The sequence below is a fragment of the Lissotriton helveticus genome, chromosome 3_1, assembly GCF_964261635.1.
Source record: "Lissotriton helveticus chromosome 3_1, aLisHel1.1, whole genome shotgun sequence".
NCBI lineage: Eukaryota > Metazoa > Chordata > Amphibia > Caudata > Salamandridae > Lissotriton > Lissotriton helveticus.
This window is the reverse complement of record NC_136061.1, coordinates 1,818,896,922-1,818,969,010: the sequence shown is the minus strand read 5'-3', so window position 1 is coordinate 1,818,969,010 and position 72,089 is coordinate 1,818,896,922. Positions and strand designations below refer to the sequence as shown.

The 72,089-nt window shown below is 45.2% G+C and overlaps 1 protein-coding gene across 2 annotated transcripts; it reads right to left on the bottom strand.

Annotated features, from left to right (window-relative positions):
- Nucleotides 1–29,322: 29,322 nt before the first annotated feature.
- INS (insulin) lies at nt 29,323–49,319 on the bottom strand. 2 transcript variants are annotated; one of them, XM_078684030.1, is made up of 3 exons: nt 49,180–49,319; nt 45,761–45,994; nt 29,323–29,528 (listed from the first exon to the last, which is right to left on the bottom strand). In XM_078684030.1, exons 2-3 carry the CDS (start codon nt 45,942–45,944, stop codon nt 29,404–29,406), a joined length of 309 nt encoding a protein of 102 aa, XP_078540156.1. In that variant the 5' UTR covers nt 45,945–45,994; nt 49,180–49,319; the 3' UTR covers nt 29,323–29,403. The 2 variants fall into 2 exon arrangements, with proteins under 2 accessions (XP_078540156.1, XP_078540157.1); XM_078684031.1 differs by having other exon boundaries at nt 45,761–45,961; nt 49,180–49,287.
- Nucleotides 49,320–72,089: the final 22,770 nt, after the last annotated feature.

Sequence of the window (72,089 nt, the reverse complement as noted above, 5' to 3'; positions counted from 1 at the left end):
ACATTCACCTCCAGTCAAGATATCTGGGTTAAATCCGTCATTCTTTTGCTCAACCATGCCACCCCTGTTTAGACCTGACCATATGCAAATCAGTCTTGACCCTGTGCCTCATATGAACAGTCCAGCCCGAACTGCCAAGCCAGGTCCTCCCTGGACCAGAAACATGCATCCTAGGACCAGTTTCTGGGTTTCACCCCTCATCAGCCAGGATAGCTTGAATCCACTGGCACAGTGAGCCCATGACTCATGTCTGGGCATACCCAGTGCACTTAGGGCAAGAAAGCAAAAGACACTCAATTGATGGACGGAGTGCATAACATAACAAAACATTTACCCCCGTTCAAGAGCCCTGGTTTAACTCCATCATTCTTTTGCTAACCATGCCAAACCAGTTTAGACCTGGCCACATGCAAATCAGTCTTGAACCTGTGTCTCATAGGAATGGTCCAGCCCGAACTGCCAAGCCAGGTCCTCCCTGGACCGGAAACAAGCACCCTAGAACCGGTTTCTGGGTTTCACCCCTCATAAGCTAGGATAGCTTGAATCCAGTGGCACAATGAGCCCACGTCTGGGTATACCCGTCACACTTATGGCAAAAAAATCAAAAGGCACACAATTGATGTATGGAATGTAGAACAAATCAAAACATTCACCCCCGAAACAAGTCCTAGGATGCTTGTTTCCAGTTGATGGAGGATCTGGTCTGGCAGTTCAGGCTAGACTGTTCCCATGCCCATGAGGCACAGGGTAAAGATTGATTTGCATATGGCTTAGTTCAAACTGGAATGGCATGGTGATGAAAACAACTATGGATTTAAGCCCAGATATCTGTACTGGGGTGAATGCATGCCATTGTTTTGCATTCTGTCCATCAATTGTTCTTTTTGCATCTTTCTAAAAGTGGCACTTTTTTAAAGTGTAATAATACATTTGACTTTACCAGTAAATATGATTTATCATTACCATTCCAGAGGTATTAAAAATGAAAGATCTATTCCCTCTCGATCGGAAATTACAGCTATTTAAGTGCAATAAGGAATCCCTCACGTTATCCTATGAGCCGGGTAGGCTTCACAGTAGTGAAAAATGTATTTGGGTCTTTTTTACTACCAGGACACGCAAAATATAACAGTACATGTCCTACCTTTTAATTACACAGCACCCTGCCTTATGGGCAACCTAGAGCCTAACTTAGGCATCACTTATATGTAATAAAAGGGGAGTTTACCATTTGGTAAGTGGATTAAAATTCCAAGTCAACATGGCAGTGTAAACTGCATGCACAGGCTCTGCAGTGACAGGCCGGAGACATGTTTAAAAAAGCTACTTGAGTGGGTGTTACAATAAGTGTTGCAGGCTCAGTAGAAGCATGTAATTCACAGGTCCTCAGTACAGGTTGTACACTCTAATAGTGATTTATAGATAAATAAAATATGCCAATCGTGGATAAGTCCCAAGACCAACATAAAGAATCCAGCAAAATTGGAGGCAAGCACGCAAAATGTTTTGAGGGAAGACCACCCTAAGGTTGACAGATCTAACAGTGATTCTCCAGCGTAGCTCTCCAACCCAAAGGATTTGCATCCGTTGTCCATGGCAAAAGCAGGTATTCACACAGAATATCGAGTTGGAAATGTCGACTTACACAAATATTGAGTTGGAAATGTCATGACACAGAAGTATCGACAGCAAGAATGTCGTGGTCAAGAATATTGAATTTCAGGTAAGAAATATCGTTTACAAAAATATAGAATTCATTAATTTAGTTTGCAAAAATATAGCTGTTTAAAATACCGATTTTTTAATTAGTGTTTTGTATTTTAGTTTACATTTTAAATGTATGTGATGTAGGTTTTTTTGTATAAGTATCGTTTATATTTTTTTACTGTATGTGTTAATTTTGTAGTAGTTATACATTTCATTTTAATTACATTTTGCGTTTTTGAGTTCCGTAGTGGGTTCTGGGTTTAAAGGGGAATCGGGTGGGAAGTAGTTTATTTATAATAAATTAATGATTATTTTTTATTTATTAAAATTTAAATTAATGGTTATTTTTTATTTAATATAATGTATTTAACTGAGATATTATAGTGTTAATTGTGTGAAGTAATTTATTTGTAATTAATTATCAATTGGTTGTTAATTAACATTAATTAATTAATTAATTAATTATTGTAATTGAGTAAAAAAAATAGGTGCAGGTTGTGGGGTTTATTGGGTAAAGGGTAGGAATTGTTGTATTTTAGATGAATTAATAATTAGTTGTTAATTTAAATTAATTAATTGATTAAAAATTAATTATGGAAATTGTACAATTAATTTTAGGTGCAGCTTGTGGGGTTTATGAGGTAAAGGGTGGGAAGTAATTTATGTTTAATTTAATTAATAATTCGTTGTTCATTTATATTAATTAATTGATTGAAAATGAATTACGAAATTGTGTAAATAATGTCAGGTGCGGCTTGTGGGCGTTATGGGGTAAAGGGTGGGAAGTAATTCATGATTAATTAATTAGTAATTAGTTGTTAATTTATATTAATTAATTGATTATAATTTAATTATGGAAATTCTGTAATGAATTTTATGTGTGGGTTGTGGAGTCTATAGGGGTAAAGGATTGGAGGTAACTTGTGTTTAATTAATAATTAGTTGTTAATTATTGTTAATTAATGAATTACAAATTATATATGGAAAATGTGTAATTCATTTCAAGGTGTGGGTGGTGGGGTTTATAGGGGTAAAGGGAGGGAAGTAATTTATGTTTCATTAATTAATAATTATTGATCATTAATATTGAATAATTAATTGATATTTAATTAGGGTAATTGTTTATATTTATTTGTCAGTGGGTTTTGCTTTTATAGTAGTAAAGGGTGGGGAGTAAATTAATTATACTTTATAATTTGTTGTTAGATACTATTCGTTTTTTTAAATGAAAATAATGTTTTTCTGTTTTTGTTTTTATTTGTTTTTTTGTTCTCATTCGCCTTCAACCACCTTATATCAGCCGCCTGTTCATAGCCTTACTTGATGACCTGGGATATCTTTGGCTTTTTATATGGAATCTCTTTGTGCCTCAGCCTGTAAGGGTACATTTTCAGGCAGGAAGGTTATTTCCCCTGCTGAGAAGGGGGGAGATTGGATTTACTTCAGCTAGGTCTTGGAGAACCTGGTGGACATTATCAATAGCCTGGAAAGGCATAAAGTGGTTCAAAGCGTATCCAAAAGGCAAAATCATAGGACCCACAGAGAAATAAAAACTGCTATTTCCACTGGATCAGCAGGTCCCAAAATGACATTTTTGTCTTGCTGCAAGTTCTAGACATGTCCATCTTGGAGACTTCATATAGTGAGGTCAACCATTCTGAATGTTTGTGGGGGACTGGATCTACCCAATGTTTCCAGATTTGTGCCTCCTGGCCATTAATATTGAATAGAATAACAGAGATCTGGCAAGGCCTACACTGTGACTATTGAGGCCGAGAATTATCAAGGACAGGTTAATGTGAATTGGTACTCTTAAGATACTCTCAAGTGTCTTCCACACATCTTCCTAGAAAGAAGCAATCGAGGGGCAGTTCTTAACCCCTTCCATGCTGATGACGAGCTCAGCTCGTCACCAGCTTTACCTGCCCTGCGCGGATGACAAGGTGAACTCGTCACTCAACATGTTGTTTTTCAAAATCCAGCACACAGCGAGAAAACCGCTAGCGTGCAAGTGGTTAAACATATGTGTGTCCGATGCTTCAGCCAGCCCACATTTGTTGCACTCAACTTGTATCCCTTTCAAAAATGTAGATAATCTAAGAGGGTATAGGTATGCCCTAAGAGCAGTGAACAGGTGATTCCACTTCAGCCAAGCAGGTTTAACTAGTCTGAAGAGAGTTCTAAACGAGTCTTGCCATAGAATATCACACAGTGTGTTTGGGATCTGTTCCCCCCCATACCTCGTCTGCAAGTTTGAATTCCCCATCCACCGCCTTTTCAATAGCCCAATACCATACTGAGACCTCCCTCTTTCCTGACGGCCTCACAACTAGCTGTTGTTCCAGGCTAATGCCCCTACCAAATGATTTTTTCTGTCTTAACTAGGATTGTGCCCAACTTTTTAGCTAGATATACTTACATTTTGAAAGAACCGTCCCTACTCTTTTTCTTAAATCATCCCAAGAAACAAATGTATCCGCACTAATCGGATCTCCCCACACTTTTACCCCAGCTTCTCTTAATGGTATCATCAGACTGTCCTGGAGGCACTTTGGTGAACCTGGTAAATCCTAGAGTGGCGCTAGGTTTGAAGAGCAATTAAGCCCCAACATTTTTCTTAATCTGGAGAATGTTTTTGCTATTGACTGGAGGATCTCGAGTTTAAGCTTTTAAAAAAAAATGTTGGTCCCCAAATTTAAACATAAAGCCTTCTTCCGGTAAACCAGCACCCCTTAACATAGCCCAAAACATGTCTCCTCCCCCTGTACTCTCAGGCATTTTAATAACATTAGGGCATGTGAAAGCTGGAAGGCCCAGGCATAGTGTTTCAGGTCCGGTAGAGCCAGTCCACCTTTATCTCTCTTTCTCCTTGGGTTTTTCCAGGCTAATCTGGTCAATCTATATCTCCAGATGAAGGAGTTTACTTCTTGTTGAAATGTGTCTATCAAGGATTTGTCAAAAAACAGGGGGATTGTATTGAAAAGAAATGTGAGTTTAGGTAAAATTTTCATTTTGACCAAATTTACCCTCCCCAAGATGGATTAGGGGAAATGGGCCCATGACTTCATCTGTTTCTGACATTCTCTGAAGACTCGCTCTAGATTTGTTTCTGCGATTTTTCCTACTAACACCCAAATACCGCATGGCGGAGCTAACCTGGGATTGCGTTTCTCTAATATTCCACGTCATTATTTCCATCTTACCGGCATTTACTTCGTACCCAGAAACTTGTCCAAATTCCTCTGCCAGTTTTATGACTGTCGGAAGAGCTGTATCCAAGTCTGCCTAAAGTATCAGTATGTCGCCTGCATATAGGGCCACCCTCCTTTCCCACTCCCCATATTTAAAAGAGACGATGTTAGGATTGACTCTAAGGGGCCCATTAGGATGTCAGGCGGATCGCCACCGCCATGTGGGCGGTGGCGATCCGCCCGACATCCTTGCTCGCCCGCCACCCATTTCCCCCCACCATATTACTATGGCAGGGGGACCGCGGTGGACGGAAACACCGTCTGCCTCTTTTCCGTCCCGGTCACCTTGCGACCGTGGCGGAAAAGGGTTTATATGGTGGCGGTGTCTGCTAGACACCGCCATCCATATTAGGATGCAGGCGGGAGGGTGCCTTGAAAGGCATGCAGTCTTTCAGTTTGGGGGCCCGTTGCGAGCCCCCGGGATGATGGGGGGTGGGGGAGGCACATGGGGGGTACCTATGGTACCCCCCTACATGTGCATTCACAACATGGCAGGCACCACGTAGGATTCCTAACTTTACTACGACTAAATGACTTTCCTGAATACCGAAAGTCATAAAGTTAGGATTTTTCTCAGTTTAGTAGTATTAAAGTTTGGAATCCTAACTTTACTACTACTAAATGCCTTTTGTGAATGCCGAAAGTCATAAAGTTAGGATTTTGTCTCAGATTAATTTTGTGAATCGGGCCCATAGTTGCCAGTTTTCCCACATCTACTACAATTTTGTTTTAGTGCAGGACAGTTTTTCCTATTTGCTAAGTGAAATACACTGTCACACCTGTAACATTTTCGTTTTTTGTGAACTACCCGAGATTGGTCCCCTTTGTTATATGACTTGTTTCCAGTTTTATCCATGGTAACTTCGGCTACAACGTCACACTCAGGTTCAGTAGTTTTCTTTATCACTTTAGCACACCCTCCTGACATTTATGCCTTATATACTAAAGACAATAGATCTTTTAACTCTGCGTCACCATGAATCCACAACCTTTCCTGAATTGTTGAATCATGCGCATGCTTAACTACTTTATCTGGGATCAATTCTTCAAGTAGACCTCCCAACATGCAATCTAATGGTAATTTTCTCAATGTCATGACATAGTCATCTATAGTTTCTTCCTTTTATTGTTTCCTGTGAAACAATTTGTATCTAGTGACAAGTAAACACCCCTCTGGAGAAAAATACATGCCCAATTGTGTTCTGGATTCAACAAACACATTGCCACCCCTCCATCATTTCCCTATGAAGTTGTCCATAAATTCTTAATCCAACAAGACCCAATAAATGTAGTAACAAACTTTGTTTCCTTTCTGGTGGCAATTTATCCTCCAGCTGACTGAGTCTTGTGCCATTGTGAAGGTGCTGAGGTTCTGGCGCGCTGCTGGGGACATGGCTGCTTTGCGTGATGATGTAACCCTCTTCTTTCTCAACATTATTACCTCCTACTATGATTGCACTCGTAGTTGATGTTCCCTGTCTCTCCTCCTTACCTTTACCATCACAACTACGTTCAGTAGTTCTTTTAAGATGCTTCTCCCACTGGATTGTGTGTTTTTTTTTCTTAGGGGTGGTTTAGCCTCCAGTACCATAATGTGTACCAGGCTTACCTCAACAAACATTTGTGTCGCAAATGGTTCATACTGCAATGCGCTCTCCCACTTTGCTAACCGTAAAAAAGTCCCAAACTGGGGAGGAGTACCTTTTTACTGTGCCACTGCCAAAGCCTGAAGAAGAACTGGAGGTAGGTGGGTTTGTCATCAATTGCCTCTCTGCAGTGCATACTGCTACTAGTGCAAGTCTCTACTGGAGCTTTGCAACGATGGTCGCTGGCAGTGCCACCTGTGCCTCAACCCTTAGAGCAGGTTGAATAGCAATGTCAGACTTCTCTGTGTCATCTTCCAGAATGACTGCCTCATCGATGCCATCATCCTCATCATCCCCTTCCATAATTCTAAGGCTTTCATGAACTTTTCTTTTCACTTGCTTCTCCTGGTGTCTCCAGGTCTCTGCCAGGGTCCACTCCATGTCCCTAATCATCATCATCAGAAGTGGTGCTTGGAGATGATGGTGGAGCAATACCCATCCTTTTCCTTGCTGGAAATCTGGAAGCCAATGATTCTAAAAGAGGAGGTTCTTGCTCGAAAGGAAGCTCAACCTCCTGTCTTGCTCCAATATCTGGAAGATGTACTATTGCTGGCTGCGGGTGCTGTGCACTTTTCTCTTTTTACTGAAATTATTGGGTATTACTTTGCGAAAGGGACGAATCAAATTCAGTGTCACTGCTCATCGCACTCGCCATGATTACAGTGGCAGCCTCACTGATAGACATGGTCTTAGGTTGGGGTTCTGTTGTTGATGTGGGTTTGCTGCTCTCAGCTTGCTCTCTGGAGGCTGGTGCGGCAGGCACACGACGTGGTGGTCCAAAGAAGATTTGGGTGACATGTCACTGGAAGTATCTTTCTTTGGGGCCATCATACAGCTTTCAGTTGTCAGTTGCACTAAGCTGCACAAGCAGAAGAAATTGGACGACTGACGTGTGACTGCACAGGCCTTCTGTTTTGCAGTACTGCGGGTGATGGCGCTTCTCTTGTGTACCTAAAAGCAAACAAGCAAAAAACATATCAAGGGTGAAACCTGGTATTGTTGCAGTTTGGATTTGTACTGATAAAGGCAATATTAGTGTGGTTGTTTACTTAGGTAATAGCAACCACTTAAATGTCAAACCACACCACCATATCATAAAATGTAATTCCCCAGCACAATAATACACCACAGTATACAGAATGATAGAGCTATTTCCTTTATATCCATATTTTCTAAAGGAGACACCTGTTGCACTCAGGGAACTGCATGGGTAAATGGAATAGTAATCTTTTTTAAAAATGGAGGTTAGAGTGCACCTTTCATGCAATATGTTCCAGGGGGAAATGGAATAATCATCATTACACAAATGAATGATGCTGATGTGTCTAAAGTGCACCACAGCTAGGGTGTCCAGAAGGAAATGGAATTATATTCCTAAAAACGAAATGCTGTGTTGAGGTTGTGCTCCTATGGTGGATGGATGATAAAAAAACACTTTTAAATGAAATAAAAAATAAAGGACTTTTCAAACAAAAAGAACGAATAAAAAAATGAAAATATTCTTTTTTTTAAGACAAATTATAATTTTAAAAAAATCAATAATTGCCGATGTTTATATGGGAGGATGAAAAGAAACAGGAGGAGCAAACTAAAAAAAATGCATGTAAGATTATGTGAGCACTGTACACCAAAATCATATTACTACTATACATACTGCAATGATACTGAAGCATATTATTAAACTGATATCTCACATCCATCTATTCAAGCCTACGGCAAAGGCACACTGACTGGATGTACAAAATAGCTGCCAGCCAGTGCCACATGGGCAAACAATAACACTGAGGAAGGAGGCATGGAGAACAAAGAACACATGCAAGCCTATGGAAAGTAACCCCGTGCGGAGTTCGCTGAGTTGCACTACGCGAAGCTAAGTGAAGTGCAAAAAAAACTCTGCCGCAGTGGGGTGGAAAAACAGTCACAATGTACAGCGCAATCTTACCTTTTCTGCCGCATGAGTAGATTTTTACTGGAGCAACAGCTTTCTCAACACGAACGGGCAGTTTCTCAACACGAGCGGTCACGAGCATATGCGACCACTTGCAATGAGAAACCTGACCCCCCCCCCCCGCGTTGAGATATCTCGCAAGGAGGTTTATTTTCCACGCGCACCAACTTGATGTTGACGATTGCGAACGAGGAAAAATCTCGCCGAGAGGTGGATTTTCCTTGCTTGCGCTCGCCAACTCGACATTGGTGAACGTGAGCGAGGAAAAAAACTCCACACCACTGCGCGACGTGAGCTCCATGTAATGCGGAGTGTGGGAAACTCCACAAACTTCGCAAGTGGAGCAGAGTTCACTGCCCAGGGTTAATCCAAAGGCACACTGGCTGGATGCACAAAACAGCTGCCAGCCAGTACCACATGCTCAAACAACAACACTGAGCAAGGATTCCTGGGGAACAAAGAAGACATGCAAGCCTATGGCAAAAGCTCACTACCTGATACACAAAACGGCTGCCAGCCAGTGCCACGTGAACAAACAACAACACTGACCAAGGAGGCATGGGCAACAAAGAGAACACATTCATGCCTATGGAGAAAGACTCCTCAAAATGTTTCCCGGCCACATGTCATGGAGAACAAAGACAACTCAAAGATAACCTATGGCAAACACACACCACACTCCTACCCTGGCTAGACAAAGGAGGCATGGTAACACTGAAGTAAACAATGCCATAAATAGTGCCACATGGTCAGATAACAACACTGAGCTATGAGGCATGGGGAATGGGGACAAAGAACACTTGGAAGCCTATGGCAAAGGCACGCTGGCTGAATGCACAAATGGCTGCCAGTCAGTGCCATATGGTCAAACAATAACACTGAGGAAGGAGGCAAGGAGAACAAAGAACACATGCAAGCCTATGGCAAAAGCACACTGGCTTGGTACACAAAATGGCAGCCAGAAAATGCCACATGGTCAATCCACAACACTGAACAAGGAGGCATGGGGAACAAAGAACACATGCAAGCCTATGGCAAAGGCACACTGGCTGGATGCACAAAATGGCTGCCAGCTAGCCAGTGCTACATGGACAAACAACAACACTAAGCAGGAAGGCATGAGGAACAAAGAAAACACATTCATGCCTATGGACACAGACTCCAGAAAATGGCCCCCGGCCACACGGTATGGAGAACAAAGACAAAGCAATGATAATGCAAACACACACACACACATACTGGCCAGACAAAGGAGACATGGTAACACTGAAGTAAACACTACCATTAATTCAGCAACACCAAAAACGGATATAAACTATAAAAATTTCACAACAACACAACATCCTCCCAAAACATCAAATATTACCCCACATATACACATTTTGTCCACAAAATAAACGTGAAATACAAATAAAACCACCACATTTTTAATTCAATCCAATACCATCTCAGCCCTATGCACTCATGACTAGCATTGGCCAGGCCTACAGGATGGCCCCTTGGAAGTTTAGGCCACATAGTAAAATAAATAAATAATGCAAAGTTAACAGACATGGAGAAAATTTACTGAACTGTGCAACATTGTTGCTTTACAAAAGAAGAAACATTACATTTATAAAAAAAATATCTAGGCCCCTACTGGAAACATGCAGGCCACCCACCACAATAACTTTGAAAAAAACAATAAAAGTACAAATAAATACTTGTGTATGGCCTCTATCAAACAAACAACACCCTTATACAAGAGGTTTTTACCTTACTTGTGAAATCTCAAATACAAAGTCCTCAAATCCAGTGGTGTATATGTAGCAGACAAGAAGAGTAATCCTTTAAGCTCCAAATCCAAAAGGAAAATGAACAGGAGACGCACAAAGCATTGGGAGGAGTATGTTGGGCAAGAACAGGGAGTTGGAGTCTCTGGGTCACTTCCAGTTGGAAAAAAGTAAAAAAATAAAAAGGCTTCACCCACAAAAACAACTCCAATGACCCGTTTTAGAAGAAAATCCAATCGAAAAGCTTCTCAGCTGCTTCTCAAGCACAAAAGCTTCTCAAGCGATGCGTTCCCAATCAGCACTACATTGGCGCAGTCACTGCCGGAAGCCATGTGAGAGAGTGTGAAGTGTCACGCCAGCTCGCTCGCATCCCAAAATTATCGTGCGCAAGTGAGTGCCAAAACAAATTTTGAGTGCGTGAAGGGAAAAAATCTCTGCTTTGAACCCAGGAAGGTGGAATTCAGGAACTCTGCGCTCCTTCCCGCCCGGGCTTACTGGAAACATAGTGTAAGGTTCTTTACTGATCGGTGATGTTGTCCCTACATTGGAGTGCTTCTTCTCTTCTCCATTATCAGCTCCACGTCTGTCTCCCTATGAAAGCTTGTTGCTGTCTTCATCCAACGTTACCCTTGTCCGGTGTCCTCTTCTAAATTCTGTCTCCAGAGAACCTCATAACTACCTTATAACTACCTTGTGGTCACTGACCGGTTCACAAAGCCCATGAAAGATCTGACTGACATATCCATTGCAAATTGAGATATTGTGATCTTCGTTAATGGATCATGTCCTTGGAATGATGTGGGTGAAAATGTTGCTGGATATCCTCTGAGCACTCTGTTCCAGGTCATTGACTGCCGTAAACTGCTCCAGGTGCACTCTGCTTAGGTAGAAGAACTTGCTGTTCTTACTAAATTATGCATTTTGGCAGACAAAGAAATTGTGACCATTTATACTGATTCGAAATATGCCTCTGGGTGGTGCATGACTTCAGGCTTTTGTGGATGCAACTCGATTTCCTTATATTGGCAGGAAACCTGATCAAAAATGGCTTATGTGTGCATTGTTTGCTCGATGCTTTGATGCTACCTGAGCAGACTGCAGTGATCAGCACATCAGGCAGTTGTTAATAACATCACTCGGGGCAATGCCTAGTTAATCAGGCTGGAAAAGAAGCTGATTTCAATACTTTAAAAAAACTGTGGTTATCGGTGGTTACTTATTTCCGTGCCATTAAAAATAACAGAAACAGTGTTTTTCCAGTGTTAATGGAACATTTAGCTTTCATTATGCTTGCTTTTTGCACTGATAGTGCATGGTATATAAACAGTGTACATACAGTGTATATGAGTTTCAAATACATTTTTACAAATCAAACGTATTGTTCTATACCATACAATACTTCTTCAGTGAGTGTTTGGTCATGTGCGAGCACTCTTTTCTTCCCATGTAAACTTTTATCTGTGAAAAGGCCTTCACAAAATTGCCACTTGAGACGCCAAAACAGCCAGTACACAATTATCTAACTCTGGCCACCTACATAGCTTTCCATGCCAATACTGGTACACCTGAAGATTGTGATTCACTGGGACAGGTTCTGCAACATATGCATTGAACTAGGTGCATATGCCCTCAAAGTTATTGAAGAGGTCGAAAATGAAGCAGTACTTTTCATAATCTGGAGAAAATTCCCCTTTACGGAAGAGATCTAGAACGTGTGCAGAGTACTACTGTAACGCTTCATTGACTTCAAGTGCCATTGTTGTTGAAGGGACATTTCTATGCATCATTGCAAGCAATTTCTCATGCATTGCAAAATTACATTTCCTAAATTGCTCCTCAACATTTCTTTGCTTAACAAGTTGCAAGCATTCTAACATGGAACATGTTGCAGTGCCAAAGTCACTAAACGTGTCATCCAGCCTACTAGGAGATGTTTCACATCTACACCAATGATGCTGAACACTTGTTTGACAAGGGTGTTTTCAGACTCTATTGATTTTTTATTATGTCCACTACATCAGTCATATTTTTCTGTAGGAATGCAGGGGAGTGTACTTTTTTTTACATCACTATCACATGTCACTGAAGATCCTCACATTTCTTTCCTTTGGCATTATCACTAATCAAAAATTCTGTAAATAGTCGCCACATGGATAAAATAGCATTCACAGCCTCTAGAACTGAGAACCACTGGCTAAATGACTCTGTTGGGATGAATCTTTCCTTGATGCCACACAAAGCACAAAATGAGAAATATTTGCATTTTAGTACCAGCGCATAATTAAAAGGTGCACCAGAATGGACTACAAAGTCAATAGCATTCTTCATTAAATCTGAAGATTGTAAATATGCTTTCAGCATACCATATAGCAAGTGGTAAGAATCTCTTACAGAGAAGCACTTCAACTCAGGTATCGATGTTGACAGGTCATCACACAAACTTTTCATATTCATAGCTGAATGGCTACAAATATAAACAATATCTCTCCAATCTTTGTTGAAATTGGTGAGAACTTTTTGCAGCAGCAATCCAAGTGACACTGTGTTCCATGTTTCCCAAAAGTCTAGGGCCGTGTTTTCACCCCTATCCCAGATGCTTGATGACAGCACTCTTTTCACATATACCTATCACTGCACCTTGCATTGAATGTTTAAAGCCTAAGGTGTTTGACAATTCACCCATTATCAATACTGACTCACTAGTATAGGGGGCTGATGTATCAAAGGGTTTCGCCCATTCTCTGTCTGTGGGCAAATGAGAAGGTACATATTGGGAATATTCTTATGAAAACAGCCATTTTACCTATCAGTGAAAGAATCAAATATAGCCCAAATATCAAATATGATTTTGCTATTTCTTGATTCTCTACAGTTTATAAAATAATCAAATATGGCTTAAAACATGCTTCAAAACCCTGCACCTTTAGACCAAGGCTAACCGTGGACGGAGAACTCCGCTCCACCCGAGGAGTATGCAGAGATTTGCCTACTCTGCGTTCCACGGGAACGCTGAGTAGGCAAATCTCGGCACACTCCACGATGGAGCGGAGTTGACCAGCCCCCGCCTCCAACCCCTAAGTAAGAATTAAATAAATATACTTTATAAGTAAAATAATAAACACTTACCTTGCCTGCGGTGTCCCCGGGCTGCCGTCCTCCTATTCCTTAGTGTTTCACGTAGATCTGCGCATGCACGCATGCACGCGTGCCCGCGCATGCGCATTCCTTGCAAAAAATGCGTAGATCACTGTGAAACGCCGAGGAAGAGGAGGATGGCAGCCTGGGGACGCCGCAGGCAACGTAAGTGTTTATTATTTTACTTATAATGTATATTTATTTCATTCTTACTAGGGGGGTGGAGACGGGCGGCGGAGTGGAGTTGGTCTCGAACTCCGTGGACTTCCGCGTAGTGTCGTTCCACCAGCTCCGCCCAGGGTTACCCAAGACCAAAAACTGAAAAAAGCAAATGTGACCTCCCTAAAAATCAAAAATCAACCAGAATAAAGTTAGCCCAGCCTTTCTTGCTGCAACCTAGTATAACAAAGTTACATTGTGTATTGGCCCTTTCAGGAAGAAATAAAAATTACTCTTTCACTCTCCTGTTCCTTTCTTTGAATGGCATTTAGTTTCCGGTTCTGCAGGTGTGTTTTCAGTGTTTATACATTGGAAAGTCTTTGAATTTCTAAAGCAGAACTGGATTAAATCAGGATTCTGAAGGGATTCTGAGGGGGTGTCATGAGATTGCAGGGGCATGGGGTCACACCAAAATTCTTGCTCCCAAACCTCTCTAGGTTGTAACACAGAGGTGTTCAAATGCTTAAAGACAGCATGCTATGTGATGCTGCAACCCATTTTTAATCACCCTTCTTTTCTTCTCAAGTCCCGATGTATATCCATTCCTGCGTCACTTGTCAATCCCACACAGTACGTAACTATATTAAGATCAGCCCGCTGCCAATCCACCCACTTGTGGTCCATTCAGATCCATTTGTTTGCCAAATGTGATGTGCTTCATACTCATTTGTGCTCATTATTGTATGTTTTCAGGATGGATGGAAGCCTTTCTATGTGCCAGAGCAGATGCAATCACAGTGGTTAAGCATCCACTTTGACATGTTATACCTAGGTTCTAAATTCTGCTTCGCATTTCTAGTGACCAAGGAACACACTTCATTTCAGCAGTAGTAGGAGATATGGAAAGCATTAGGATCTCCCAATACTTCTATTGGGCTTACCAACTAGAATCCGTAGCAAGGGTAGAAAGCTACAATGCCACACTAAAAAATACAATAGCCAAGATTTGCTCCGAAAACCAGTTGAAGTGACCCGACACCCTGGCTCTAGCTTTACGGTCAAATAGAGCAGTACCATCCCAATGAACCCCATTAAGCCCATATGTGATCACCATGTGCCGACCTACAGTACTGCAGACAGATGATTCGATGTCTCTTCAGTTTGCTTTCCCAGGTTAGAGCTGCCTTACGTATCTGTCAATCAGAGGTGTGCTATTCCCTCCAGCCTGGTGAGTGGGTATTCATGTGTGCACACCAGAGAATATACTCCCTGCAGCCTCGCTTCAAAGGTCCATTCCAGATTTTGCTCATCAGCGAAGTGCATTCAGCTGCGATGTGTTATGGCCTGACGTCTTCGATTGACTCCTCCCAGAGCAAGCATGCTGCAGCATCTCCATATAATGACCCAACTGATCCGACCAACCCTTCAGCCATCCCCAAATCTGCAGCTGCTACACCTGCATCTGGACCAATCGGACCAGGCTGAGCTCCACCCAGTTCAGGAGGGGACAAGGCCACTCAACTCCTTCTGCTTCACCTCTTCCATTGTAGTCCTACCAGGAGTGCATCCTCCTTTCATCGTCACGCAGCAACCTCTGTCCGTAGTGACTGGAGGGGTACCCAGTTCTGCACCCCATGGTATTTATGCCCTCTGCTGTTTCTCTTCTGATTCATGGTGTGGTTGCCCATCTGGAATGTCTCCTTGTAGGCGATTGGAGCCTTTGTTCTCCCATATCCACTGTCCAGCGTCATATCCACTGTCCAGCCTCTCCACCGAGGTTGGTGTTTCATTTATGGTAGCAACTCCTATGTTGCTTTCCTAGATGAGTACAGAAAATCAATTAATATTCCTTCTTGCTGCATTTGCTCATATTTACCTGTTGGTGTGGGGATATATCCCTTTGACTGGTGTGCCCTCCAGTCAAAATGATATGTACCTTGTTCTTCTCTACCAAGGGCACTGATTGCAATAGTGTGCCAGTGTATCTATCACTTCTTATCAGGGACTCGAAAAGTTAAACAATCCTTTTGGCCAAGTAGGCCAGAAGTGACTTTTCTTGCATGGGCAAACCAGGATTTAACTTTGATCACCGTAAAGGAAACATTTCCAGTGTTTTAATCTGAAAGAGTGATTATGACTTTGCTGTAGAAAACATTCCTTTCGAATCTTCCCCTTTTGAGATCCGCCTTCCCACTGGACTGTTGTTTTATAAATATCACCAGCAGAGGGGTTAGAAAACGTGGGTGCAAGTGTCTGTGGTAGGTTGGCTGGTTACAGGTGGCTGGCCCTGCACCGTGTATAGCCAAATACTGTGTGCGGCTGGCAGATAGTCGCCCATGGAGGCTGGACACAGGGTCTGCAGCCAACTCAATGTTCTGCATGGCAGAAGACTGTGCTTGGCAGGGGCTAGATTCCCACATGGGTTGGACGCCTTGCAGCCAACTCCAAGCTGTGCAAAACCAAAGGCCGTGCACGGTGGGGGGTTGGTGTCTCGTGGTGGTGTGAGCTTAGGGCCTTGCTGCAGGAGGGGTTTGGCATAGCTACATATGGTAATAAAAATATTATTTTATGTTACGAGAACCCTAGAAATTCACTGAAAAAAACAACAGGTTAAACTGACGTTGAAGTTAGGTATTGTAATATCTTACTTTGCACTAAAAAAAAGTTTGGTGGTAATGTCAGTTTAACTGTAACATTTTAAACTAATAAAAAACACTGATATTAACCAGTTCTTTTTTTTCAAGTTATTATAACTTGCACCCTCGCCATACACTGCTTATGACCTCACATTACACGTCTCATGGCACATATATGTATAAAGAAAATCATTTTCCTAACACAAAAGGACAGTGCACTCCCAAGTTGGTAAATTGGAAATTAGATTTATTAATCCAAAATTACATAATTAAACATCAGTGTGACCCGAGGCGTTTCGGTGAAGGTGATAAGCCTTTGCCATGGGTTACAGGCATCAACGTAATGTGTTACTTTAATGTGAAAAAGTACAATGGAAACCAACAAAGGCTTAAGTAGGGTCTCAACCTAAGTAAAACCTTGCTGCTGTATTCTGACTTGGGTATCTGTCAATATAGTCCATATATATACTGAGATATTTTGCAATTGACTAAGTGGAGAGTAATAACTAAGGAGGTAAAACTTGATTTGTGGTATATTCTGATCTTAGACTCTCAGATGTAGAGAGGGTTGAATCCTGATGAAGAATTATGTCTTCCATTGGGATGATTTCCAATGTTGAGTGCATTGCTTTGCTTAGTACTTTTTTGTATAGGTGAGCTATTAGCATATAATACTTGATTTTAGTAGATGGGTTTTAACTTTGTTTTTTCACACGGGGCCCCCTAGGACTAACTGCCACTGAACCAGCTGGGAATCCACACGGAGCTAAGATGTTGGCTTTGTTTTGAATGTTTGTTTGAATTTGCTTTCTTTAGAGTCTTCTGCCCCATGGGCATGATGATGTGGATGATGCTGTGGACAATGTACAGCAGACATGCAGGGCTTTAGCACTGGTGGCACCCAATGCAACAGTCTTTTTGGGCACCTCCCATTGATCTCCTTCTCCATGAATTCCCTCACTACCGCTCTCCAATAGTGCACCTTATCTCCCCATAGTGTGTCCCTGACATACATTTTTTTTTTATAGTAGTACCCATAGTTCACTCACTTTCAGTTTTATGATCTCCTTGTACACGTTCTTTGCAGCAGGAACATTATCCCTCAGAAACATTTTAAAGCATTGGCAAAGAGGTTCTGGCCCAAGGCACCACCCAGCCTTTCAGGGTGGCCCCTGATAGTGCCTGCTCTGTTCTGCAGAGGCATGGCCTGATGACATTGAATAATTTTTCAACTGATTCTTTTAAATACTGTTGCTTTTTAATTTATTTTGATGTGAGTGATGTGTGAAAGTCTAATGCAGGCATTTTGCATTTTTGTGTGTTTATGTTTGATGCAACATACATAAATAAATAGTTTTTTAGATCAAAACAGGACCTCATACATGAAAAATGGGAGGGCGTCACAAAGAATATTTGTAGCAATATTAGCGAGCTGCTGCTGTGTTACAATATTGAAAACACACACGAATCACTATCCATGAGTATTATATGAAACAACTTTAGAATGTGGACACATGTGCCTGTGCACTGTCAGGGACCTGGCCAAAGAGGGCATGAAGGAGCTGAAACTGGATCATAAATTCTGACTGTTCCAAACAGCGGCCCCCAAAATGCAATTGGCCCCATGCCCCCAAAATCCTTAAGATGTCCCTGCTAACCCTCTGCATCACTTGATGATGTCAAAACTGACACTAGACAAAAGTAGATCTCTCACCAGTAGGAACATTAATCACCAGAGTTATCTTGTCATTTTTTACTGTCGTCTGAAAACTGCTGGAAGCACAAGGAAGTTCACATGCTTTTAAACCAATAGTTATTTATTTATTTTTTGGATCAAAAACTTTTATTGCATTTTACAAATACACTGCAGACTGCCTACAACCCGTTGGGCCGGCCGCTAACATCCAGTCAAAGTAGTAGAGTCATGTTATACATTGTTACAGAGAAACAGCCAACAAAATCAGTATCGTGACAGCCGTTACATTCACAGGTCTTGGCATTCCTAGCAGTAAATCAGAAAGTGATGGGCGTTGATTTCCCAGTTTTATAAATCAAACAAACAAACAAACAAACTAACCTGTAGGAACAAGAGCGTGGTCAGGTTTAGTACAATATTGAGCATGTGGAAGTATCTCCCTGTGGTTTCCCATTACAGATCCCTCTAAGGTATCAATCTATCCTGCAGTAGGTAAGCCTTCTGCCTATCCTGCGGGCCAGCAATGCAGAAGTCCATGTCCTCCTGGCCTTAGTTCTCTGTGGGGTGTTAGTGCAGCTGTCTCCCCATCAAATCCGTGCCTCTCAATCTCACATACCGCTTAGCTACCTAACCCTCCTCCCCCTCCTCATCCGAGTCTTCAGGGTCATCCTCTGGCAAAGGGTCACAGATCTCCCCCCTATATGTATTCCACCTGGACCAGATTTTATTCCATTTCCCCGGGCATGCGCGGCTAGAGTAGACTGCCCTTTCTATCACCATTGTCTTGTCCATGTTCAGACACCATTGTGACTTGGACGGAGGTTCTGGGACCCCCCAGCGTTGCGCGACATCCCTCTTCGCCACCGCCAATCCCACCGTGACCCAGAGTCGACTGTGTCGTGTGAGGTCTGTAGGTTCCCATATATTGAGGAGGCACCTCCTCGGGTCGGGCAGTATTGTCAAGTCTAATGTTTGCGAGATTGTCCGTAGTATCTGTCTCCAATATTCTTGAATTCGAGGGCAATCCCATATGGTGTGGAAGAATGAGCCCTCCTCCCCGCACCCACGAAGGCAGAAAGGGTGGTCTGTCCTGTGAATATGATGTAGCATTGTTCTAGTGTAGTACACCCTATGTATTATCTTCAATTGTACCAGTCGTAATCTCGATGAGATTCCGACCTCCTTAGGCGATGCCAGTGCCTCATTCCATTCATGCTCGTCCATCTCACCAATGTCACCCTCCCACTTCGCCTTCAATTTTAGTGTCGGGTCTGGTGAATTATTAAGGAGTTTGCGGTAGACAAGGGACGTCGCACGCTCTACCATGAATTCTGTAAGGAGACGGTCCTCCAGTGGGGTGGACTCCGGCAGGACGGTGTCAGTAGGCAGTACTGCCAGTAGCGCGTGTCTAATCTGGATGTATCTGTAAAGCTCCCTCTCACTGAGGTCATACAATTCCCTCAGTCTACTGAAGGGCAGCACCCCGCCCGTCTCCCAAAGATCTCCCACCGCGGAAATCCCTATCGTGTCCCAATGTGAAAAACCCTTACTTTTTCTCAAGTGACCGAGGACTCGGGAGTCCCACAGCGGGGTTAGCTTGGTGATCACCCCCTTCCATCCTAGCGCAGCTGTCGCTGCGTGCCAAACTGCAACCGTTAATTTAGTGGGACCCACTAAGGAGCGGAGTTTGCGGTGGTCGTATAACGGAGCCAGCATGCTATCCAAGCCCAGTTGTCCCCTGTCTGTCCGGAACGCCGGCTCTCCTTGCGCAGCATGCAGCCAGTGGTTGATGGGTTTAAGGTGCGCCGCCCAATAGTATAATTTTAAGTTGGGTAGGGCGATACCTCCATCAAACCAGCCTCTGTGTAGTTTGGATTGGGCGATACGGGCAGGGTGGGTCCCCCACAGGAGGTTGGAAACCAGTGCCGCCACCGTCTGGAAGAATTTGGGGGCTATCGGGTAAGGTGTGTTCTCGAGGACATATAAAAACCTGGGCAGAGCCATCATTTTGTAAAGTGCGGCCCGCCCCAAGAGTGTCAGTGGAAGATCCGACCAGAACTTAACATCTCGTCTGAGTCTATCCACGTGGGGTTTCAAATTTTTTTCCACAAATTCTGTAGGGTCCCTGGTGACATGGATGCCTAGGTATTTGAACGATGTACCTGTCACCCGTAGAAGGCAGCTCGGGTCAAGGGTCGGAGGCTGTCCCCTCAGAACAAACAGTTCCGATTTATTCCAGTTCAGTGTATAACCCGAGATCCTGCCATGAGCATCACAGAGTTGTAACAAGGCCGGAATTCCGTCAGTGGGATTAGATAAGTAGACCAGCATGTCGTCCGCGTAGAGGGACAGCCGGTCCTCCCACCCCTCCCTCCAGCAGATGCCTTTAAGGAGGGACGAGGTTCTGATGAGCGTGGCAAGGGGCTCCAGCGAGATCGCAAACAACAAGGGGGAGAGGGGACAACCTTGTCTTGTACCCCTCCCCAGGGTAAATTTCCGAGAGACATGGCCATTAGCCCTCACTCTAGCCTCCGGGTCTGTATAAAGCAATCTGACCCATGCAATGAAGCGGGGCCCAAACCCTAGGCGCGACAGCGTCTCAAACAGGTACTCCCATTCCACCAGGTCAAAGGCCATCCTGGCGTCGAGCGCCAAAATCACCGCCTGGGACGTTATCGAGTCAGCCCTAGCCAGCACGCCATGTAGGCGTCGCAGATTCAACGCCGTGTTCCTGTGTGGCATAAACCCAGATTGGTCCGGGTGTATCAGAGAAGAGAGGTGGGGCAGGAGTCGCGTCGCCAGGAGTTTGGCCAGCACCTTCACTTCCACGTTGAGCAGTGAGATAGGACGATAAGAGGAACATTCCTCACGTGGCTTGCCCGGTTTGGGGATGGTCACTATAGTTGCTATCCGTTGATCAGGCGGGAGCGTACCCCTCTCCTGACACTCCCTAAACATGCCCAGCAGATGTAAACTAAGGGCCTCCGGCATCGCCTGATACCACTCTACCGGTATCCCGTCGGGCCCCACGGCCTTTCCCGGGTTCAGGGCCTGAATAGCTAAGTGTATTTCCTCAGCGGAGATATCCGCCTCCAGTTCTTCTGATGTTTCCGGGGACCCAATAGTTATTTTTAAACATAGTGCCCCACGCCAAAGTCAGCACCAGGTGCAGCTGCACCGGTCGCATCAGCCTAAAGTCAGCCATGCAGACATGTATGAGTTGTGATCTATTGCAGCCAGAATGCTCAATTGAGTTCTATAAAATAGATAATCCACAATAAGCTAAGATTTAGTTTTTTGTTCTGAACATTTGTTACATTTTGCATCATTTGGAGTCTTTCGCCCACTTGGGTAGCTATTAACCCTGGGCGAAGAACTACGCTCCGTTCGCGGAGCTTGCGGAGTTTTGGCAACTCCGCGTTCTACGGAGAACGCGAAGCTGTCGATTACTCCGCGATCCGGTGCGTAGCGTAGTTCTCGCGCGCTGAACAACATTATCGCGTGCGCCGGGGTAAGTTCGCGCGATATTTGACGCGATCACGCACTTTGGCAGTGCGAACGAGAAGATGAGTTCCCCAACATGTCTAACACACAGCTATCTCGAGCATGCAGGCAGCGCCCCGAACACGCGCACCGCGCTCCCGAAGACGAAAAACGGCACGCGAACGGGTCTAGCAAGCTACTACGCATGTCCGCGGAGCTACGTGAAGGTCGCGGAGTGCAACTGCGTCTTCGCGTAGCTCCGCGGAGTGCGGCTCCGCGAACTACGCCCAGGGTTAGTAGCTATGCAAGGGCAGATTTATGAGCCCCCTGCACCATGGTGTATGGGTGCCTGCGCCAGCGCATAGTTGCCGTTTGTGTGCCAGCGCTGGGGATAGCACAGGAATGCAACATATTATTGTAAATATGTTGCATTCCTGTGCTTTGAAAGTGCTGCAGTGAGGCGCTGCCAAAGGGCTTGCGTTGCCGCGCTGCGGCACTTCCTTGTAGATCTACCCCACAGTCGGTTATATGTTCAGCCAAGTACAGGGAAACACTGGGGCAGCCGACAAGTGTTTCATCCTTATGGACTTTATCACAGTGATAAACTTGGTAGATTAAAGGTAACGTCTTTCAAACGTCCATTAACTTGATACTCGTTATTGTATATATAACTTGAATCAAACATTGGTGAATATTTACTAGAAAATAATGCAATGTGGCACTGCAAGCCATCTTGCTGTGCCATCAGGAAAGTGCAGGGCTGTGTCGTATTTACAAGCAACGCGATGCATCCCTGTGCTTTCCTCTGCGTTGGCCAACAATTGGCTGTCTAGCTCTAACGCCAGGCACCTATGCACCATGGTACAATGGTGTCTGCATTGTAGGGATGATTGTTTTTGTGTAGGAAGTGACTCCTTCCAGCACAAACACAGTAATTTATGGTGTTCTCCTCCTTCGATGTGTGCTGCAGAATGCCATGGAACCCCCTTTCACGCAGAGTAATGTGTGAAAGGGAGTCATGTATACAAGTCCATGAAAAGTTATGCTATGTGGCTTTGCTTGGTCTTGTAAATACAGTGAAGCATTTTGCGCCATGGTAGTGTCAAAAGAAGTGATGTTCAGGCTTGTAAATAGGCCCATTATTAACCAATAGTGTTGTGAAGTAACTGTGTATCGTAACCCAACAAAGTAAGCCATGCTCCTGGCTAAAGATGTGGAACTGTGTCTGAAGGGTTCCAGGATCAGTGGCACGACTGAAATCATGTGGGTAAGGCCGTGTTAAGTGGTCGTAATTTTAGGGACCACCTTGTTTCAGAACCGGGCCATTTAAAGTGTCTTTTGATATCGGAATTTGTGGGACAGTGAGATGGTGTATGTATGATTATGTATCTGTTATCCAGTATGCTTCCATTATTACCTTTATTTTGCACTGCATATTGACCAATGAAAGTATACACGGATTCCTCTTATATATCCTAGAAGTGAGAACAAATGGTGCCCTTAGACATTCCATCGGCTTTGAACTGTATACTCTTATATTTGGGATATGTCTGTTTTTGCAATGAATTATTATGTGCATGTGGACTGATTCCTTATGTATGATTTTAATCTGATACAGTATAATTCTACATATATATTTATATAGAATACATTGGTAGATCCCCATGTTAAGATATGGTGGCATTGTTGTGCCGAGGTTGAGGTCCAGGCTGATCCTTTGTTTCTGCAGCATTTTTTCACATTCAAGTTACTCCTGTAACCCATGACCAAGGCTTGTTGCCGGAACGTATTCATCCACACTGATGAAATCTTTGACCAATTTTCCGACTTGGGAACAGTGGTAGAAGTGGGCGGGATCGGAAGGGCACGGCGAGCCCCTACTTTTAAAAATCATGTCAGACCGTTCCCCTACTTCTTTCTTTCAAAAAAGCATCCCGGGACAGCAAGAATAGTACTACTGAAAAATGATAACTTTTTCATTCAGCTTGTGTGGTGGCCCAGGGGCAGCTCGCACTTCTCTGTTGAACTCCAGAGGCTGCAGCAGCCCCTCCCTGAGCTCTCACAGACTGTGGGCAGGCCCATTGTCATTCCGATTGAGGCCGATTATCCCCTTTCGAACGACAATGCGCCCGCCGTCTGCCTTTAGCATGTCATGTGCCAGTGAGAACGCCAGTTAGTGATTACAGAGGAAATTTCCACAAACAGAGTACTGTGCTAAACTTGCCACCAGTGACGGGACAGAAGAGGCGACAGGAAAGGAGAGGTGATGGGGCAGGAAAGGTGACCGGGCAGCAGAAGTAACGGGCAGGAGAAGTGACAGGGCAGGAGAAGTGACGGGGCAGGAGAGGTGACAGATCATGAGCAGTGACGGGACAGGAGAGGCGACAGGAAAGGAGAGTTGATGGGGCAGGAGAAGTGATGGGGCAGGAGAAGTGACGGGGCAGGAGGGGTGATTAGGCATGAGCAGGAGCGGTAACCGGGCAGGAGCAGTGAACGGATAGGGTCAGTGAATGGTTAGGAGCAGTGAACGGGGCAGGAGAAGTGATGGACAGGAGAAGTGATAGGGCAGGAGCGGTGATCAGGCATGAGCAGGAGTGCTGACCGGACGGAGCATTGAACGGGCAGGCGCAGTGAACAGGCAGGAGTGATGACGGGGCAGGAAAAGTGACGGGGCAGGAGAAGTGATGGGGTAGAAGAAGTGATTAGCCATGAGCAGGAGTGGTGAATGGGTGGGAGCAGTGAACAGGCAGGAGCAGATAACGGGCAGGAGCAGTGAATGGGCAAGAGCAGTGATGGGGCAGGAGCATTGAATGGGCAGGACCAGTGACGGGGCAGGGGAAATGACAGGGAAGGAGCGGTGACGGGGTAGGAGAAGTGACCGGGCAGGAGAAAGTGACAGGGCAGGAGAAGTGACTTGTACTTATGTTCCTTGCCTATTTATTTATATACTATTGCATGACTTCCACGGTGTGTCTGCAAGGCATTCCTGTTGCCTCAAATTTGTGTCCAGAATTTTGACATCATGTTTTGAATTTTTGTCCTGAATTTTGACCCCTTGTCCTGAATTTTTACACTCACCATCCTGAATTTGCGCCCGTGCCAGTTGGCCACCCTACTCTCCAGTGCCCACGGCCTCCTCCCCCTTCCCTTCTATCTAGGGGCCTGCAAAGCAACACTGAAAGGGCCATCAGTCTTAGGTTAGCGCGGAAACTGCTACCTCTGATGGCCCTGCTGCTGCTGCGGTGATTCACACTTAATTTAGTGTGAACGCTGCCCACCTGCCCCCACTGTGACCATTTCAATGGTCACATCAGGATGCTTTGGTGGCCCCGCCCTTGACCTCCTCTGCCCTTCATCTTCGGGCTCAGGCAGACTGACAGACGCCACTTGGAAAAGAAGAAAAGGGATTCATAGCTTGCTGTAAATCTGATATCCACCCATCAGGAACTGGAAAATAGAAAGACAATGTCTGCTATCGCAGAGGCCCTCCCCTGGTCGATGTACCCACAGTTGACCCAGCCCCACAACCCTCTCCGGGAAATTCGTCTGAGTGCCTGCCCAGAGGTCCCCAGACTCTCCTTTACAGTTCTGCTCTTTTTCCTGCACTGGGGCCTGCAAGAGGAGCCTGGACTACCTCTGACCTCCATGCTCTTAAATAAATATCAAGTAAGGCGAGAAAAAGAAAGAATACCCAGTGTATTTTTTTTAAATAACTGGAAAATGTCATATGTCTTATCGGCTGTTTTTCTTATGTTATTTTTTTAATGTGTACCACTGTTTGTCTGTGTTCAGGGATTTGGTGTTTTTAAAACAAGCATTTACAATTCAATAGGTCTCGCATTACTGAAAGTTTGACCTATTGGCATTGCAAATAATAATGCACGTCAAAAGCTAAGGCTTTCAGCAATGGGAGGCCTATGGCATTGAAAATACTTTCTTTTTTAGGCACCTGAGGAGACCAAGGGGCCTATTATGATAACGGGCGGATTGCCACTGCCGGGCCAGCAGTGGCCACCGCCGGCCCGGCAGAGGCGATCTGCCTGCCAAATGTCCCTGTGACTCCCCTCGCCATATAAAACCTTTAAAATAAATAAATAAATATTAGTATGGCGAGGGGCACCGCAGCGGACAGAAAGACCGTCTGCCGCTTTTCCGCCGGTCGGATTGCCGGCCGGGCGGAAAAGGCAGATAATATGGTGGTGGTGCCTTGCAGGCACCGCCATCCATATTATGATGGATGCAGAAAAAGGCCTTTCGATGGCGGCGATGCCACCATGGAAAGGCAGACGGTCTTTGGCATTGGGGGTCCGTTGCGGGCCCCCTGGGTGTTGGGGGGTGGGGAGTGCACTTGGGGGGTACCTATGGTACTCTCCTTCATTGGCATACACAGGGTGGCAGGCACCGCGCAGTGCCTGTAACGTTGTGCATGCCAATGCACAACATTCATATTGTGCATTGCGGCAGGTGCTGCTGACAGCACCGCCGACCACAATGCATAATATGCAGGAAGCGACCACCAGGGTGGCGGGCGCATCCTAATTGGCATAGTGGGACCACCGCACTTCTGGCGGTCGGTCCCGTTTACCCTTACGGTGGCGGGCAGACAATGTCCGCCCACCATCGTAATGGGTCCCTAAGTTATTTGCCCAGAATCATAGAATGCTTGAGCCTCCTGCCAGACCTGCCTGGTTTCCCAGCTTCAGTCTTGAAGGGCACCAAAATGGCTACTTCTAGAGTTCACTCTGAAGCAGGGTAGAGGTCAGACAGACAAATGGCTGACAAAATACTGTAAATACCAAAAAGAATCAGTTTCTAAGCACGTGAGCAGTACTATTGCAAAGGCAGCGTTGCAGTACCAGCCTGTGCTTCGTTGGTAAATTGCAACATCAGTTCAACTTGACTCGTGTACAAGTCAATATTAGTTGCAAAGCACTTTAAACCACTTCTGCCGTTTCTAAGCATTCTGTATCCAATCTAGCGATACTCAAATTAACCGACCTGGGAAGAATTCATTGGTTTTGGAAGCATGATCCATACACGTGAGATGTCAATGACGAGTATTAATTCACTGAGGTATGTTGGCCTTAGAAATATTGTCCATACTGCCTGCTAGCTGTTTCAGTGCACTGTGTGTTGGTTACAAGGTGGAAGCCATGCGTTGCACACCCTACCACAAGGGTTGCACAGATACGGAAGAGCGCATTTACTCAGATAGAGAGGGGCATAGGGGTGGAGCTTTATTGAGAGCCAGGTCAAGTGCCAAATCATGTGTAATTAACCTGCTGGACAATTGTGTACAGGCTTTGACAACATTTTACAGAAAAGGATACTGTGACAATCAGTTACACATCCAAATTTGCACTGATAAACCCGCTAAACATCCCATTTTATTTTTCTACTTTCTACCAGTGGAAAGGTCCAAATATGTGTACAAATATTCCCAGCAAAACTACTTTCCACTTGTGAAGATCATGAGGCCTGGTCCATAGTGTTTCGCACCTGTGCCTCTGCACTCAAGACAGCCAGTAAAGTGATTGCACTGCCCCTGCTCAGTTCATGATGAAGCCTGCAGCCAGTGCTTAATTTGAGCCTGTGGCTGCAGGTGCGGATATTGTGTACCCTTTTACCTTTTATCAGATAAAATTATTTTCCTGACTAGGACTTCCCGTGTGTTTTGTGCTTTTTACTCCCTTTGGTGTTTTGAAAATAATCACATCAACTTTGTCCGGTTGTTCTGTTGGACACCGTTTAGTCTGACTATATTGCATTGACTTACAAATAATGTCTAAATTATAACCACTGTGTGAATTAAGTGAAATCCCTTGTAGATACCTTTTTTATTTGAACAATGAATATGAAGGAGCCTTTGTGGGTTTCCGTGAGTCTAGATTCTCCTGAAGAGTCCCTTTCTCTTCTGAGCCCTCCTTAATACATGTGTACAGGAGGAGCCCTGTATTCATGTCCTCAATGTTTGAGACAAAAAATACTCATGGATTTCTGAACAATGAGAGTAAAAGCATTAAGGTAACATGTTGTTCCTGCTAATATTTCGCACGCTTTGCATAAACCTGCATTCCCTTTGAGTGTTTGCTTTTTCCTAAATTAAACCTCAAATAAACATGTTTATCCATTGTTTGAATTAAATAACATTATAAGCTGTAACTGGTCTGTGAAATGCTAAACATACTAAAAATTGGTATGTTTTGCTATTTCTAGCCACACCACTGACTCCGCCCACTGATCCAATCTTCGGTTATTCCCGCCCCCTGATTCTCCACCCACAGTTCCCCTACTTTTTTTTCCCATTTCGACCTCCGCTTGGGAATGCACACACTCTGCTTTTGCGATGAACAAAGGAGGTTTTTGTGACTTGTGTAGTACAGACTCTCACACCCAGAAGTGTACCACTGCCGAAAGGGCTCAGAGGATCGGTGTTCAGTGAGGAAATGCATAGACATTTACGTGATGCCTGCGGATACATCGTGTTTTACCACCCAGCACAGAGCCTGTTTCCCTCAATGAGGGGAGTTCTGACAACCCATGCAGGGCATCATTGCATGGAGGGATTATATTTATTGGCCAGCAGTGGACGTGAAGTACCTCAGACATCTTCCGATTGATCCCAGCAGGGAGAAAGAAGTTATAAGGGGCATTTAGACCAACAATAATATTCGGAAGATTTCGGATGAGACCAGGCGGGCAACTAGAGCCAAATTTCAGGGGGGGGGACGGGGGGTGCTGAAAAATATTTCAGAGGGGGCTAATTCTACCAACCATAGACAGAGTGGCTGTAAGAAGGGGTGAACACACAAGAAAAGCCTCATTTATAGGTAAATGGTATTTTAAAGACCTGTTAAGTACTCTGGTGAGGCTGCAATTATATGCTCGCCAGCCCGCGAAGCTGTCTCCGCCCGGGCTGACACACATGACGGGGGCGGGGGGGGGCTGAAGCCCCGTGAGCCCAATGGGTGTTGCGTGCCTGGGTGAGACTGCGATATCGGAACAGCACGGCGGCCATAACACAAGGAATGCTATTACGGTCCTCCCATTGGCCAGCAATACACCAATGAGTAAATATCGTTTTAAACCAATCCCTGTGCAGCAAGTTCTTTGTTTTCCAAGCACTGAAGAAGGCATAACGCTGAAACTCGTCTGCAAAAGAAATTATATTAAAGATTTTAAGATCCCGCAAGTGCTCAGTTTTAAAGTTGTTGTGCAACTAACGAGCTCTCACTCTTGTTTCACTGACAATAGCACCCGCCCTGAGTTTGGTGGTCATTGGCGAGAAAAAGAAAACAAGTATATATACATTCATACATACATATACACACACACACACACACACACATATATATCTATACACATACACACACATACATGCACCCAGATTTCATGAATCCCTGCTGTGGGTGGTCTCGCCAGTTTTATCTGTGGCCTCTTATGTGCCTCTCCTGAAATAAATCACGTCAGCAGACACCACTGGGAAAATTGTAATAGGGATGTAGTTATGAGGTTGAAAAAGTGGTGGTGAGGTCAGGTGTATGCAATTGACGTTGGCCAACGGATGACTAACTGCTGCTTTCCTCTGAATCTCTAAAATTAACGCCCATGCATCCAATCCTTTTCCTTGCCTCTCTGTAGACCTAGCTACATTTTCCCTCCACTTTGAAAGAGGTTTTGAAAATACTTTGGTGGGATAGCATTTATAACTTAGATTTCAAGGAGAGCCTCTCCCCGGCATTATTTTACAAATTCGCATAACTTCTTTTCTCAGGAAAGCCTAATATTCCAGTGATGTGAATTGTTGTTAAATGCATGCTTGACCCTTAACGAAACGAGGCAACCCAGTAACCTTCAAAATCAACACCGCATTATCAAAGGTATTTTTGGTTCACAGCATTTTTAATAAACTCTTCTAAGGTGCAATTCCAGAAGTGCAATGGCCTCTCCCTCGCCCCGCCTTCTCCCCTCTAGTTGCAGTAGGTCTCCAGTTGGTAGAGAGAGCACGTGTTGTGGCAGCACTGCTCGACGATGCCCCTCCTCATTCGCTGCATGAAGGTCTGCTCGTCCAGTTCGCTGCCCAGAGGCCCGTTCGCTGCAATAAAAAAAAAAAAGACAAAGCTTTAATGTTGGATACGTTTTTTGTTGCTTGCATTTTTTTTTTACAATGTTCCTGAGGCTTGGCCATTTCCAACTGCGCGGGCGTCGTTCAATCTGCACCAACTAAAAATAAGGCAATTTACCAATGCACTTTTGGGGAGCACTTGCAAGTAAATGAACGCAGTGCTTGCGTATACTAAATAACCCTCAAAATGTGTTATTGTTTACATTTCAATAGTTATGTCCAGGGCTGGGGGTGGGGGTGTGCTAGTAAAATGAACCGCTCCCGATTTTGTTACGGGGGGCGATATTGCAGCTCTGCTTCAAAACCGGTCCCCAGTGCCAAAACCGGCCCATGCGGCCACAAAACCGGCTCCCAACCCTCTGGCCCACCAGGGAAACACCTGGTGCCCGCTACTGCCAGTCCGGTCCTGGCTATGTCCACAAGATACAGGCCTTTCCTCTGGGTCTGTCACTCTCTGGTTCTTTCATTTTTCATGACCACCCACACCTTCATCCTGGAACGTCAGTAAAGTATGTTACTGGCTGGTGTGTAATGTACGTCATTACATTACCTCAACCAGCCCTGTGGCCTGAGTTTGAATCACTTCACAGCGTATGCCTGCTCTCTCCAAGAGTTCAGATGATTCCATTAATGCATAGCACCGATTTCTAACCTCTCTGTGACCCAATGAAGTGCCACATTTTGATTGTCCACTAGATGTCAGCGCCTTTCCAGTGGGGTAATGAAACTTGAGCGACCCATCCTGCAAAGTACACGGAGGGACCTCCGCCTCCCTGGCCCACCTCCTAGCACTTTTGCTGAGGGGGCACCCAGAGCTTGAGGAACCCGCAACTTGCTGGCTGCGGGGGATTATCTTACGCCAGTGCACCTTGCATTGTCTGCTTGCTGCTGCCCAGTTCCACCACTTTTGCCTGGCATCTTTCGGTTCCTACCTTGATTCTGCAAATACCATACTGCGAGTGGCCAGTGGATGTCGCTGCTACACAAGTGCTGTCTGTCACCACTCTCCAATCCATCAAACCGAAGTTGGTCTTTATCCCCGACAAACGTTGCGGTAAACCGTATATCCTGGACCCTTTACTGTTCACACCAGGCGCGCAACACCCATTGGGCTCACGGGGCTTCAGCTCCCCCGTCGTGTGTGTCAGCCCGGGCTGACAGAGCTTTGCGGGCCGGCGACCGTCCAATTGCAGCCACACCCGAGTACTTAACAGGTCTTTAAAATACCATTTACTTGTAAATTAGGCTTTTGTCGTGTTTTCACCCCTTCTTACAGCCACTCTGTCAATCGTTGGAAGAATTAGCCCCCCGAAATATTTTTCAGCCCCCCTCCCCCCGAAATTTGGCTCTAGTTGCCCGCCTGGTTCACACCTTCTAAACACCATAAATGTACAGACACTATAAAGGTATCTGATGCTTGGTCCGCCTTCTTAGGCTACTCGAATACTCGAATGGACCGTGAGATGAGCATGCACCCTCAGCAAGCAATTTTCCCCTTCACTAGAGTAATGCTTTGACCTTTTAAATGGTGTGCCATTGAACTTGTTTCCGGTCCAGGAAGGACCCGGCTTGGAAGTTCAGGTTAGACTGTTCCCATGAGGAACAGGGTCAAGACTGATTTGCATATGGCCCAGACTTGGGTCCCTAGCTCACCCTGTCACTGGTTCAAGCTTGCTTGGCTGATGAGGGATGATACCCCCAAACCGGTCCCAGGAGGCTTGTTTCTGGTCCTGGAAGACCCCGGCTTGGCAGTTCGGGCTGATTGTTCCTATGAGGAACAGGGTCAACACTGATTTGCATATGGCTGGGTCCAAACTGGGTCACGTAGTGAGCAAAACAACGATGGGTTCAACACAGATCTCTTGACTGGGGGGAATGTTTGATTTATTCAACATTCCGGCCATCATTTCACTCCACAGCATTTTTCATTCTAAGTGGTATGAGTATTCCCAGACGTGGGTCCCTTGCTCGCTGTGCCACAGGACTCAATCTAGCCTGGCTGATGAGGGGTGTTACCCCAAGACCGGTCCCAGGATGTGTGTTTCTGGTCCAGGAAGGACCCGGCAGGTCAGGCTTGACTGTTTCCATGAGGTACAGGGTCAAGACTGATTTGTATATGTCTGGCTCCAAACTGGGGCAGCGTAGTGAGCAAAAGAATGAAGGATTTAACCCAGATCTCTTGACTGGGGATCAATGCTTGATTTATTCATTACTCCCTCCATCATTTGTCGCTGCAGCATGGAAATGGCCACAGCAGTAGCAATTCTACAATCAGCAGAAATTGAGTGCATGGGCCATGTCTTCCACACAGTAGCCACTCTTGACGGGTACTATCATTAGTTTCTGCACCTATAATCATTAGGGATGAACACGTTTTTCCAAACCGGTGATTCTTGCACGATGGATAAGACAAGACACCAAGACTTCTCCTTGGATCTGAGGCTTCTCCCCCACACCGGCCTGCAAACTTCCTCATGCCTGCTCTTCAGGAAGAAACTTAAGAGTGATCCATAACAGTACCTCATGAACATGTAACCACCCAGCCAATAGACACATGTTGCAACATTTCTTGTTCTGTCTGCATGCTTCTACTCTCTCATTCCCTCAATTGTACTGCTCGCTTTTACCGGCACCGTTCTACACCATTGCATTTCTTATTAAATAGATTTGCACTCCCTGAGTATGCAAATCTACTTACATTCATTTCTACTAGACTGCACAGTCTTGTTATGCTTCACTGGCTGACTCGAATCAAACCAGAGTCAATGTGATAAATCATCAAATGCCTTTTTTATGGTCTGGCTTGACATCACATCATTTTCCAGACAATTATTTGAGCATCACTAGAGAGAGACTTTGGCTCCACCCACATTCTTGGAGACAGGAGTGCATATTTTGATTGGGCAGAAGTTGTGTGCTTCCACAAAAAAATTGCCTTCTCTCCAAACATCCTTGATCATTTTGGTTTTTTATCCAGCTGTCTGAGCTTGTACTTTGAGGGGCACACACTTGACATTTTAAAGCTTTTAAAGTGTCTTAGATAACTAAATAATGTAGCCTGCTTTTGTCTAACAACAGACCAGGTGGAAGGAAGGAAGTTATTAACTTACATGGACTTTTAGATCTGGCTTTACAGTGCAATTGTCATTTGACCATTTAACCTACACCAATATTTTTCTACAGTTCTTTGCTTCACACAAATACATATCCATTGTGCTATTTACTTGTAATACGACAACATTGAGGTGATGGACGGTATGCTTGAATTAACCTCAGCCAGTATCAATTGCTCGGGCGGCCTCCCACTCCATTGTTGTTGCCACCATGCCACCTTAGTTTGGACCCAGTCATATGCAAATCAGTCTTGACCCTGCCCCAATAGGAACAATTCCGCCTGAACTTCCAGTAGATTAATCTTAGTTACTGTTTGCACACATTTTTAAATGTTTTATCGACATTTAAGATTTTATTATAAATTCTGTGGAATATACAAGAAATAAAAATAAATAAATACCCAAAAAGTATTCTACGGACAATCACCATTATTTATTGGAATAAGGAATTCTGGGGCATATTACCAACAACTAGCGATAATTATCGCTATGTTGGCTTAGCGGCAATATTTTTATCGCCGAGCTGCGGCGATTTTTATCGCTTAGGAACCTTGCTATTATCAAGGTTTATCTCCTAAGCGATAAAAATCGGCCGAAATGCATGAATATCGCTGAAAAGTCAGCGATATTCATGCATTACCGAGCTAATGCTCTTAGCCATGTTATCCACCTACCATTGGATAACATGGCTAAGAACTGCTCAGGGGCAGGTGTTAGCTTTTGGAGATATTTGCGCTTAGCACGAATATCTCCAAAAGTTGGTAATAGGATATAGCGATGTTAGCGACTGTTTCCAGTCGCTAACATCTTGGCATGCCCACTTTGCATGTCATTAGTGATAAATTTCACTGACATGCAAAGCGGGGCCCAAGATGGTCGCTATCTCCTACTAGCTGTCGCTAACTGGTGTTAGCGACAGCTAGGTAATAGGGAGATAATTTTATTTCCACTTTCTCGGCTTTTAAAGCCAAAAAAGCGGAGATAAACCCCCTTGATAATATGCCCCTCTATGCGGATGTAAACCCTGAAAAATTACGTTCTTGCGGTTATTTCCTAGTCCGTAGGGTTTTACTATACATTTTTTGTGAACTGGCACCGTGTTCCCGGGATGTTGCATCCTGCCACTCCCATTCAACTCCTAGCTGGGGCCTAGTTTTGAAGAAGGCTTTCGAGCAGCACAACAAAGCTATGCGCCACTTCCTGTTGCTTAAAGATGATGAGATCAGAGCTCACCTTGCAGCATGTAGTGACCAGAACTCTAGGCTCTTGCCAAAATAATTATGTTCCTGTTGGAACGAAAAATCCCGTGAGTTAGCCAGTTTATCAACACTATAATTCTCAGAGCGAGCCATGTCTCTTTTAGGGCAAGCGGCGCTCCTGCTTACAGTTTGAGGTGACGCAATGATGACGACAGTTAGGTGCTGTCCTTGAATAACATGGTTGAAAGAAACATTTTCTAATCCACGAAACTATAAAACGTCCTTGAAATATGTTCCTGCAGATGGTGCGGGTTCTCTGCAGCTGGCCCACTTCGCTCATATTTTAAACTGATCGCTGCGTGAGCGGGGTGACTCTCGCAGCTGACCCATGCCAGTTTTGAACACCTGCTCAGATAATGACGGGTCGTTGGATGTCGACTTTACCACCACTAGATGTACACGTGCCCTGTAGGTGGCCTGCCTTTTCTGGCTGTGTATTTGCTATTGCGCCACGCCACGATGCTGCATTAACCCACCATCGATAAGAAGAACATCGAAAGGCGTGTCTTTGGCACTTCATACCAGGTAGACAGCTACCTGGTGCGAAGTACCAGCCATTCATTCGTCTTTTGATGTTCCTATGCCAAGCATGCTCGAGCAGTGCCATCTGCTGGCTTCATTCTGTACTACACGAAAGCTGAATTGAATTGAATTGAAAAAATATTTATATTGCGCAGAACACTAACCCGAAGGTATCAAGGCGCCTAGCAAAAGGTCAGGAAGGACCAGAAAAGGAGACATTAAGATCTTATTGAAAAAAGTACACACCCAGGCAGACTTAGGCTACAAAGAACTGGCTAAATCCCAACATGTTAGTGTAAAACACATTTTGATAAATACACAAAAAAACAATTAGAACAATAGACTGTAATGATATCAAAAATATACTTTTAATTTCAATCTCTTTTAAAACATTATAAAATAAAGGGTTGGTGAATATCCCTTGATTATATATAGTGCATATATTTATGAATTTGATACATTGATCATAAATGACAATTCCATAATATACTGATAAAATTAGAACAGAAAGGAAATGATTAAAACTCAATTTCAAGGTTATTTCGTCAATTTTTTTTAGTAGACTCCGGCTGTGTCCTGTATAAATGCAACATGGATAGACTCAGATCTATTTATTCTGTAGAAATATTTATTTACTCGTTTTAGGTGGTGATAACTATTCGTAGTTTACCTTGTTCTTTAGATATAGTTGTTCTAACTCGGATAGTGTGTGTCTGAAGACTCGGTATTCATCAAAGGCTGAGATCTTAGGGGGTTTCTACGATTCTGCACTATCACGTTTATGCAAACAAAAGTCTGGCTAAGAAAATGAATTTATTCTTGACTCTTCTAGAGCGGATGCATGATATCTTTGAATTGTCAATGGACTGTAATGTACTTTTGTAATTTGATGGTCTCTTGCAGTTTTTTAACAGTTGCTGATCATAATCTAGAAAATGCTGACCAAATATTTACCTAAAAATTTGTTTTATTTTGTTTAGAGGAAAAAAGTGGCTGCATATTCTTATAAGTCCTGATGAAGACAAGAAATTTGTCGAAACGCGTTGACACAGCCCGAGTCTACTAAAAAAATTTGACGAAATAACCTTGAAATTGAGTTTTAATCATTTCCTTTCTGTTCTAATTTTATCAGTATATTATGGAATTGTCATTTATGATCAATGTATCAAATTCATAAATATATGCACTATATATAATCAAGGGATATTCACCAACCCTTTATTTTATAATGTTTTAAAAGAGATTGAAATTAAAAGTATATTTTTTGATATCATTACAGTCTATTGTTCTAATTGTTTTTTTGTGTATTTATCAAAATGTGTTTTACACTAACATGTTGGGATTTAGCCAGTTCTTTGTAGCCTAAGTCTGCCTGGGTGTGTACTTTTTTCAAAATTGTTGTTTCCCTGACCCAGGAGTCGATCCTTAACAGGGGGTCCCTGATACTTACCTAATCTGACATTAAGATCTTAGACATAAGCTTGCTTGAAGAGAAGGGTCTTTAAGGCCGTGCGAAAATTCTGTAGGGATGGAAGGGATCTCAGATCCAAAGGAAGTTCATTCCACCACTTAGGAGCAAGAGTGGAAAAAGCTCTGCCGCCCCACCTAGCTTTCCGAACACGGGGGGCTGCTAGAAGCCGTTTCCCTGAGGAACGCAGGTCTCTTCGGGGAGCATAGTGGGAGATAATGGATCCAATTCCAGTGTCGCTCTTTTTAGCGATGGCTCTGTAGGTCATACACAGGACCTTAAACCGGATACGCTGTTCTACCGGCAGCCAGTGCAGTGTTTTCCTGGCTGCAGTGGCTGAAGAGCGTCTGGGAATGTCCAGGACAAATCTGGCTATGGTGTTTTGGACCACCTGCAGGCGCTGCAGCTGTCCTTTATTGAGTCCTGCATACAGCGCATTACAGTAGTCCAAGCGCGAGCCGATGAGAGCGACAGCTATTTGTTTTCTTGCCTGGAGGGAGAGAAATTTCCTGACCCTACGGAGAGTATGAATCAGGCCCCAACAGGTGGAAACAGTTCTGCTCACCTGGCTGCCTAGGTCAAGGGCAGGATCTATTATCACCCCGAGATTTTTAGCAGAGGATGTGGGGGAGGGACAAGTACCAAGGGAGTCAGGCCACCAGTTGGCTGACCAGATGTTTTCTTTTCCCCCAAACACCATCACCTCCGTTTTCTCCCCATTCAGTTTCAGAGAGTTCTGAACCATCCACTTACCGACCGCCTCCATACAAGATCTAAATTTGGGGGCGATTAGTTCATCTGAATGGGGTAGGGAGACGAGGATTTGAGTGTCGTCTGCGTACGAGACTACCTCCATCCCGAAAGATCTTATTAATTTGGCCAGTGGGGTAACATAGATATTAAAGAGGGTCGGGCTAAGGGCCGACCCTTGAGGAACCCCACATAGCACAGGACGGGATGGAGATAGAAACTCCCCAAGCTTGACTCTTTGTTCCCTCCCTGTGAGAAAGGAGGTCAGAAGATCAAGAGCTGCGTTCTTCACCCCCACCTCCCTCAGCCGAGATGTAAGTACCGAGGGGGAGAGGGTGTCGAAAGCCGCCGTTAGATCTAGCAGGACCAGGAGAGATGTCTGGCCCTCATCTACTGATGTACGGATCTTGTCAAGTACAATAGTGAGGGCTGACTCGGTACTAAATTCTTTCCTGAATCCATGCTGGGAGGAGTCTAAGCATCCAGAGCTTTCGACAAAGGCAGCAAGATGTTTGTTGAGATGAGTCTCAAGCATCTTAGCAGGGGCGGGGAGCAGAGAGATAGGCCGGAAGTTTTTTAGGACCCCCGGATCCAGGGAAGCCTTTTTCAACAGGGGTTTCACTACCGCCTTCTTCCACTCTGCAGGGAAGGTGCCATCTCTAATGGCAAGATTCATTATCTCCACCAAGGGAGGTAAGAGGGTCTCCCTAAACTGTTTAATGACCTTCAGAGGGCAGGAATCCAAAGGGGATCCAGACTTAGTCTTGGCTAACAAGAGCTCAAGATCTTGTAAAGTCAGCGAGGGAAAGGTGTCCAGAGTGCAAAGAGTGGAGATTTCGGTGGTGGTTAAACTCATCTCTACACCAGGTATAGATGCACTGAGAGCAGCTCTTCGTTCCTCAAGGGCTAAGTAAATATCCTGGATTTTAGAGTGAAAAAAGGAGGCGATCTTTTCACAGAGGTCCTGCGAAGGGATGACAGGGTCAGGGACTTGCAATCTGACCAGGGAGTCAACGGTTTTAAAAAGTTCCTTCGGGGAAGAAAGCGAGGAGGTCACAGTCACGAAATATTGTTGTTTAGCCTGCAAGATTTCCGCCTTGTATTTTTTAACCAGAAGTCGATGCGCGTCCTTGTTTTTGAAGTCCCAGCTAGCATGCCATAGTCTCTCCATTCTCCTCACTTCTTGCCTAAGAAGCCTAAGGGAGTTGGAGAACCAGGGGGCAGAAGGTCTCTTTCTAGCGCGGCGTCGGGATTGTTCTGGGGCCAGTTGATTCAAGGCCTCGGTCGTGACCTGTTCAAAATGGGCGACTGCAGTCTGTACGCTATGTGGGCCAGGGATGGTAAGGTTTGCAGCCCAGGGCACGAAGGAATTGCTGTTAATATTCCTGAAATTCCTCGTAATCTCTATTGTATGGTTTGCTAGTTTAGGGGAATTTACCCTGTGATGTTTCAAGAGAAAAGGGACCGCCAGGTGGTCAGACCAGGAAAGATGAATCGGATCCTTGGTAGTCAAGCGAGGATCATTGGAAAAGATGCCGTCCAGGGTGTGTCCTGCACGGTGAGTAGCTCCCGTGACACGTTGCATAAGCCCGCAGGATTGTAAGGCCTCAATAAGACAGGAGGTGTCGGAGAGGTCGTGTCGTTCTAGATGGTAATTGAAATCACCCATGATGGAGAAATTATCTAGGCCAAAGTAGGGTTCAAGAGATTGGAGAAGGTGGTGCATGAAGTGTGTTCTCGAGCCGGGGGGACGGTAAATTAGGATACCGTTAAAGAAGGGGCGTTGTTCTTCCTTTATTGAAAAGTAGAACGCTTGAAAACTGTCAGGGAAATCAGTCAGGGGTACAGTGTGACATTGAAGGTGATCCTTATAAAGGATCGCTATCCCCCCTCCCACTCGTCTCTGCCTATCGAGTCTGGCCAGGCAATAACCTTCCGGAACGGCCTCTATTAGATCGGGGTCAGAGGAGTCCTTGGCCCAGGTTTCTGTCACAAATACTACAGTGGGCGTTCTGTCCAGTACCAGCTCCCTGAACATAGCCCTGTTCTTGATCAGCGAGCGGGCATTAATCAAGATGCCCTCTACTTCTGCTAAATTGGAAGTGGGAGAAGTAGGGAGTTCAAAGGTAGGGTCGATGGGAACGGGGTTGGGAGGTCTAAAAGAAAGGTAGCAGCCACAACAGGGGGGGAGCAGGAAGTCGTCCGGATCGTAAGTATGATGACAGCGTTTATTCCCAGGTTTAAGGGCCAACATATCACAACGAGAATAGCTGCAAGCGGGGGATGACATTTTGTCAGATTCCAGGGCCCAGCCGTCCAGCGCGTCCTCAGCGCGGACGGGCGCAGACGGGCTGGACTCTGGCGTGACTCCGGCGGGCATCCGGCGCATCCACTGCCGCGTCCGCTGCGCGGAGCCGCAGGGTACTCTTTTATAGTAACTAGAGCGCGAGGGCGCGCCTACACTCAAGATGCCCGCCAAACAGCCCTCGCCTCCCCGGGACCAGCTCTCAGCGTCAACACTCAGCTGAGAGTGGCCCAGGAGATAGAGGAGGTAGGGAACAAAGATGCTGATAAAATCCGCTTTTAAAAAAGCAAGAGCGAGTAAAATACACGCGTCACTCGGGACGCGCTAAAAATACACGTAACCCTCTGGAAATGTGTCTCAAATCAAATTAAACAAAGAATAGGAGAGAAGAACCTCCGGCTTCCGCCTCAGAGGGTGAAGGTGAAAAGCAAAAGCTGCTGAGTTGTGTGGCTTCTCGATGATGGAGGTAGACATGGACAGCCCAGCAAGGGTGGGAGGAATTGGAGTTCGACGCTGACTCTTAGGGGCAGATTTACAAGCCCATTGCGCCACTTTTGCGTCACTTTTCTCGTGTTAAAAGTGACGCAAAAGTGGCGCAAGAGCCTTGTAAATAAGCCCCTTAGTGCGTTGAGATGAGCCTTTGTTTTCAGTTATGTATCACATTTCAAGACACATTAATCCGGTGCTACTTCATTCGTTGTTAATAAATAGTTCCCCTTTAGGACTCCTGTGTATCTATCGACACCTGCCTCTTCGGTGACCCCACACCCCGCAGATTGATACTGTAAGGCAGAGACGTCTATATAAAGAGATGAACGTGTACATGACTTGTACATAATACTCATCTTTCGTCAGAGAAATCACTTCCCAAGGATCCTCCTATTGGGGGTTGGTGCATAACAAGGGGGTTGGCCAGCACACAAAAGACCTGATGACCCCATCTCTGGTGAGGTGGATCTCTGGCGAGGCCTCGTGAAAATATGTCAGTTTCTGACCTAGGGGCATTACCAGGAGTACTGTGACCACTTCCGGCGATAGTATCCGGAGTATTGTGTTCAGCTCTGATTGCACATCTGGAGTATTGTGTCAAGCTCTGAGTCCTACTCTGGAGCCTCGTGCCCACATAAAACGTATTTAGCCCAAATGTGAGGACCACATCTGAAATGCAGTGTATACTTCTGGCGGGTTCTTATTTCTTATTATACCTCGAGAAGGATCCAGGCTAGCTGGGACAGTCCAAGGACCGATGCGAATGTAGTACAAAGTGTACACCACAGACCTTAAGAAGCGGGATGGAAAGATGCTGTCTGTGTAGTAAAGGAGACGAGCCTACCTACTGCGACAAAGCTGTGCTTCTAGAACAAGCATCATGTCCCAACAAGTGTCAGAACGAGGGAGAGCGACATAGAAGTAACATACAATTCAGATCCAAAGAGGTCTGGGGCAGGCATGGGCCAGTAATTGCTGTGAGAGAGCAAATAGCTAGCTAGAGACTAAGGGGCAGATTTATGTTGCCTGACGCATCTGCAAATCAGCAGAGATGCGCCAAGCCAGATGCGGCACTCAAGTTTATCCTTACGCCACCCATGATGTGCTGCATTTATAATGCGGCGCACCATGGCGCAGGAATGAACAGATGCATCTTGTATCTAGGGCGTGAAGTTGGCGTACTGCTGAAGTTGTGTTGCGTGCGGCACGCAACTCCAGCACTTTTCCAACTTTGCCCTATCTGTAACGTGGTGCGTCAAGCCTTACACCTGCTTCAAGCAGGCGCAGGGTTTTGACACATCAGCATTGGTAAAGTGACTCAGTGAAATCTTGTAGATTTCACGGAGTCACTTTTCTGGGGCGTTCCTGCGACGGAACACCCCCCCCCCCCCGCGTGGAAACACCCACATGAAACCTGACGCAGGTTTCATGTGGCGCAGGGCCTTACACCGTGACGCATCTCCATAGATGCGTCACGATGTAAGTATGTTGCAATGTGGCGCAGGGTTTACACCGCCGCTGCGTCGCAGAAGTGACGCAACAGCGGCGCAAAAGTGGCGCAAGTCCAACCTAAATCTGCCCCTAAGGGCCATATTTTTTAAATTTGTGGCGCAGGACACTGCGGCAAGTCACCTTCATCAGCGAGAAAGGGCGTCAAAGCACCGTAGTTATCTAATACAGCGTATTCCTGTCCTTCACCCCTGCGCTGGCTCCGTTTTGGCAGCCTAGTGCCAACGCAGGCACCCTTCCACAATGGTGCATGGGTGCCTGTGTTGTAAGCAGGATTGTTTTTGTGCAGGAAGGGGCGCCAGAGGAAAAAACAAGGATAAATAAAGATATTTCTCCTTGTTATGCCTCTTCTGGGGAGGCATATCTTTTTTGGCACATTCCCAGGTTTACAAATCCTTGTAAATCTGGGAATGCATCAATAACCATGGTAGTTGCATGCTAACACCCACCTCAATTACATGGAATGCCTTTCTTGTGCGGGGTAAGGCAACGCAGCGATTTGCGCTTCATTGCCATACTCCAGTTTTTTTTAAGCCATTCAAAACCATGCAAGGTGGCTTTGCTTGGCTCTAAAAATCTGAGTTAGAGGTTTATGTGACACATGTACCATGTTTTGTGGCGCATTGAACGACGCCAAGCTCTAATCAATATGCCCCTAAGGGCCCACAGTAATAGAACCAGGTTGTCAATCCGTCACAGTTTTGTCCACAGTGACTTCATTGCGAGTCAAGACCTGACATGAGTTTTTCTCTCACTGATCTACTGTCAGCCACAGCTCAAAACCATCCTTTGGGGGAGCAGCAACATCTCCTATCCCATTAATATTGTATGTATGACACTGATTTCGTTCTTGCGACTCCCTTGGAATGGCTGCAAATGCAGGGTTGCTGGCTTGCTGGCTCCTCCACCCTACAATTTACATTTAATACATGCCAGAGATTTAAATGGGCAGATACTGTCAGATACTGAGTACATGCACTTCTTTCATTTGACATGGGGAGGGCCTGCACTACTCAGCATTGCTGTACTACATTTAATGGGAGTGTACTGGCACTACTCGGCAGCGAACAGATACTCTAAAAATGAGTACCTACGCTTCTATATTTCCATTTAAAGCACTGCTAAATGTCAGCATATTTTAAAGCAGACACTACCCTTAACGAGACAGGCACTCCTTTCGATAATAAAAGTTGTAATTCAGTGAATGGCACAGTGGGGAGCATAGAGCTAACCAATAGATGGATGAATGAAAGCGTTTGAGTGGGTGGATGAAAGGGCAAATTAATGAATGGCTGAAGGTGGATAGATGATGAGAAAGGATGCGGGATTAGTGAAAGCATGAGTGGATGGGTGACGTGAAAGGGTGGATAGATGGGATCAATAAAGGGGTGGATAGATGGATGAGCAAAAGGATGGGTGACTGAAAGAACGGATGCTTGGAACGTCGTGAACTCCCCAACTTTAGAAGCTTTAGAAGAGTGGAGTTCTTGATGGGCCTCTTCTGTCTGCAACTTGGCAGACAAAGGAGAGTTATTGAGAGAAAAGCAGGATGGATGGATGACTTAAAGAATGGATGTAAGGATGGATGAGTGAAAAAATGGATGGATGAGCAAAATGGTGGATGGCTAGATGAAAGAATGGATGGGTGAGTGAAAGGGAGGGTGGATGGGTCCATGGATGGATTAGTGGAAGGGTGGCTGGATGGTGAGAGAAAGGATGGATGGGTGGATGGATGGCTGAGAAAAAGAGAGGGTGGATGGATTGGAGGATGGGATGAGTGAAAGGGAGGATGGATGAGTCAAAGGGTGGATGGATTGATGGAGTGGCAGGGGGGATGGATGAATGAGTGAAAGGACAGATGGATAAAAAAAGGATGGATGGATGAGAGAAAAGATGGATGACTGAAAGAATGGATGGGTGGGTGAAAGGGAGTCTGGGTGGATGGATGTGTGAAAGGGTGGATGCACTGATGGAGTGAAAGGGTGGATGGATGGGTGAATGAAAAGATGGATGGATGAGTGAAAGGATGGATGGATGAGTGGAAGGATGGTTGGATGAAAGAAAGGATGGATGAGAGAAAGGATGGATGACTGAAAGAATGGATGTGTGTGAAAGGGACGGTGGATGAATGGACAGATCAATGAATGCATGGATGGATGAGAGAGTGGATGGATGAATGAGTGAAATGGTAAATGGATCAATGGTTGAGTAGAAAAAAGAGTGAAAGGATGTTTGATTAGATGGCTCAGTGAAAGGACGAATGGATGGATGGGACTGAGTGAAAAGGAGGGTGGGTGGATGGAGCTCACGGATGGAGGGAGTGATTGGATGGATCACAGAAAGGATGGATGAATAGATGAGTGAAAGGGTATGTGGAGAGATGGATGAGTGAAAGAGTGGATGGATTGATGGATGGATTTGGAGACAGATGCATAGATCTGGATATGCATGGGCGGATGGACAGAATGGCGAGAGACTGAACAATTTATGAAAGAATGAATGGATGGCAGAATGTAAAGATTACATTTTAGATATCAGCAGGTGGATGGAAGGATGAATGGATTGATTCTTGAATGGAAGAGACAAGCAAGCTCGTCTGGAGAGGGTCAGGGTGAATTGCCCCATTTGCTTGATGCCATAAGAGCTATGATTCGAAGTGGGGTGTATTTTAATTTTCTGACTACTCCCTTGCCATCCCACTCACGGACTTTGTATCTGATCAATGGTTGACACACACAATTGTAGTTACAAAGCATCGGAACATGCACACTTTCCTCAGCAGTCCTCTGTGGGCGAAAAGTGTACATTATAAGTCAGAAATATCCTTCTACCTGGAAATGTGACTGTTGTATGTTGCGACTTTGTGAGTTACATGCTTTTGCGATTGCCAAAAGGTTTTATACATCACGTATGTGATTCCAATTATAGCCACAAACATTGACGTATATGTATATATATACATATATATATATATATATAATATATATATATATATATATATATATATATATATATACATATATATATATATGTATGATAAATGTCTATGTAAAGAGCATATATAGATATCTTAATCATAGTCAGAGAATTCACTTTTTTTATGAATATTTTTTCATAAAAAATTACGTGTTAGGTGATAATTATTCATGTGTTAAGAGATATGTTAGCTTCCTTAGTTTCGTTTTATTTTATTTGTTGAGCGTTTTCTTTTGGGATGGGGAGTGTTAAGTCTCCAAGAGGAGAAATATTGGGGAGATAAATTCATTGTTCAAATATAGTTTCTTCCATGTTGTTGTAAGAGAAATGTTTAATGGTGTTAAATCTATACGTGATTCTGTGATCCAGGATTTAAGGAGGACAGAAAAAGTCACAGCAAAGCCTTGGGAAGTAGGAATGCTATTTTATCTCTATTGCTCTACACATAAAACCTTGTTTGGAAAGAGAAAGCGTTCCCTACATTGGCTTTGGTGGCATGAGATTAACGGGAAAGTCCTCATTCCCTCTAGGCTCACTCTGTCTCCCATTAGGAGTGCTGGTAACCCTGGGTGGGATTCAACCGCTAATCATTGTGAGTGGCTCAATGTTTCCAGGTCTAGAATTACCAGGTCCACAAACTCCAAACACAATGTAAATGCAAACGTGGTGAAACCGCTGCAGGGGGTGAGTGTAGGGGCACAGTCCATGGGGGAGAACATAACACTCTCCCAAGTCAGACCTGGGCCTTCATTGGACTTCCTCTTTAGTCTCTTGTGGAGAAGGACAGTCCTATCCGACGTCGGCCTGGGACCGTGTGCTTCTCCCCCCCCCCCCCCACCCAGGTCCCGACCCCTGCCTAGCCCTTGACAAGGGCAGCCCCCATCCAATGCACAACAACGGATGTACGTAGTCTCCCTTGCCCCTCCCCCTCGGTCCAGAGATCTGTAAGAGGGAAGCAGACAACTCTCCAATCAAGCTGGACCACACTTCCAGACAGTTTAGCTTCTGAGCCTTAACCCTAAAATCCCCTCCCCGTCCCCAATTGGCCCTCCTTTGTAAAATGTCAGCTGGTTGCACCTATCATCAGAGATCAACACAAAAAAAAGGAAGAGGTATTCCTGGGGCTTGGTGATTATGTCCCATTTACGGGAAAAAATGAGTAATTGTCAGATTTTGATGCTGGCTTGAATCGGAGTTGCAGGCACCTTGGTTTCCTCACACTAACATTTAGCAATCTTGTAATGAGGGCCTAGAGAAGTCTACATATTATGTAAATTCCCTGGTGTTTCCCAACCTCAAATGCAAGGAACGTGCACGCCGGTATGGCATAACACCAATAAGACACTTTGTTAAGAAACAGGAAGCAGCCTCCCCTAGAGAAGTGATGACAGCCCCTCGCTGGGTTCTCTACTCTTTGGAACATGTTTCCTTTAGAAATGCTTCCATTTTCTTAATGCGCCTCCTATCTGAAGTACTCTTACCCTCCAAGGCAGGGTTCTTCATAGTCGGTCCTGGAGGACCGGATCCATGCCAGATTTTTAGCATACCACCATTTAGAAAATGTAGTTATCTTAAAAATCTGGCATGGATCCTTCCCTCCAGGACCGACTTTGGAGAACCCAGCTCTAAGGCGTACCAGTCTTTACTGTATTGCCTCCCTGAGCGGTGGGAGGTGCAGTGTTCTAGAGTTTAACCCCTGCCAAGCCATGAGCAGACTTGTGCAGGGCAGCGGAAGAAACAGTCAATATGGCGGCGAGGCCGAGCCCATGCTAAGGGTCATACTGAATTTAAGAGTCCATGCATGGGCTTACCCAGTGGCTGTTCGGTGTCGCGTCGTCCTTTGGGTGTGTAGAAGAAGCCTCGGTCTCCACACACAAGGTAGAGGGCTTCCACCAGATGAGAGCCGCACAGGTGCTGGTTGGTAATAGCCTGGCTGGTGGGGGTGCAGAGTGCACCGAGTACCAGGAGAGTCAGGGCGCTCAGCCAAACAGCCATGGTGTGTGAGGTGGGACCTGTAGATGACAAGAAGAGGAAGAGAAGGACGGCTGGCAAGAGAGAAGAAACACGAACAAATATGGGAGAGAGGGACAGAGAGCATGGAGGGGAAGTGGAGTGAAGGAGATGTAAACCATAAACATAGAAAAATTCAAGAGAAGGATAAATAGAGGAAGACAGCATAGGGTAAGACATGAGATTCAGCTCCAGTAGAGTGCCAGAGTAGAGAACAGGACAGGGAGAAGGTTTAGAGTATGAAACGAGAGCACAGGGCAGGGACCAGGCCAACGAACCAGGAAGAAAGTTTGGAGAAGACCAACAGCGAGCAGGTAAGGAAGGCGAGCGATGGATCCGGAAAAAAGATAAATATTTCAGGAGATAAACAAGGGAATAGGCCGAGGAAGAGAGCAATCAAACAGGAAGAAGATTCCGAGAAGAAAATGAGTGAGCAAGTCAGGGAGCATAATGGATGAACCCAAAGTAGGTTCAGGGATGGGAGCGAGAAAGCGAGGAAGATGAAGATGGCGAAAAAGAAAGCATAACGTTGAGGAGAAGAAAGATGCGGGGAACAAATGAAGAAAGTTCAAGGAAAAGAAACGAACGAGTGGGCCAAGGAGAGAGCAAGAGGGGGGTAGTTTAGAGAGAGAGAAGATGGAGAAGAGAGAATGTTAATATCTGGCAAAACATTGCACTCTTGTAAATACATTGAAACTGTATAGTTTCTCTTAGACTACAACACGGAAGGGTCACCTATAGGCAGAGGAGATCTGCCATGCATCCATAGCATAAAATCCGCAGTTACATGCACATCACAAGGACTCATTCTTTACACATTTGAAAAAGTTGCCAGAACTTGCTAAAAAAAGATGTGAGTAAAAATGAAATCGGTGGGAAGAGATCAACAGGAACTATGGGTATATTCATTCATCATGCAAAGCCAGCTCGAGGTGCCACACCCCATCCTTTATACAAATAAAATAAAAAAAACTCCCTAGATGCATGGGTAAAGCATAGCATTTTACATTGAGTTTTGCTACATTGGTTAGTTTTTAGCTAGGTGTTGAATCAGCATAAAAAGACTACGAGAAGTAGCAACAAGGGGACAAAATATTTACTTGTTTTGCTTTAGCATCTGGTGCAAAATTCACCTGAAAATAAGCGCTGTTCTGCACCAGGACACGCTGTGCAAGCGACTACAGAAAGGATTTCTTTGCATCGGGGTGGGTGAGTGGGGTGCGTGCACACTTACATGTTTCATTATTGTTGGGGTGGGGAGGGTTAGAGATGCTCGTAAATGCTGCTGTCAATCACCATGGACAGCTTCACCAGTGGCCTTTAACAGACTGCAGTAGAAGCTGAGGCCTTGTGGTGCTGACAGCACATTGTCTTATGTCACCTTCTGAAGAAACAAACCCAAGAGATACTTGTCTTCTAACTTTAACATGGGAAGGCGCTCTTGTATAAAATAGTTAATAGTCTTACTTTCGCTCCTCAAGAAAAATAAGTTTATCACAATTATGATGTAAAATATTTAATACTGTAATGTTGAATCCTTAAAGCTGGGGCTTGAATCTGGGTAGGCAGATTCATTTTCAGTATTGGTGTTCAATTTATCTGAATACATGTTTGCCAGGTGAAACATGTCAAGTGAGTAAAATATTTAAAATGACAACAGAGAGGAGCACATTGAAAAAAGTCCCCAAACTGATTGCTGTCTGGCTTTCCTATTACAACAAGTCTAGTCTTTCAATTTAAAAATATAATATAAGCAAAAAACCTGAAATATCTACCGGACCTTGGAGTGGATGTGTTAGATGCCTTCCAAAACATTTTGACAAACTTTGGTATCCTTTGTCAACTTTTAATTCCTTCGATTAACATATTTAACATTTCAAGAATTGCAGTGATGTTACATTTCCCTTTTGAAAGCTCTTTTTGGCATCTGCCGCCCATGGCAAATAATATTAATTTTCAGGGACACGTTGGAAGGGTGTACAACCTTTACAACGCAACTTTTACCCCGCAGTGCCTTTACCACGCAACTTTTACAACACAAACCATTACAACGCATTGCGCTGGATGGCGCTCTAGGATAGGGAATATATTTAATTTACTATCCAACATCTTCCCTACTATCCACAGGGACTGGTGTTGGAATAGTAAATTAAAGAAATCACTATCCAGCGCCTAAAAGCACTATGCGTTGTAATGGTATTTGTTGTAAATACCGCGTTGTAAAGGCATGCGATGTAAAAGTATGCATTGTAACGTCATACATCCCGTTGGAAGTGGCTGAGAAGGCTTCAGTCTTCCTCCTTGCCACCGCCTTGAGTGCCCCTGGGCTCCCTTGGTTAAAAGACCAAGGGGCATTTTTTTTAGCCTAAAAATGAGATTTATGAAACCATGCGAAGCCAACGTGCATGGCCCTTCATGGCATCAAAAATCTCGAGTAATGTAACCCAACAAAAATTGCTGCACTGCATTACTCTGCTTCAGAGAAGCGTTTCCATGGGTGTTGCTTGGGTGTTCCCACCCAACATCCATGGATTTTGACGCATTCATACATTTACAAGAACAGGTAAACCTGAGAATTTGCCAAAAAGATACACCTCCCCAGGAGAGGCGTAAGGAAGAGAAATATATTTATTTCTTCTCGTTTTCCCTCTGCAGCACACATAGAAAGAGAAAAAGCCTCTCAGGATTGTTTTTGTGCAGAAAGGAGCCCTTTCCTGCACGCAAAAAAACCCTGCATGCAACACAGGCACCCTTGCACCATGGTTCAAGGGTGCCTACATTGGCGCTGGGCAGCCCACTGTTTGCCAGCTAAGGGAAAAGGACAGAAATGCACTGTACTGCATTAAATAGGGTGCATTCCTGACCCTTCCCCACTGACGCAGTGCACCTGCGCCACTTTTTCATTAATATGGCTGCAACGCCACAGAAGAGCCCATCAGCCTACTGCCTCCACCGTCCATTCAGAACCAATCCCAAGTCCCTGAGGCAGAAAGGATTTCACCTAAGCAGGTGCCTCTCTAGTCAGACCATTAGCACCTCATCACACAAAGTCTGTAAATTCAGGGCCTCATTGATGAGGAATTGGCACAAGGCAGCGCCACAAGTCTTCTTGCTGCGCTGTCCTTCGCCAATGTGAAAGGGCAAAGAAAAAAATCCAAGATGGCGGATCCATAACCAGTACCAGCACTCACTCAGCTTAGGAGGTCGAAGATGGACTCACCTTGGTGATGATTGGCTGGAGGAGAGAGAGGCGACGTTGCGTCGAGAGGTGAGAATGGTGCAAGTGACCTCTCTGGGAATTCGCTTCACATTTATACTCCGCGCAGGAGCTTTGCTCAGCATTAACTCCCCAGCCACCGCCACACCCCGAATGTACATTTTCCGCTGGCGAGACAGAGAGAGATCCCCAAATAGAGTCAAAGGGTCTTGGGAAAGGGAGGGTATGGGGCAAACGGACAGCAGACAAGCTTATTTCCGTGTCATTTAACCACCAATCCGAAGACCAAGCAGGTTGCCTTTCACACAGGTACCTTTTAGCTTGAGATAATGCTCCTATTAGAGCGCCGACGAGGCACTTCCAGCTGGCTGTCCCCAGAGCAGAGAGGCGTGACAGCTGCCCATCTGGGAGCCTGCCGCCCTTAAGCGGTGGCTGTGTCAAGACAATTAAACAAGGCAAACACTCTGCTCTCATCAGTTCTGCCCCTCTGAGCTGGCTCCTTGCTGAATTGGCACTGTTTCTTTGGAAACTTTCCCTTGGCGCAGAGCTGCCAGGGGGTTCGACTCATCGGACTGAAAAGATTGTGTTGGCCAGCAGGAAACAATGAAGGAAAACAACCCCATGAGAAGAAGGCAGGCGAGCAGAGCCAGGCCCGCCATCTCCATCGGCAGAGAGGAGCAAACAGGCGGGAGCAAGGGCGGACATATTGTACAGGAGGGAACACAGACCTATCGCTTCCACTGGGACATGGGCAACTCATCCGTTGGGGCACTTGGGGTTAACAGACATAACATTTCCCATTTAAACTAAAACACGAAAGCATATTGTGTCGGATACGCACTTCACACATCGTCACACTGAGGCATGGTGCGATTTGAGATTAGTGACAGGCTCACTCTTTTCATTTTACGGTGAGACAGAGTGGTGTATGTGACTACACACTCGCCAGGGAAATAAATGTGTAGAAAGACAACATCCACTTCTCATTTAGTGGAAGACATTGTGGAATATGTTCTTTTAGTGATACCCCACTCACTTCTTACATACAATGAGACATAGTGATGTATGTGAGAGTCGCACGACCCACCTCTCATGTACAATAAGATATGGTGTTATATGGGAGATAGAGGAACACTAACCTTTTCTCACGTACAATAAGCCATTGTAGCTTTGAGGGGTTGAGAGAAGCACCACTCACTTCCGATTTACAATGAGGTATGGCATACATGATTAGATGCACACTACAGATTGCTTTATAACAGCAAGCCATGGTTGTAAGTAATTGGGTTATTGGTTGAGGTGGTGGAATCTCTACTTAAGAAACAACTGCAATCCTTTCTGCATTCAAGAAAAAAATGCTTTATTTAAAAGCAGTCCCAGACATGGAGGTCTGCTGAGCCCAGCAGTCCACCATACCTGGGAAGGCCTGCCATTCCCAATGGGGTCTCAAATTGCGAGAGGCTCATTAAAATTCAAGAGCCTCTCAATTTGCAACCACATAGGGAATCGCAAACAGTGTGATACAACAGTTTGTATCACACTGTTGTACATCCAAAATAGTGCCTTGCAAATTGCGAGTCGCAAAAAACTCGCAATTTAAGAGGTGCTATTTTGCGCGTCGTACATCTGGCCCTAAATCATCCTGTGCTAAATACTCTTAACTTAGGGGCAATGTGTAAAGTATTTATGCAGCACACAAACATTAATAAAGTGGAAACACAACACAAGAAAAATCTCACACCAGTTTAGAAAAATAGAGAATATTTTAGTATATAAAATAATTCCAAAATGACAAAAATCCAATCAGTAGATCAGTAAATATCCAGCTTTAAAGTTTTAAGTCAGTATCAGGTCTAAAAGCTCAAAGCATCACTCACAGTCATCTGGTTGTGCTAGACTAGTGGAAAGTCACAAGTTCAGGTTGACCGCGATTGTGTGTGGGCTGGGTACAGGGATCAGGTTAGTCCCACTGAAAAAGCTGCATTTTCGAAGTCCGGCATGTAGCGCTCTATTTGTTGTGGAGGAGGCCGCCAGGAGCAGGGAGAGTATTGTGGATGGTCATTGCTGTAGCTCGAAGAGCTGGACGAGCGGTGTGGCTTGTCATCGCTTTAGCGTGAAGAGAGCTGGTCGGGTGCCATGGACTGTCATTGCTGGAGCTTTACGCTGGGGATCACAGAAGGCTGTCATTGCTTTAGCGCGAAGTGCAGACCTCACTTTGCCAATTGTCACTGGCAGTGGCAGTAGCACGCAGAGTTGGGTTCACCGGAGCTTCATGTTGGCAGTTGTTGTGGGAGTCTTGGTGTGAACGGACCTATTTGTGGTCACAAAGAGCCCAACACTTCAGGATTCACCTTTCTTCCTAGAAGGAGCTCAGACTGCTGCCAGCCATAGGACCAGGGCCTTGGGGTACACTTCTTAAAGTTCAGGAAATCACACCAGCAGGGCTCAGACAGGTCCAGGCAAGTCCAGTGCAGCAGGTCAGTTCAGCAGTAGCAGGGAGGCCTCTGAAGCTTGTTGTGTCCCTGTGGCTAAGACAGAAGCCCATCCAGCTAACCTTTCGAGTCACTCAGGTTAGCCCGGGATGAAGGGAACAGTTTCAGACTTCTTATCAGAGAGCAAGTCAGTCCTCACACATAAAGACAGTACTCTGGAAGTGGCAGGTCAGTGCTCTAGGGTCAAGGCAGTCCTTCTTCTGTAATGTCCACAGGTCTAGGAGTGTACAGATGAGTGGCTCTCTGGCTCCAATATTTATACCCAGTGCCAGCCTTTGAAGTTAAGGGATTCACTATACTACCCCCACATCTGGTCCTTCCCTTCCCCTCTCAAGGATTCAAGAACTTTTGGGTGACAAAAGACTTTCAGATTCCTTTATGTGTGCTGGAAGCAAGCCATCTGAAGAGTAAGTAGGGTGAGGCCACTCTGGCAGGAAGGCCCATCCTGCCCACATCTAGTCCATTTTGCGTCAGTGTCGGGGAGGAATACACAAACCCTGACAGCAGAGCAATTTGCAGTCATATGACCCAGGACACTGGAAGAAGGCACACATAGTTATGAAAAGGAAAATGCCAACATACTAAATGTGACAGTCTCAGACTTGTGATTTAAAATCTGACTTTACCATTCAAGAAGATTTAAAATTACAGTTCATTTTAGTGTAAACCCGCATATCACTACCTGCACCCAATCAAAAGTTATCTCAGGCAAAAATCTAGAAGAAACCATGCCAAAAGGGCCAGTCCAACATGATCTTCCCTCCAGCCAAAAGCTAGGGAAGATTAATCAATATGTTGATGGACTTCCCTGCTTAGGCGATAGAACGTGGAGAATAGCCTTCTTTTGTAGTAGCACTTGTCAGTTCTATGCCCATCCAAGCCTAACTGTATCCCTCTGGCATTATTCTCTTATGTCACTGCACTAGCCCATGGGGAGCCCTTCTCCACATCTGTGGACCCCATCTGTGAAGCTCCTGACCTTAACTTGTTCACAGAAGCATCCCAGTAGGCAGGCCACCATGACCAACAAGTTGATGTGGCCCATTCAACCCTTTGGGTCAGAGTCTGTCCCAATCAAGAGAAAACTCTACCCATAAAGACAACAACCAACAGAAACCTCTGACAACTTTCAGTGTCAAGAGCCAGACCCCGAGGCACCCATTTCCAGGTTGAGGATCTAAGCATGGGCCTTGAGCAGGCCTCACATCCAGCCTTGTGGCTAGCAAGGAGTTCTCTATTTGCTCCTGAGGGTTCTCTGACCTCTGTGGTTTCTCAGACTGGGAGGGTACTTTCCCTGTGTACTAAGCACCCTACTTCTACTCTACTCCCACCCGTTCAAGGGGTGGTAGCCTGAGAATGACCACACAGGCCAGGGTCTGTACCCTGAGGCTGAGCAGGTGCCTGGCAAGACAGAACTTTCAGGTGGGAACCATCACCCCCGCAAGGGTGACATGCACTGTCTGTGTCATGTAAGCATCTACCTGGTGCAAGTCTCCAGCTCTCTGTCTCTGTGACAGTGCAAGGAGCACTTCCAGACCAGAAGTAGCCTCACCAGATCCACTGGCCCTCCCACTGTGGACTGTCTCCACCTCCTGCTCCTCCCTCTCAGCCTCTTTGCTCTCTCTTTGGGAGTAGTACCCTCAGAATCCTGAGCTTTCAGGGTGCCCTGGGCAGCTGGCCCTCCCATCTCTTCTAACACTTGTGTTTATTATTTTCCCAGAATGCACTAAATATGCATCTGGGGACTAACTATGACCCTCCTCAGGGCGACTCTCCCATCCCATTCTAGGGGTACCAGAGCCATAGGGCGGACAAAGTCAAGCCTAAGTGCCTGACTCACCATATACACTTGTCATGGAGGGTACTGATCTGATGAAACCACCCTTTCCACTACTGTGGTCTGGCTGGCACCGATGTCTCTCAGAGCAATGACAGGGATCCAATTCACTGTGATCTGATGAAAGTGGCAACTCCCGCCCTTCACAAGCCTACCCCCTTAGTCTATCTCTAAACTGAAGGAGACTACAGCATGTTCTACAATATGATCTCGGGGACTACTTCCCACTAAGGCCACAGTGGCCAACCCTGTGGAGAGTTCCCACATGTGTGTGGTTTCTTGGGACAGATAGAGTCCCAAACCTGTGTCATAACTAGGATCACTCAAAGCAAAAGGGTTGGAAATGGGGTGCCCTGGGCCACCGCCCACCAGAACCCCCCCTCTGTTTCTCTGAAGGACAATGGGAACTCTTAGCCCCACCTTACTTTATGATTTGCCTGTGTGACTCTGGACCATGCCCTTAGTCTTCTGAGGGTTTCAAGGGAGAACCTTTTTGGAGTCACTCCCAGGTGCCTTCTTTTGGATCCTGTGTCTGAGCCTCCTTAGGAAGCTCCCGAGGTACAATGAGCTTCCTATCTATTAGGGGTTAGACCAGGTCTGGAAACTGACTACTGAACATGTGCTCTTTGGCAAACAAATTATACAGCCCAATGTAATCACTCACATCACTGCTCTTTGCCTAACTATCTAGTGCCTCGCAAAAATGATCCACACACTCTGCCCAGGTCTGCTGTGACAGCTTCTGGCTGTCCCTGATTGTCTGCCTATACTTCTCAGGGGTGAGGTCATACTTCCTTACAAGTGCTTCCTTCATGAGGGAATACCTCACCCTGTCACTCTTCCGTAAGGCAAGTAGTGAATCCCTCCCTTCAGTGGGAATATGCCTCCAGAGACTGGCTCTCCAATCCTCCTCAGGACCCTATGCATCTCTAAGGCACCCTCATAAACTGCAAATCACTTGTGGCTGTCATTACTCACAACAAAGTTAAGCACAAGATCTTTAGGGATGTGAAGCCTCTTGTTTCCACTGGACACTGGATTTTCACTGCCACCATTGCTGCCGGACCCTGAGGGTTGTTTGGCCTTCAGGCCCAGCCCTCTTGGGCTCACTTCATGAGCTAAACAGATTCTTTTCTCATCCAAGGCTCTCTCTGCTTGTTTCTCATCCAGGGCCAATTTCCGCTCCTCTAGCTGCAATTTGGCCAGCTGCAGCTTGAGCACCCTCTCAGCTCTCCTGCCCTCCTGCTCCTCCAGGAACAGGTTGTTGGAGAAAACACTGATATCTGCCCTGGCAGGGGACCTCACTCCTGTGAGGAAGTGGCCCTCCACCTCCTGCTGCTGCATTTCAGGGCATGTGGCCAGGGCATTTTTCTGCCACCTTCCCATTCTCAGGTTCATCCTTCTTTTGCTCTTCTGGTGTAGCCTGCATCCCCCTGACATCCTCACAGGCTATGGGGGCTATCTGGAGATCCACTTTGGTGGCCTTCTTTCCCTCATTGAGCCATTTCTGTTTTCAGAGCCTCTGCAACTCCACCTTGCGAGGTAGCAAAAAGGATGGGAGGCAATACGTACATTTCAGAAAAGGAAAAAATGGCCAAATGTGAAACCAAGAAATATTAAAACAAATGTCAAATCTGATGTCAGATTATTTATATGGGATTTTAGTTTTGCACAAAATCCTTGAGTGACACTGCACAAACACAAGTACTGTATCCCACCGCTTCCACCCAAGTCAAAAATTGGGTTATTGGTTGAGGGGGTGGAAGCCCCACTCTGGTTGACAACCACAGTCCTTTTAAGGGTGAATTACAAAAGTCACAGAATCAACCTGTGCTTAACCCTCTGTTAGCTTGACACAAAGCACTCAAGCTTAACTTGGAGGCAATGTGTAAAGAATTTATGCAGCAAATACGCATACATACTTTACACACTGTATTCACCTTCGCAGTGACAGTACAACACAAGAAAAAACCTCACACCAATTTAGACTAATAGAGAAAAGCTAATAAATAAAATGAAGCCAGAATGACAAAAATCCAATCAGTAGAACAGAAGACATTCAATTTTAAAGTTTTAACTCTGTATAGTGTCTAAAAGCACAAAGTGGCACTTGTGGTCATTTAGTTGTACTAGATCTGGGAAACATCCCAAGTTCAGGCCGACCATGATGGATGCAGGGGCAAGATATAGAGAACAGCTTATTCCTGTTGCGAAAGTTACCATCTCAAAACCAAGTGCATAGAGTTCCGTTTGCGGTGAAGAGGCCACGGGGAGCAAGGAGAGCATAATGGATGGTTATCGTTGTAGTGCGAAGAGCAGGCCGGGTGGTGAAGACTATCATCGCTTAGGGTGAAGAGCCAGTCCAGAGTCATCAGCGGTCATTGCTGGAGCTTTGCATTGGTGGTGACAGCAGACTCTCATTGCTGTAGCGCATAGTGCATACATCACATTGCGGATTTTTGCTGGCAGTGGATATTGCATGAAGAGCCGGGTTAATGGAGCTTCGCATTGGCAGTCACCAAAGACGGCAGAGTCTCAGCACCAATGGGCCTGTTCATCGTCATGAAGAGCCCAATACCTCAGGATTTCACCTTTCTTCTTAGGAGGACTGTTAAAACTGTGGTTCTCTAGTTGGCTGAGGCAGTTACCTTAGTCCAAATAGGCACCCTTGCTTCTAGCCAGAGAAAGGAGGGACACCCTCTTTGATAGCCCCTGCTCACCCCTTGGTAGTTTTGCATGAGCAGCCAGACTTCTCTTCAAGGCAATGTGTAAAGTATTTGCAATCACACTCCCAGTGACACAGGATAACACCACAAATGGACACCACACTGATGTATGAAAATAGCGTATCTTTATCAAGAAGAAAAATATGGTAAGATCAAACGATAAGAAATCCAACATATGCGTATTTGTAATATTTCACTTTGCCGGTTATTAGCCAACAAACACTTGTAGGTTCTTGTGGTATAAATGAGCCTAATGTATGCTATGCAGTTCATAATGCAGTTTGTATTGTCAGACTAATGCTGTTCGTAATGCAAGAATAATGCAATCCTCAATGCAAGTCATCAGGCAGTTCATAAAGCAAGAATAATGCAATCCTCAATGCAAGTAATCAGGAAGTTCATAATGCAAGAATAATGCAATCCTCAATGCACATAGTCAGGCAGTTCGTAATGCAAGTATAACACACTCCTTAATGCAAGCAATAAGGCAGTTCGTAATGCAAGAATAATTCAATCAGGAACTTTACCAGGACAATCGACGCGATTAGCGCGGGAACCACTAGGCCCCAACCACAGACAACAGTCCTGAACTTCCAAGGGCGGCCCCAATTCTGCCGGGCAGGTCCGGGCCGCTAGAGGACTCAGTGCGTCTAACGCGATGAAACGGGAGAGAGACGGGAACACTCCTGTACTTCTCCTGCACGCCTCCCCAGGTCCCACACGCTTTCAGCTCCCGACAGGAGTCCAAGCCTTACCTGGGGGAGGCGCTGCCATGCTCTCTCTCTTTCTCTCTCCGCTCGTCGGACGTCCTGCTGGGCGCTCCCAATGACGACGCAGCTCCGATGCAAGGAGATGCTGTAGCCGGACAGGTTATGGCTCTGCCTTCTCCGTTGCTGACGATCTTGGGCAGATTCCTCTTGCGAACAACGATCACAATTACCTCACAACTTCCTTATCTTTACTAAATCATTTAGGGCTTCACAGTCCCGGGGCAATGTTTACAAAGGTATCAGGCTGCAAAAAACACACTCACACAGCGTTGCTGAGACACACGTGGATACTTTGATGTTCCTGAGTTTCCACAACAGCGAGACAGCTCTCCTCAGGCCCTTGGAGACAAGTTACTTCAGGACACAGCACACAGCAACTTCCTTTTTCAAGCAGGGGGACACAGCACACAGCAAAGTCCCTTATCCTCCCCTTAGTTAAATTAGCAAACTGCAGGCCAGCCCCAGAACACAGAGCAAGGGTCAGTCCTTCTCTTCAGTCTCTTCAGCTGTTCTTCCTTGTCAGAGGTTACCCTTGACCACGAATTAGTTGCAATCCTTTTCAGTCTTGATCAGTCCAAAGTTCAGGGGTTTCAGCTCTCAAAGTTATACCCCAAAAGTCTTTGAAGTCTTTGTGTTCAGGGGCACCTTCTTCCTTTGATAGTGGGGGTCTGGTTCCTCAGACACTCAGCAGGAGGTGGAGCCATTCTTTTATGGCAGCAGCCCAGGCCTCCTCCCATCCAGGAGGCTACTCCTCCCCCCTACACTCCATGGCGGGTCAGCCTGTTGCTGTCTCACCTACCCCTCCCCAGGGTCAAAACACTTCCCAGATCCTATCCCATTCAAATCCAGACAGTTAATCCACAACCAGGCAGAGACACACAGAATTGTTAAAACAAAAAAAACAGCCACTTCTAAAAGCGTGGTTTCTAAACACACAATGCAAAAACCACCTTCACAAAAAGATGGGTTATTAAATTGTGAGTTCAGGCGCACTAAACTTCACCTATCCATCTTTAGCCTATGGGAAGATAGGCTGGAAACATATTACACAGCCTTCCCCATTCTGTCCTATGGGCAAGTTGGCCTTGCAACAGTGAAAAACGAAATGGAGAGTATTTCTCACTGTCAGGACATGGTACACACCTCAGTACATGTCCTACCTTTCACAGACATTTCACCCTGCCAGGGGGGTACCTTGGGCCTACCATAGGGGTGTCTGATGTGCATGGAAAGGGAATGGTAAGGTCTGGCAAGTGGGTGCACTTGTCAAGACAACATGGCAGTTAGCAGACTGCACGCAGGCACTGCAGTGGCAGGCCTGAGTTCTCTCTTTAGGGCTACTTGTGTGGGTGGCACAATTAGTGCTGCAGGCTCACGAGTAGCATTGGCATTACCAGCCCTGGAACATATAGTGCACTTTACTAGGGACTTTATTAGTAAGGCAATCATACCAATTATGGACAACCAATTACCATAACACTTTATACAGGAAGCACTTGTACATTAACACTGATCAGCAATGGCAAAGTGCCCAAAGCATCTAAGTTGGCAACACCATGTCAGAAAAAAGGTCTAGGGGGAAGGACAAAAGTTTAGGGAACTTTAGCCAAAAAGGGCCATGTCCAACAAGGAGGTTAGACTGATGTCAGCCAAAGGACCAGGACCTAGGGGGCACTTCTTGGGGATCAGGAACTCACCCCAGAAGAGGCCAGCATGGCACAAGCAGGTCCAGGCAGGTCCAATGCAGCAGGCCATCTGTGCAGTTGCAGGGAGGCCTCTGGAGCTTGTTGTGTCCTCCTCGTAGCTCAGACAGAAGGTGAGTCAAATGGTCCTTCAAGTCGTATGGGGATAAAGGGAAAAGGTCCAGCCTTCTTTTTTAGAGAGCTTGTCAGTCCTCTAGTAAGCAAAGCAGAACACCTCCCATAATTTCCACAGACCCAGGAGTGTAAGTGACTCTGACATTCCAATATTTATACCTGGTGCCAGCCTTCGAAGTGGGGGAATTCCCTATGCTATCCCCACATCTGGTTCTGGAAAGTTCTTCTTTTCCTCTGTCAAGGCTTCTGGGGGTGACAATTGTTTATTGCCAGGCTCCTTTGGGTGTGCTGGAGGCAAGCCCTTTGAAGTATAACTGGGGCAAGGCCCAGCTGTGCCCCAGTCATCCTGGCGGAATAGCCCATCCTACCCACACATAGGGGCATATGTATCAAAACTCTGATAAGCGATTCTCAAAATGCGATTTTTTGCGAATTGCATTTTGAGACTCGCTAATCGCGATGTAAATAAAAAGACGCTAACTGTTTGCCATTCCTTAAAAATCATAGAAAATTCTGAGAATCACGTTCTTGCGATTCCTTAATTGCAAATTTCGCAAATAAGAAATCACAAATTTAGGGAATCTGCAATTCAGGTGCAGCTTGATGACATCACACCCAGGAAGTGGGAGTGATTTGCTGCACCTGATTGCCTGAGGCAGAGGCAGAGGCTGTGAAGAGAGGCAGAGGAGTGAGCACACCAGTGAAACTGCAACAATGGAGTCCCAGGGCAAACAGGACAAGGAGGGTGCTGGAAGAAAAAGAAAACAGAAATTCAGTGAAAGGGAGCAGGAGGTGATTATAGAGGAGATGGTGTGCAGCCATGAACTCTTATTTGGCAAGAAGGCACTCCGAGTACCTGAGTCCAGGAAGAGGAGGATCTGGCTGGACATTCAGGAAAAGGTCAATGCAGTTGGTGTGACCCAGCGCACAGTGGAGGAGTTAAAGAAGCACTGATATGACATGTGGCAAAGGTCGAAGGAGAAGGTGGCAGCCAGGCTGGCGGAGGCCAACAAGACTGGGTGTGGAACATCTACTGCCACCCACTCAACACCCCATGAGGAGTTGGTGGAATCAACCTTCCTGCCCGAGAGCGCCAGCACTGACCCTTCATCCACCAGCCAAACTAAGATGCATGCCAAGTCAGGAAGGCAACAAACACAAACTACACATGTCACACTGGTCCACTTTTTCAAGCACACACAGCAATGCATCATGGGAGACGTAGTCAGATGCATAATAGTGGGGTAATGAGACCTAGCGATGTTAAAAGTGAGAGATAGCAGTTAGCCAATACAAATGCAGGACACTTTATTGAGAGGGAAATGCAGACAAAGTCACAAAATCATATATTCCCCTTTCCATCAACAGAACAAGCCAGGACACAGGAAGACAGCACAGGCTGCGAGGATTCCGAACATTTGGATGACCTGGCACATCATGGGGACTCAGACTCAGACACAGAGGCAACACCTGTCCCACATAGGAAGTGCACCATTTTGCCACCACTGCCACCACTGGAGGATGAACCACAGTCCACGGGGGAGGAGGATGGACAGGCAGAGTCAGAGCAGCGTGTCACCCAAGTGCGTGAGCAGCACACACCCCAACATAGGGAGGCAGGAGCAGTCAGACGCAGGTCAAGGGCCAGGACCAGCTGTGCCACTGATGAAGATACCACATTGTTTGCAGGACTGGAGGGAAGCATGCTGCAGATTCAGCGCCTGCAACACAAATCAATGAGGTCCATTAACCGTCAGCTATGCCGAACGAAAAAAAGGCTGTGCTACTTGGGGGAGGACATGATGGGCATGGCAGGTGCCATCCGTGAACTCTGTGCAACATTAAACAGGGACCAGGCAGCCAGGCACAGGGCTAGCCAACGCTCAAACCTCTGTCTGCAAAGCAATACCAAGGCAGTGAACCGCCTGTGCACTGCCACCAACCAGCTGACACGTTGCAGCATCAGAATGCAAGTGGAGATGTCCCACTGCTGCCATGACGTTGCACAAGGCCTGCACAGGTCACCACTGCCGTTGAACAACTGCAGACGGAAAAAGCAGGTGGCACAGCACTCATGGCCACAGGGGAGAGTGAGGAGACATCCAATAGGGGCAGTATCACCCCACCAGTGCCAGATCCAAGAAGGCGCAGTAGGAGACCGTGTGCAGCACCTGTGGACCCAAGGGAGGGCAATCAGCCCCAAGAACGGCCTGCAGCAGTTCATCCAAGAAGGAGGTGAATTTGGAACAATGAGTCACACAAATGGGTGAAGCAACCCATTCCTACAAGACTCAAGACTTGCCTGACTACCTGCACTGTGGACCTAACATGTGCTACGGACAGTGACACTCATTGTGTTGGTCAGACTGTGTGACAAACTTTCATCCTGCAGTTAAAGGTGTGAATAAACACATATCTGCTACAAAATGTATGTTGCCTCATGTCATCATTACTCACCTAGAAGTAGTTCTGCGTGATCCCAGCCCATCTCTGCCGTCCGGCAGCTGCCCCAACTCCAACTGCTGTTCTGCTAGGGGGACCTGGGCCATCATCGTCCGAGGCTGTATCACTCAGTTCTATTAGGATGCCTTTTCTCATTGCTATGTTGTGGAGCATTGCACAGGTAGCCACAATCTTGCAGCAGGTCTCAGGGCTGTATTTGAGTGCTCCTCCGCTTTTATGCAGGCAGCGGACGTGGCTCTTCAGGATCCCAAACATCTGCTCCATTACACACCGCATATATTTGTGTGCACGGTTGTATCTCCTCTCCCTTGTATTGGCTGGATTTAGGTACAGGGTCAGGATGAAGTCCCGCACTGCAAATGCACTGTCACCTGCAGGGATGAAAACAAGAGGTGAGTCAATGTCCCACCCCCAAAGATGTACTGTATGTAGGGATGTGTGCCCTGCATTTATCTAGCAGGTAGTCCTCACCAAAGTTGCCAGCATTCAGACGTCTGTGTATCCCACTATGTCTAAAGATGAAGGAGCCATGAGTACTGCCTGGGTATTTGGCTACAATGTCATTGATGATATGTTTGGCATTGCAGATGACCTGCATGTTCAGGGAATGGTATGATTTACGGTTTCTGAATACATATTCATTGGTTGATGGGGGTGTGAGGGCCACATGGGTCCCATCTATGCAGCCAATTATGTGGGGGAATGGTGCAATCTTGTAAAAGTCCAGTTTTATTTGCTGAAATGCCTGTTGTGTGCTAGGGAATTGCATGTTGTAACCACTGTAGCATTGCATCTAAGAATGCATGGAAGAAGCGCGACAGGCAACTCTGTGAGACCCCACCTGCCACAGCTATCACCCCTAGAAAACTCCCTGAGGCCATTAGGTGCAGTGAGCACAGGACCTGCACATGAGTGGGAATGGTTTGGGTCATGCGGGTTGGGTGTTCCAGATAGGGTTTCAGCTCCTCTATCAGGTCTAAACTGGTCTTTGTGTCCAGCCTGTACTTCTCATGGATCTCCTCCTCAGTCTGCTGGAACAGAGTGATGCGCACTCTGAAGATCCATTCCTGTCGCCCCCTCCTCTGCGCTGCTGCCCGAATTCGCAGCCTCCTGGCTATCACATATTGCGCTGCCATTGTGGAAGTCCCTGTTGCATTGTTGGCCTGTTTTTAAAATTCGCAATTTGCAATTTTTTCATACATTCCTTAGCGACTTCTTAAATTGCGATTTCTCAACTTGCGATTTTCGCAGCCTGCGTATCGCAGACTGTGAATTCACAAGGATATTCGCAGATTTCTGGTCCCGCAAATTAAGAAATCGCAACAAAATGCGGTTTCTTAATTTGCAATGTGAAAATGTGTGATACATTGCGTTTCTCTATTTCACAAACACAGTTTTTTTGTGATTCGCAGCATTTGCGAACGTGAAATAGTTTCACACATATGCCTCTTAGTCCCTTATTTTTTCACAGTCAGGGAGGAATGCACAGACTGCAAAAGCACAGCCATTCATAGTCATGTGACACAGGACACTTGGAGAAGGCACAAATGATTAGGACAAGAAAATGCCAACTTTGTAAAAGTAGCATTTGCAGAGTGTAACCCCCATAGCTCTATCTGCTCCCAATCAAATGTTATCACTTTTTAAATATAATAAGGTAACCCAGTCAATGGGAGAGCTAGGCCTTACAATGTGAAAAACAAGTTTTTCACTTATAGGACTGTATTTTGCCAGGTCGAAATGGCAGTTTAAACTGCAACACAGGCTGCACTTGCAGGCCTGAGACATGTTTGAAAAGGCTACTTCAGCAGGTGGCACAATTTGTGATGCAGGCCCTCTAGTGACATTTGGTTTAAAGGCCCTGGGCACATGTAGTACCATTTACTAGGGGCTTACAAGTAAACTGAATGTGCCAATTAGGTGCAAGCCAAATTTACCATGTCTCAAGGAGAGAGCACAAGGACTTTACCACTGGTTACCCTGGAAAAACTGCACAGAGTCGTATTACGCATAAAAATGGGTACAGCAACAGAAGGCATAAACCGGAAAGTGGGGACCCTGGAAAAAGGGACAGGTTCAATAGTGGTGTTATGTGGGAGCAGAAGCATACAACAACATTTCTCTTATTGAGACATATCTTGAGTTAGAGTCAGGTAACCAGTGCACCTACAACATGTACATTGAACAAGAGACTGTATTCACCTTTCAGCTCTATTGAGACATGGTGGCAAGAAAGATTAGAAACAGATTATGCACACCCCTTACAAGATGTGGTGGCATATGGGATGAGGGACACACCACACACATCCATCAACGAGACATGATGGAATGTAGGATGAGGGACACACCATACACATCCATTAATGAGACATGATGGAATGTGGGATGAGACACATACACACACACACACACACACACGAAATGCACATACGTTTTGAGACATGGAGTTCATATGGGATGACACGTACCTCACACTTCTGTTTTGCACTTAGATATGGTGACATACGATGACAGAGACAGCACACTTCCTTCTAACATTGAAACATGGTTGTAAATGATAATAGACTATGACCACTATATTCCCTTTCATAATGAGACTGGTGCTACACATGATTAGAAATAGATGATATTGCTCTTTATAACAAATTTACATGGAATTAGAGGAAAATACTAATGCCTGTTACCCTGAGAACTGGCCGCATACACAATTAGAGATATGGCATACACGACCCCCGTAGATGGAGACAAGATATACATATGAGATTAGGAAGAAGCCACAATGGCAGATGACGGAATTCAGGGTTTATTGGGAAAGAAAAGGATAAAGCAGAACACTATAACATTTTTGAAAAGGTATTAAGAATTTTGGAGCAGAAATTAGTAACTGTCGAGTATACTAAATGCAAGTTTGCAGTACAATCTGTTACCTATTTTGGCCATGTTCTAAGTGGGATGGTGTTGCTCCGAAACCTACATTTATAGAAGCAGTTCAAAAGCACCTTCTCCCTCAAACAAAGGGGAACTAAGACCTTTTCTCGGGCTAGCAGAATCTTATGCAACATATGTAAAACAAATTAGCCCGTGAGACCTTCAAAATTCAGAAATGATTGAAAAATAAGAGTAAATGTGTGTGAAGCAGTATATGTCAAGAAGATTTTGAAGATGTCAAAGGGACAATAGCTGATGCACTAGCTTTGGTATGGTCTGACCCTAACCTCCCAAGTGTGGTGACCACTGATGCTAGCTGCAGGGGACTAACCAGGCGGAGTACTTTCACAGGAACATGAGGATGGAAGGTAGGTGATAATTGCATATGCTTTGAGAGCCATGTCACCTTATAAAAATATATATATTCAGTAGTTGAAAGGTGTGTACAGGCACTAGAGCACTTTAGATCATTTATTTGTGGTAACTATGTTTAGTAATGTAATGACCACAAACCAATAGTTGAATTGGCCACCACTGAAAGTATGTCTAATTGCGCTGCATGAATAACATAAATGTCAATTGGGTTGGAAGACTTCATACACAAAGAGAAAAAAATATAATGCCAGATTTTTTTTATCTCGAATGCCTGTGCATATTATGGATAGTATGGACGATGAATGGCCGGATTACAAGATTACTTGGAGTCAAGATGATGGTATTTCTGTCATAGAGTAAAAGTAATGAATGGATGGAAAAGCATAAAAATGACTGTGTTATGCAAGTAGTGATTCGCAATGTGAAATGAGGTTGGCTGATAAGGAGAATACTAAAGCCAGAGTTGAAACACTTGGGAAATAAGGAATGCATTGATTTCCAGCAAAGGAATGGTAAAGAGAGGAGATAGGGCCCTTCCATCAGTTACTTTGAGACACACCATAACCAAACATTGAGGGACATGGAGGTATAGTAAAAACTAAGGGCCATATTATCAAGAAAGGGCGATACATTATCGTCGCTTTTATCGGCAGGAAACTGCCGCTAAAGCGGCGATAATGGGCTTGATAATATGCCCTTGTGAATTCCCATAGAAGCCCAGATTCTGGTGTTAACCTGGGCTTCTATGGGAATTCACAACGGCATATTTTCAAGCCATCTATCGTCGCTTTAGCGGCAGTTTCCTGACGATAAAAGTGGCGATAATGTATCGCCCTTTCTTGATTATATGGCCCTAAATTAGCTATTAAAATGGTTTTGGTGGGCGGATGTTGACGTTTTTATTGAGAGTGTTGTTAGAGCTTATATAAGTTGTGCCAATGCCGACAGATCCTTAAAAACTTTATGACCTAATATGCATGATCCTATAATTGCAAACAAACCATGGAAGACTTATTTTGATGATGAACCTAATGCATAGAGTCTCATATGAAGTATGGCAGAGGTTCTGCTGCTGCCAGGTCAGTGGAAAAATCTTCTCTACTTGCATGATGGAAGCGGCCTGCTATACTTCGAGTTCTCCATCAGGAAGGCAGGAAACTTTGTACCATAAACTGAAATGCCACTTTTGCTGAGCGGGTGCTTTGTGTCACTGTAAAAATTATGTGTCATTATTAGGCATTTGGAGAGTGACCGGATGATCTTTCTTAGATGTGTTCCGAAAATTCATTTGAAATTGAACCAATTTTCATGTGGTGAGTTTGACACTCAAGTATAACAGCAATACATGCATGCACTCTGTCTCCCACTCAATTTCATACCATTACACCCCTAGCCACAGCAGCCTAAGAGAATATAAGAGCACCAGTGTAGTAACTTATAATGCATACCAACATGCTTCCTGCATTGCCACACTCCAGTTCAACACTTTTCAAATCAAGCACTCCACCATGGTGTAGGATGCTTATAACCTGCTGACGTCAGTGGCGACTGGAATCTACGAACCTCTTCTTTGAAGGAACTGGAACCGAAGGCTAGAACTTCCTTGCCGCCATGATTGGATGGAGCAGCCTCACTCAGTGCTTCACAGTACACTGGAGGCCTGCAGTTTCTCTCAACCTAGCTGTCTCAAGACAGTTGGGTTGAGAGGTTTAAAGTGCACATGTGTGGCTAGCCGTTGGAAGACGGTCAGCCAAAAAGACATGCACACTTTAAACAGTGCATTAGACAGCCCACCCCCATCGCTGCTGAAGTCAGTCAGCTGCAACCCCGCCCCCATCCTGACACTCGTCTCAGTTCATGAAATATTTGACGTTTTGCAAGTTACATGTGTGCTATTGTGGCAATAAGGGCTTCTCTGGACTCATCCATCATATAGAACTTTAACTTGTAATGCTGGGACACCTTTTGAACTCCTTAAGGTTTTTATGTTTATAGTAACCAAAATGGGGTTTCCATTTTCTTAATCTTTGCATAATTGATTGAAACAACTTGTCTTTTTATCCTGTTCAATAAGGGAATAACATTTTTATATTGTATGTTTATATGTGGTTTCATTGCAATGGTTTTAATTAATTGTGCAATAAAATTCTCTATCTATCTATCTATCTATCTATCTATCTATCTATCTATCGTCAAGTGGAATGAAAAATTTAAATGTTAATGAACTATCATTTTATTTTTCATCTCTGGAGTTTTGGGGGAGATTTTAAGTGGGGTGGCACAGCTCTGCTTCAACGGAGGAGCCGCCCCTGGCTGACCTACTTCTTCATACCCTTATGGGGTATTAAGTGCTATATAAAATGTATACAATACAATCTCTGGCTGTCCCTGGAGCAGCCCTACCCTCTTTGGGTCTTGTAAATGAGATGTGAAAAGGAGCACAACGGTGCCGTAGTGTCTTTATAAGTGTCTGGAGGGGAACACTGCAGCACCGAAGGTGTCTTGCTAAATGCAGCTTTGAGAATGCATTTATATATCTAGATATACTGATTAGAAGGGATGTGAATTGTATTGAAATGCCACTCCTTCAGCAGGGGAGCAGCCCCAATGTTTGTAATATTTGCCAACCTGACATTTTTGCTTTTGCTGTATTGAGTGAATGTTAGTTTCCCATGGTAATAGACTAAAGTCACATGAGGAAAGTTGGTACCTCTGAAAGACTTGTGTGGCCAGAGATGTTTTAACCGCATCGTTGCGGCGCATTTTCCCCTGCTATGCTGGAATATGCAAAAACCCATTATTCATGACGAGCTGGGCTCGTCATGAGCGTGCGAGGAGGCTACCTCATGACGAGCCCAGCTCGTCATGAGCGTCGAAGGGGTTAAGGCTTGGGCAAAGGAGTCAATTGCCCAGGACCCCCAACTTTCAAAGGACCCCTGAAAAAGTATTTTGTTTCTCTTTCTCACTTCTGTCTGTTTCTATTTTCATTTTTTAACATATAGGGGTAGGTTATTTGTCATTTAGGGCTTAATAAATGTAAAAGTTGCTCCAAACAGGTGCCCCGAAAATATTTTTTTGCCCAGGGCCCCCAAAATCCTGTGTGCGGCTGGAACAGAATCAGCCACTTGAAGCAGACATTTACTTCTGAATTGCTGGTAGGGCATGGATAAGGTCAGTCAAATGACTGGTAAGGACCAGAAATGCAGAAGGGACTTGATCATCAAAGAAAAAAAAAGCATTACATCACTTTTAAAAGGTTAGGAGAACAGGGCTGTCAGTTGCATCATATGTGATATTGAAACTGTTGCTTTGTAAAGGTCAGGGCACCCGAGGAAGAGCCAGGTCTTATGATCTTCATACCGACAACGCACACAACCTTGGAATCATCCTCGACTCAATGTTCTTAATGACCAAGCAAGTCAACGCTGTCTCCTCCTCCTGCTTCAACACCCTCCACATGCTCTGCAAGATCTACAGATGGATCCCGACAGATACAAGAAAGACAGTCACACAGGCCCTCGTCAGCAGCAGACTCTACTACGGAAACGCCCGCTACGTGGGAGCCCCGACCAAGCTCATCAAACGACTACAACTCATCCAAAACGCCTCTGCACGACTGATCCTCGACGTACCACGCCATGGCCACATCACCCTCCACCTGAGAAACCTGCACTGGCTCCCCGTCAACAAGAGGATATCCTTCAAGCTCCTCACCCACGCACACATGGCACTCCACAAGACCGGCCCAGCCTACTTCAACAGACGGCTCTCCTTCTACATCCTCAACCGCCAGCTACGCTCTGCCGACCTCTCACTCGCCACTGTCCCGCGCATCTGAAGAACAATCACTGGTGGGAGATCCTTCTCCCACCTCGCCGCCAAGACATGGAACACCCTCCCACTGAGCCTACGACAGACCCAAGACCTGCTGACCTTCAGGAGGATACTCAAGACCTGGCTGTTCGATCAGTAGCACCCCCCCAGCGCCTTGAGACCCTCACGGGTATGTTGTGCGCTTTACAAATTATTGATTGATGATCGAGACACCTAGCTCAAATGTGAGGGACAAATACTCAACAGACTAGTGGCAGTACTCTCACACCTTTCACAGAGTAGTCTTCAGAAGCTTCACAGTCACATAGATGAGGCCACTCTGGGGCATCCTGGTCCTCTGCAGCCCAGGGGATTGAAGTGGGAGGTCAGTCAGCACTCTTCAAACGATTTGGACCCGCTTGAGTGTCCTTATCATTTATTCCACAAGTCTCAGAACCGCAGATAATTTCAGCCCGAAGTCTGGCACCAATGAATCTTCTTAAGATTTTAAGGCATTTATATGTTTGAATTCAGGGATACATCAGAATTAATAAAGTTCAGAAGAGTTAAAAAAATGTCTGTTACAGATGTCTGAAGCTGGAAATAAATTAACTTTTATCACACAGTGCTTACCCATGCCCACTTCTGAACTCTAAGGGTCTAATTTACAAGAAAGTGCCACAGCGTGGGACCGCAAGCCCTTTGCCTGCCTCATGCTGCAGCATTTTCAAAGCACAGGGATGCAAGATATTTACAATATTATGTCACATTCCTGTACTCTCCACTGCGCTGGCGCACAATGGGCTGCCATGCAGCGACACAGGAACCCTTACACATTGTTTACGTGCAGTAGGGGTTCCCTTCTTGCACATAAACACTTTGAAGTGATGTTTTTCAACTTCAGTGTGTGCTGCAATAGCACACATGTAACTTGCAAAACGTAATTTTTTTAATGATTGTTTATGTGCAGGAAGGGACACTTTCCTGTACATAAACAATCACCAGAGGTGTTTTCCTCATTCTATGTGTGCTGTTGAATATAGCATGCATAGAAAGAGGAAAAAAACGAGGAGAAATGAATAAATTTCTCATTGTTGTGCCTCCCCACGCCTCCCCAGGGGCGGCATAGCATTCAGACACATTTCTAGGTTTATGATTTCTCGTAAATCTGGAAATGTGTTAAGTTCCATGGGTGTTGCGTGGGAACACCCATAGCAGCACCTAGGGAATGCCCCTTTCATGCAAAGACCTGCATGTAAAGGGGCCGCATTTACAAGGACAGGAAAAGCCACGCAGGGTAACCAGCCTGCATGAGCTATAATTGGATGCAGACTGCTGAGTGTTGTGGTAATATTGTGGACCAGATGGTTAGATAGTATATGACATTACTATATAATGATGAAGAGAAAGATATGCTGTTCCCAGGGGTGACGAAGAGTGGGGAGAAAAGGGGGCCGGCCACGTCAGTGATGGCTGGTTTCCGTAGGGTGCCAGGCCGAGCGTGACCCGCCCCCTTTATACCCCCCTCTTCGTCACCCCTAGGACCAGCATTTCTTGCTCTTTATCAGTTGCCTGGGGGCCTGTATGCTGGACCTATTAAGCCCCCCGTCCCTCCCTGTGAGAGTATTACGAGATAATGCCCTGGCTAGCCCTGTATCAGCCCTCCTTATTTTACCTGTATATAGGAAATAGTATCCTGATTTGGCTGTATAATTTCTGTGAGCTGTAAACTGCAGATTCTCATTGATGCACAGAAGTGTGCTACAGACTAGAAACTGTATATATTGGTGAGGCATTATTGTAGGTCAGAAGGAGACACCGTCTTTTACAGACAGAACATTTTCCTTTGGAATGGCAGCAAAATGCGAACATACGGGTTTACTGATAAAACTATATAGCGCACAAACAATAATGTGTGGACATGTGGGTTTCAGCAAATATGTATCATTTGAACATCACCAAGTAAAGTGTCTTGATTGTTTTGATCCTATAAAACTCTGTTTCCAGCATACTTCTGCATTTAAAACAAGTGATCAATTTGTTGTTTCATAACTGCTGATATGTTTTGAAACATTTGCACAGTTCATTTACAGGTATTTAAAAGTTGTTGTGTGTTTCAAAACAACTGACAGCTTACAGGCTTTGTTTTCACACTCCCTTTACCACTACAAAAAAGCCTGTCAACTAGTCCACTTTACTATTAAATCTTTGACTGTAAAGTTAAAGAATTTTGTAAACATCCATCCACATCTTAAAGGAATAAACAGAAATGTGTCAGGTGATACAGCCTGACATTTGCTCTTTATTCATGAACAGACTGCAATTGTGACAAGCTGAAAACATAATTTAAAGTCATCGTTATTGCCCATTCACCTTTCAACTCAATCATATGATAAAGCTGGGATGTATGTGTGATAGTTTGCTAGGCTTTCTGCACTCAATCCTAAGCTGGTTGTGCAGGGGTGTGAAGTTGATACATTTAGGGTGTTCTTGTGGGTGGTGCTGTAGAGGAGATTCATGGTATTCTCTTGTTCATGATCTCATTACTTCTGAAGAACATTTTGCCATTATCTGTACCCAATTTTTTGACGTAGAAAGGGTGAAGGCTAAAGGTGGCACTACCCGGATTGATATACATGTACTATATTGTGACTTAGTGAAATAAGTACATGGTGGTAGAGGGGTTCTTACTGGAGGAATCTGGAACTCACTCCCTCCAAACATTAGGAAAATTCCAAACACGACAACATTTAAGAGGGAAGATAAGATCTTCTTAATGAGTAAGTTCCTACCATAGACAAGATAGGTCATCACTAACACCATGACCTAGGTGTTACCAAACAGAACAGTAATGTAAGTAAAGAGAAAGTCACCAAGGATACTGGAGAGAACATCTGACGGTACTATACCACGCCTGACTCAGGAAGGGAGACTGCATAGGGAAATTACATTCCAGAACTATTTGGTACTGGAAGTTCCAGTACTCCTTAATATCAAGCTGTATCCCCAAAAAAAAATACCTCATATGTCTGTTTATATTTATGTTAATACTTATGGCTGTATAATTACCTACCTCATATCATTGTGAAACGTCTACTATACAAGATGTATCTCTAACCTACCTCATGTAATGTAAAACGCTCTGATACCCAAGGGTCACGTTTGCGCTATACAAAACTCTTAAAATACATAAAAAATCTGACCAATTTTATATGCCTCTGTAAATAACAATTAATCTTAGCTTGTCACGAGTGTGCATACAGGTGAATGAGAACTTTGACCTTCTGCGTTAAGGGCATTATCCATCAGTGGCTAGAAACTGGGGGGTGACTTTCTGATGTGCCTCATATGTCTATTTTAAACATTCAGGCACCTTATTTCCCAAATTGCATGGGAAGGTAGAGTGGCTTAAACCTTGGGAGATAAACCCAGACACTGCAAGTTATTTTGATATGAAGGATGGTTAAGACATCTATGAACTAGCCTATGTCTTCATATCACAATACGTTTAAGAGGATTTCCATCAATGACACTTGATGCATAATCATACACCATTGAACGTTGGACATCCTCAGATGGGGGAAAAAGTTAACTCCTTACACAACAGTAACTATCTGAAAAGTAATGACACATCCATGAGTATTCTCCCATTCCATTATGTCCCACCTCAAGCAATCAACTATGTATTGCCG

Excerpts from the sequence above, each read along its gene's own strand:
- INS (XM_078684030.1), bottom strand. The coding sequence starts at position 45,944 with ATGGCTGTTTGGCTGAGCGCCCTGACTCTCCTGGTACTCGGTGCACTC. Across the intron at positions 29,529-45,760 it reads CGACACCGAACAGCCACTGG|CGAACGGGCCTCTGGGCAGC; the intron begins GTAAGCCCATGC and ends TTTTTATTGCAG.